Source organism: Anoplophora glabripennis, unplaced genomic scaffold (genome assembly GCF_000390285.2).
Source record: "Anoplophora glabripennis isolate ALB-LARVAE unplaced genomic scaffold, Agla_2.0 scaffold867, whole genome shotgun sequence".
NCBI classification, from domain to species: domain Eukaryota; kingdom Metazoa; phylum Arthropoda; class Insecta; order Coleoptera; family Cerambycidae; genus Anoplophora; species Anoplophora glabripennis.
The window spans coordinates 10455-82543 of NW_019417017.1; positions in this window are offsets into that span (position 1 = coordinate 10455).

Consider the following 72089-nt stretch of genomic DNA (forward strand, 5'->3'; position numbering starts at 1 on the left):
TCAGGAACATAATCGATAAGCATACCTCATGTCGATTAGAGGCTTATTTTCGAAGATATGAGCAAAAAACTGAAAAAAGAGCAGTAATGTTTTTTTCTTTTGTTATAAACAATATGACGCTCGACCTCTACAAATACACAAATTTAGGCTTTTATTTTGTGTATTTTTTACTTAATTTTAAGCCCATAAAATTCGACGTAGGCCAGATTTAAAAAAAAAAAACCAAATTCATCCGGACTATAAGACTTAATTTGTTATTAACATATCAATTCACTATAATTTTCACATTATTTCATAATTACAAAGATCGTCAACGGACATTATTTTAGTAAACATGTATAATTTATTTTCTGGTTAAGTCGTTCATAAAATAAAAAAGATGAGGACCTAGATTTGAGCCTTGTGACACACCCGATAAACGGAAATATACTGATAATTTAAAAATCTCTCTAGTGGTTCTCGGCCCCCCCCATACGTAGGGGTGTTGATAGTGGATCCGCCCCCACACAGCCTAGCCCGAGAACAAGGAGGGCAAGTCAGCGATTTGTAGCTAGGGTTAAGGAAGTGGAAGGTAATTCTGTAACTATGAATACTTTGGTCAAATTGACCACTTTATACTGTTACATCAACTTCTAATTCCTGTACAATGCCATCAAATTTGACTCCCCCCTCTCCGCCGTTACTAGCGGTTGCAACTACTCCTTAATTGGACACCTCACACACAAAGCACGGACATTTAATACTTGGATGATAAACTTTAAATGAGCTATTAGAGAACGATACGCCGTTTTACTGTTTTAGAATACAGTATTCCTGAACTAATAGGGTAGCCGATCTGAGCCTTTAGTGATTTCGCGAAGCAAATGGTTCGAGGATTTAATTAATGTAATAACCCCTGTAAGCTTGAACGTATGGAGACCCCTCATAAATGTGTCAATATACCTACCTAATACTGTTGCAATATGATACTTGTGTTGATACCTTGCTTTAATCTAAACTTTGGGTATTACGAATCCTCACAGGAAAAAGTCACTTCACTGTTATACGTGAGATGTAGATCGTTTGTTAAAATCCGCTGTATTATGTTTTTTGAAATGTTTAATTGCAATTATCGAGGGCGCATTGAGGTTAAGGGAATTTCCGCCGCACTATCACACAATCTCAGCTACACACTCTCCGTACTTGTAATGAATTTTCACTTTATATTCTAAGCAAAATTGTGACAAAATAAGGCAATTTTTCATAGCGTTGCCAGTATCTTTTCATGTACCTAGTATTCATATGTTTGATGTCTACGTCAAATTTATACCCTTGAATTTAGTAAGAGATTTAGATCAAATCGCATGTCTCGGCTTCTTTTAAAGAAATTTAGCTTTATATTTGCTAATCTTTCTCCTATTATTCAAAAAGCCCATAAACCAAGACCAATTTCCAAACTGGAGGAGAGCAAATTACATATTTCAATTTTTAAGTCTAAAGATTCCAAGCCTATAAGCATCTTAAGTTCAATAACAAAGGTATTTGAAACCTGTTAATGATTTTCTTGTAAATGCCTTTATGGGTGGTTTTCAGGTAGGTACATTCTATCTACACAGATTCTGAGTAAATTAAACATTGCGGTCTTATGTTACAATGGATACAAAGCTATTTGTAAGGCCGAGCTCATATTAAGGGTTATAAACTGTAATCTTATGTTACGCTAGATACAAAGTTATTTGGAAGGTCGAACCCAAACTGTTCATTTCAACAAAGGTCTACAAAACAACTTAAATATACTAGTTCAGTGATGACCTACAAATGGGGTGGAATTTATTATGACTGTCATTCAGTGGTGTTTGCTTCACTAGTTTATACAGGGAGTTCCATAAGCACATGATCAAAAAGGTACTGCGACATTCTTTGGCTCAAAAGAAGACGATTTGACCTAACTTCCTTTAAGAAGAAATGTCTGGCTCCTCTGCTATTGACTGTCAAAGTTCTTGAAAAAAATATGTTTTTTGTAATATCTGGAGAATGTTATGATGGATTTTAATGAAACTTGTTGTGGACTTGTTCTGTTTTGATGAAGCAATCGCTACCATCTGCCTTGGGCTAGTGGTAAATTCTTGAGTGTCTTGGCACAGGACTTTTTATTTGGTCGCTGGAATCAATTCATTTCATATTTTTATTGATGCATCAGTCCTTTTTCGAGATTTTCGTGCTCTTGGTAAAATCTTGTAGCATTCACAGTTTTTACGCAAAAAAAATGTTTTCTGTTTCGTTGCGACTTAACAATTTTAAATGTATCGCAGTAAATCTGCCCTTTTACAAGAAGCAGCTTTCTCTAATAATAATTGCCAATTCTTTTACCTAGGATATCAATATTGAAAGTAAGTAAAATGGTCGCAATTTTAAAGTCTGTCGCAATTCAACGGATTGAATATCATTTTACTTCATTAGATTTATTTTTTGTTAGAACTCAAAAAATGTAAAGACGTACTTAGGAAAGACATAATTCTCTTTATTGAAACTGGATGATAGTTACATAGATACCATAGATGATGGTGGAATTACAAGACTGGATGCTTCGGTTGAAATTGAATTGAGCCCTGCTCAACATTCTTGGATCATTCCGTATTACGTCCGCCTCATTTTGAATCATACTATTCCTACTCAATATTTTTTCCTGGGATTCCACAGAAGTAGCGTAAACTTTATTCTTCAAGGCTCCCCATAGACTAACAGCGTTAAGTAGGGGGACCTGGCGGGCCATTCGACAGGAACATCTCTCCCTCTTCTTCCGATCCACTTGTGTGGAAAAGTATTATTTAAATGTGCAGTTACATTTGCACTAAAGTGCGGAGGAGCACCAACATGCATAAACTTTATCAGAGCACGGAAATCGAGAGGGACATCTTCCATTAAAAACGGAAAAGTATTCGTTAGAAAATAGCAATAATTTTCGCTATCCAAGCGGCGCGGCATGACATAAGGACCCGGAAGGATGTCACCGATGACCCCAAACATTTATTGAAATACATGAAAGTGGTTAATACGCCTCGCATAAAGGATTTCTTATGTGTAATGGTGAATAAAATTCGGCTGGTAAAATTTGGATCACGTGCCCGCGCTCCTTAAATAAAGGGGCAAAATTGAAGTCTTCTCTCAAAATGGTATGGTAAAAGCTCTTGAATAGACGTCGCATGACAGAGACGGAGGAGCTGCTGTCTTATGATGCGGTTAATTGTACTTTTTGGTACGCCAAATTCCACTGTCAGACGGCGAGTACCTACTGATATTTGGATCTTCAGCGACCCTATTTAAAACGTCTCCCTCAACGGCTGCATTTCACACTTGAGGACGACCCACACGGTCAACGGCTCGTACACCAAATTGCCCAGTCTCCCCCAAACTCTTTTCAATCCATGTAAATCGATCCCACCCAAGTTGTCTTCGCAAAATTCTAAGACTTTGATCAGTCGGTCATCTCTTCATTAGAAAACGCCATTCGAAACGAATCGATTGACAATTCATTTATTATAAAATGACATCATGGCTTACTACGATAGTAGTAATTATAGTGAGTAGTTGTTGTACTTGAATAGTAATGATTGTCTAAGAGTGAAAAAAAAAAAATTTTGTGTAAAAACTATGAATGCTAAAAGATTTTACCAAGAGCACGAAAATCTCGAAAAATAACTGATGCAAATAAAATGAATGAAATAAAAAGTTCTGGTAATTCTTGTACCAAGACACTCAAGAATTTACCGCTAGCCCAAGGCAGATGGACGTGGTTGCTTCATCAAAACATGAGTTTTACTTAGGAACAAGTCCACAAGTTTTATTAAAATCCATAGTAACATTCTCTAGATATTACAAAAAACATAGTTTTTTTCAAGAACTTTGACAGTCAATAACAGAGGAACCAGACATTTTTTCTTAATGAAAGTTAGGTCAAATCGTCTTCTTTTGAGCCAAAGAATGTCGCAGTACCTTTTTGATCATGTGCTTATGAGACACCCTATATAAAATTAATAGCACCTTTTTAGGCTGGTTAGATCAGGTCAAGGATCTGGGTGCAAGTTTGATTTATTTTCTAAATTTTATTATATCTAACGAAGGATAAGAGTAGGAATCTGCAGTTTTTTTAAATTCTGTAAGTCAGCTTAGTCGGATTCGAATTCTATTATGCAGTACAGTTAGACTACCATCACATAAGCAAATGCAGCATACGTTTTTGAGAAATTTAAATATGGCCAAGAAGCAACAATAATGTATGTAGATGCAAAAGTAATTTTCCACATAGGCTTTTTAGAATCTCGAAAAAAAGAGTTTAAAACAATTTTATAGTAGCATACTTTCTAGTTTCCTCTTATTGTCATTATACATTTGGTGTACCTTTTTATCGAAAAAAAATGGTCCTCAACCAACATTGCATCATCAATATTTATGATTAGTTTACGATGAACAATGGCGAACCTAATAATTACCTAATAAATTACACTAATCACAGGCGGTAAAACAGTATGTTGTGTTTTAATGTAATCTTGATCTTATTGTTTTAATAATAATTTTCCCGAAACTTAATTGCCAACGTGAAGGAAATAAAATGACTGTTTGAAAGAAAGTTGCTTACGTGGCTTGTAATCATTTATGAAGGGTGTCTGTAGTAATTTAAAATAATACATATTTTCTTAACAGTAGCAAAATTTGTTTTTCAACTTCTTGCGGCTTGCGTATTTTTCTTTCTGCGAGTGGAACCGTTCGGTGTATTTAATCAGGATAAATTGAATAAGAAAAACAAACTTTTCACGGACTACACACGTCAAACGAAATTATTCCAATTACCCAAACGAAAAAAACAGGCGCTTTCCCAAAATTAATACCGGAAAAACATGAAAGGGCTTTCGATCATTCTACCGGCGCGCGAGTCTTCTTTTGAACGTTGGAACAGATAAAAAAATACACCCACAACCTTAAGATATTATCCGCTTAGGTAACTCTGTATTCCATAAAGCAGCGTTCGCTAAAAAATTCATGGGATGAGATGAAAAGCGGGTAAACCGTGAAGTGGGTTTAATGCCATTTTCATAAATACACTTACGGACGGGCCCAAGAGGAATAGCACCGAATTGGAGGTCTCACGGAGGATAAAATTTTTGATTTTTTCCTTAGAAATTCATGAGCGGCGCGATTTCCTCGCTGCCACTCAGTCCTCGGTTGAACTCTCCGGGGGGATGTTTATACAACATAAAGTTTTATTACTAACAATGCTAAAATTGTCTCAAACTAATGCTGATACAATACATCAAAATAAAAAAAAAAGTTTCTACAGAGTGTTTCAGGATTAAGTCGACAAACTTTAAGGAGATATTCCTCATAAAAAACTAAGAAAAAAATGAAGTATAATTTTTTTCCAGAGACGCTTCATTTTCGAAATATAGGGCGTTAAAAATTTTTTTAAAAATTCGAATTTTTTAAATAACTTCTAAATGAAAAAGGCTATTTAAGCCAAATTTGGCATGACACATCCTCTTATAAGATACCATTTTTCCATAGAAGTAGAAGTCCTGCAAGCAACCAGTGGCGGAGTTATGAGGACCCATTAAATTATAAAAAAAATTAATACGACCCTACTGAAAATAAAAAATCTTAGATCTATCTCAGCCAACTTCAACTTGTCGAAATCCTCAGTTCACAGAACTCTGAAGTCTAAAAAGTGGCATCCTTACAAAGTTAACGTCATACAAGAACTACGCGCAAGAACCGTGAACAGGCAAAGTACTAGGTTTTGGAGCCCAGAAATTCCGCATTGGATGCAAGAGAAACATGCACAACGGCCGGAAAAAGTGAATGTTTGAGTGGAATAGTAGAAAATAGAAAATTGAGGGCAATTTCACAGGCGACATTTATTTGGATTTTTTGCGTTTTCAGATGATTCCAGCACTGGAATTAATTTTTCCTAACCCTAATGAGCACGATATGCCTGATGTCTGGTTCCAACAATATGGTGCCCCTCCATATTTTCGCCTCGATGTAAGAAATTACCTTAATGAAGTTTTCTCAAATCGACAGATAGGCAGAAGAGGACCGCTTGAATGGCCACCACACTCCCCTGACTTAACCCTACTAGATTTTTTTTTAACAAGAGAAAAGACCTATGTGTGTAAAACTGACAAAAAGTTGTGAAAAAGGACCATAATAAATTTGGTGAAGACAGACGAAGGTAAAACAAAAACTCTATGTTACACGGATAGAGGATATACCTAATTTTGGGAGATGTAGTATAGTCTTTGTAAATAGTAATAAGTGATTAAGTTTCTTGTTGACGTAGATTACGTAGGTAACTATAGGATTTCTAATTGTGTCAAAGAAAAGAGTCAATTTGACTTAATATAAATTTTCTTTGAAAAAAAAATTCTTTGTTATTTTGCATTTAAAAAAAAGTCAGTGTTTTTTCTAAAGAACCGCACCTGTAAGGAAGAGATCATATTATGCAACATCATTCAGGAAGAAAATGTTACCTTCAAATTTTGTTTTCAATTTCAAAATTAGGAAATTTTTTGTATTAACCAAATTTTAATTTTTGGGAATAATTTATCTTGCTCGAAAGAAATCTAAATTTCAAAAAGAAACTTCACTGAGACTGGCGCCTACATTTAAGCAGGTGAAGGTTAGTAGATTTTTCCTGTTGACAATCTGAGTTAAGTGAAGATTATACAAACATAAATTAAGTATATATGTAATAAAGTACACAACAAATAAATTACATATCATTATACTATAAAATATAGAATGCAGACAAAATTTCGGTAACGTCAAACATTGCTCAAAAAAAAGAAAATATTGCAGAAAAGTCAAAAACAATTTCTATTTACTAATTGACCTGTTTCGGCGATTTTTTTAAATTTCAACTGGAAAAAAAATATTAACTTTATTCCATCATTTTGGGACTAAGTTGTTGTTGGTTTTCAACATGTTTCATTATTATATTATCTATTGTAAGTTGATCATTATATCCTTTACTTCCTCTTTTACACCCTTTTTGTTCTTCGGTCAGTATATTATTTATAGTTAGATATTTATATATTTTATTTGCTAGCAACGCTATGATATCTTATATGTATAATGTTGGCAAACATGTGAGGTGTGGTTTCTGAATTATTATATTTATTTATTTAGCTAGATATCTGTGTACGGACACTAACTGTTTAAACGAGAATTATGTATGTTGTCTGCACCTGGACATTTCCAACTATGTGTTTTGATGATTCCCGATGTCACACAGTGGGAAATATTGAACAAAATTCTCGCCACTCGTCGTGATTTTTTTTTAATAATCTCGTGGTAATCTGAGTTTTCATATTCCGGTGAGGTTTTTTCGAAAAACCCTTTTTCTTTTTTTTTTAATGCTTAGGGAGCGCCCCAACCTCAATGTCAAAAAAAATTTTTTTAAATACTCGATGTTCAGTTGTAGAAAAAAATGTTTAAAAAGTATCTGCTATTAATAAAATTGATTATTAGGACCCTTGATGATATATCTGATGTTTTTTTCTTCAAAAACCTAACCTCAAAATGATTAATTCTAACCCAAAAGCCTTAAACAAAATTTACATTGGAAAAAAAGTTTTTTTACATGCCAAAAGTACGAAATAGATTCAATAGAACCCTACGTAACATGTTATACCTAAACCATGAATTTGAATCTAAAAAACCTAACCTCAATACCAACATTAACTATGTTTAAACTCACTAAATTAAGGATTAATAAAAAATATGAAAAATATCTATTGTACAGAGATTCGATCAACAATTTTTCCGAGAGCACACACCTTGTACCATACTGTACCCAAATCTGACACCTTAACCCAAGAACCTAACCTCAAAACTGGAAAGATTGTCAAATCAAATCATTACAGTGAAAAAAATTGTCAGAAAATTATTTTCATTAATAAAAAGTATAAATGTATTTTTGTTGAGTGTTCATCATCGCGATCGCCAAAACCTTTAGTCAAAACTGAAAACATAACCTAAAGACCCTGAAATTTTGTTTAACTCGAATTTTTTGCTAGAAAAATTCCATAAAATCATCTACATAGCAATAAAACGTTTATTGTGGCTTATTATTACTAACCATTTATTAAATTTGCAATGAAGCCTGATAAACTAACCCAACCTCAAATTCAGGCCTTTGAGTCCAATATGCCTAAGGCCTAGACCCTCAAATCCTTTATTCCCAAACACTAAACTAAAGTAAACAAACCCTAGACTCTTGAGCCCCTTACTCACAAACCCTATACACTCAAGCCCTAAACCCTGAATTTTCTATATTTCCAAACCTTTGACCCTCAAACCCTACATTTCTAGTACTTGAAAGTATATAATTTGAAAGTATAATGATTGAAGGGTTGAGGGTATAATTTAGGAAATATAGGGCGTAAGATTTTTCGTTACTATACACTTTGTTTCGTTGCGCTTTTTTTCTACAACTGAACATCGAGTATTTAAAAATGTTTTCTTCGACATTGAGGTTGGGGCGCTCCCTAAGCATTAAAAAAAAAAGAAAAAGGGTTTTTCGAAAAAACCTCACAGGAATATGAAAACTCAGATTACCACGAGATTATTAAAAAAAATCACGACGAGACGATGAAAATTGGCGAGTGGCCAGAATTTTGTCCAATATTTCCCACTGTGCGTCAGTTCTTCATCTGTGATGAGATATTCTACTTGCGCGGGGTTTGTTGTTGTCTCTCGGTTTCATCTTTTAACCATTTAGCATTATAATATACTGGATTGTCCCATATGGTACACTAATGCTCTATTTTTTGTTCTTTACCTGGTGCTGTTATGTCAGTTCTATCGCTAGATTTAATCGTGTCATAAAACTGTTTTTATCCATTTCTAAAAATTGAATTTTGTAGTATTTTTTCACTTATTACTTTACGTCTATTTAAAGGAGCCGAGCAAACTGCATGTTTCTGTTTCAAAATTTCATTGGCTGATTGTTCATTTCAATTATATGGACATTTTTTTAACTCTCTTCTTGTCTCAGTTTGTCTGTCCTTTTCCCAGGCTTATTTGCCACCTTGGTGTCTTTGAGTTTTGAATAGTGTCATTATTATTATTTTTATAATAATAATAATAATAATAATAATAATAATTTTTGTAAAGAAAAGTAGCAATAAGTACCTACCAAAAGAAGTAACTGTTCTCCCTGAATAAAAATATGTTCAGACACATTTAATACTTTTTCCATTCCTTTATTATGAAAAATTTACGTAAAACCAAGGAAAAACAACAAAAATTACTCGCCGCTTTCATAAATCCCTCTGCCCCGACAAAAGGCTTTCCTCTTCACAATGCGATTTTTTCAACTAAAAAGTTTTTAATATCCTTTTCAGTGCGAACGTGTAGGCACCTCATTACATCTCCCTTCTTTTAAAATCTCCGGATAATAGCCGCCTTTGTATAGAAAGTAAATATTGGTCTTTGTATGCGCGAAATATTTACCGCGGTTATTAACATTGCGGAGTGCAATTAGAAAGATTGTAGCCGGGCAATGCGAGCAGCGGTCCGGGTTGGGGTCAAGTCGAGGGTCAAACTTAAACAACGATGTTTTAATAATACAGTAGGGCGTATTACGTGTACGCACGTAGTGTGGGGTGATTTGATAAAGGTCCAAGGGTTTCGTTGGAGGTAATTATTCGCTGAAAAAAATATAATCAGAAGAAAACACCTACGGGACATGGACCATTATGAGAATGTGAACAATGTCAAGCTTGTGTTACCTTTTTTGCTTGTTTACACAAGTTATGTGATAGATTAAAATTAAACTAAAATCCTTAACCATACCGAGGGAAATATTTTTAGGATATTGCCGTAATGTAAGCCTCAAATTTTCACGAAAAGAATTCGATAACCCTCAAATAGATACCAACGAGGTGCAATTCCTGCAAAACCTTGGAATCATAAACGAAGACGACTCACTACGCAGATCCAAAGTGCTGTGCACATATTTTCACTACAGTTTTGAAAATCTATTTTTCTATGGTCATAAAAAAAATGTGGGCTTAACGTTTAGGAGCACAATATGTTAAAAAAATTCGAAAAATTTCATATTTTTCTTCCTATTTAATTATGTCTCTTCAAGAGTTGATTTTAGGCGAAACTGGAAGAGGAAAAAAATGTTTGTAATTGAATTTTTTACAAAATATGACTATTATTATTCTAAAAATCGAAAAAATCGACAAAAATGAGGTTGAAAAACATTAACTTTTAGGGAATTCTTTTGGGGTCTTTAAATTGAGTATAGGACCTTCATACTTGGCTCAAGAAAACTTCATGTTATGTAGAATCATCATACCAAATTTCATCAAAATCGGTTCGATAGATTTTGCGTAATAATTTTGCAATCCAGATATTGAAAAAAAATCTCAAATTTTCAAAATTTTGCACAGCAAAAACCAAGGCCTTTTTGAAAAATTCGAATAAGTCAATTAGGAGAGCTCTGGCGCTTGTTTATGCATTGGTCGAGTTTTTGTACTTATAAACAATTAGAATAACTTTGTGAATATTCAACCAAATCAAATTTTTTAAAATAGGTTTTAAAAGTTCTTGGAAAGACGCTTCTTTAAAAAAAACATCGATTGGTCAATTAGTTACGTAGTTATAGCCGATCAAAGTTAACCGTCATTTACACTAAATGTATTGAGACATCCGGGCTAATTTTTCGAAAAATACCTTTGGTATTCCGAGCACTTACCAGGTCTAAGTTTGCAATACTTTTCTTCACTGGCAACCTACTTTAAAACGTGTTTAAAGTTATTTATGTAAGCGAGAAATTCAAGAAAATCGTACGGGTGGTGGTGGTGGGGAAGCAGAGAGCGCGGCCGCTTCGGCCTGCTCTAAATTGAATCAGCGAGTTCAAAACCGCGACGCGTTTAAAAATTTTTAATACCTCATCTTCTAGAGGTCCGATTTTGATGATTTTTTTTTAAATCGATGTCTCGCGAGTTAAAAAAAACAATTAGCGTATTTGCATATCGTTAATAATTATTGGTCTTTCAGCAGTCCGATAATTATTTATCTTTAAACTTCCTTTAATTTATCAACTTTATTTTTTTATTGTATCAAAGGTAAGTGCGTAAACTTATATACTGTTTATCAAAGATCAAAAACAAACTTATTTGAATATTCTAAAATTGTTTAAACAACAATTATTTTCAAAATATGTCGAAAATTAGTAATATAATGAGTTAATTTCTCATTTGGTTATATTTTAACAATAAATAATATTTGAATTATACTTTAATCACAAAAGAAATGATGATTAAATTAATAAATTAATTATGAAAAGTCAATAATATTTCATTCATACTTAATTGCATTAATAAATCAGGATTTAAAAACTACACAAATTTTTGTTTTAAATTTATGAATGTATATTATATTTATTTATATGTATAAAAATATAAATTAAGAATTTAATCGAACTTTTTTACATGGGATGTCGTTTTCTTCTTCGATATTATATTCATCAACTTCTTCATCTTCAAACTCAAAATAATTATTAATTTTCGCGTTGTCTAACACCTCATTCTCGCACACTACTTCTACTTCTTCGATCGAATATAATATTATAAGTACAAAAATTCGACCAATGTTTAAACAAGCGCCAGAGCTCTTCTAATTGACGGATTCGAATTTTTCAAAAAGCGTTTGAATGCTTGAGAGCCCTTCTATATGTGATTAAATTTTTAAATATCTAAGAGCCTTGGTTTTTGCTGTGCAAAATTTTGAAAATTTGCAAATTTTTTTTCAAAATCTGTATTGCAAAATTATGACGCAAAATCTATCGAGCCGATTTTGATAAAATTTGGTGTGATGATTCTACATAACATGGAAGTTTTCTTGAGCCAAGTATGAAGGTCCTATACCCAATTTAAAGACCCCAAAAAAAATCCCTAAAAGTTAATGTTTTTTAACCCCATTTTTGGCGATTTTTTCGATTTTTAGAATAATAATCATGATTCATTCGATTTGTAACTAGTCATATTTTATAAAAATTTTAATTACAAACATTTTTTCCTCTTCCATTTTCGCCTAAAATCAACTTGAAAAGATACGTAATTGAATAGGAAGAAAAATATAAAATTTTTCGAATTTTTTTAACATATTGTGCCGCCAAAAGTTAAGCCCATGCTTTTTTATGCGCATAGAAAAATTTTCATTTCTAATGATATTTGAAAACCGAAAAGCCAAAAATCTCCGTGGGTATATGATTCACCCTAATCTAAACTCTGACATGGACTCCCTGCGCAGCCATTATAGACAGTGTTCGAACGTCTACATAGGGACATGCAGTTCGATAACCAGTGTGGATCCTGGTTAGTACTAATAGTACGTTCCAAATGATTTCACATTTTTGTTTTATATGCAGATAAAACATTTTATTTACTATAAATTATTATGAAAATTTCAATAAAATAAAATCAAAATATCTTGAATATTATATTTAAAATGGCAGTATTTTCCTGTTAATTTTAACATTTTTCCTACAAACCTTCTAATATATCCATAAATGAAAGCAGTAGTTCGATAAAAATGGCAAGGCTCGAAAAACTTTTTTTTAATTTAAACCGGCCGTAGCGAAATTTTTCTGTGCTTCGTGCATATTACACGGATTGTAATTTCGCATGCTCCTGTTATTTCTACCTTTCCCTTAGCCCGGGGAGGGTCGGCTTCCACGGGTGCCCCTTTCGCCCAGGGGAATGAATGTACCACGCTGTGATCAATTTATCATGTCCAGCCTAAATAGACAATTTGTATGCCGTATGGAGAATACTAATTTAGCCTAATTCCTGCTACATATACACAGAGCCTCTACTCCCTAAAATTCAAGGATAAATATTTTCACTAAACTTTTGGTACTATTAGCATTCCCTTCGCAGTCCCTTTTTTAGCATTTCGGTAATAATTTACATTAACACTACAAAGTATTTTCTGGTGTTCAAGTGTATTTTTGATAAGCTTCCCAACCTGATTTTTAGTTTAATTTAAAATCATCAAATGTGACAGCTTATGACCTGTTTCATTTATTTATTTATTTTATAACATATATTCTAAAAAATGCACAAATAATTTGAGGATTTCTAAATTCAATAGACTTTTCGAATCTAATGCACTTCCGGTTTTATCGGAAAATCACTCTAGCACTTTAAATGGGAAACCCTGTTTAAAGTCCTGTACTAAATCTCAATAACTTTTGAGAAATCACAACCATGTCAATTTTAAATGAAATATTTTCTCTAGAAATGACAACAAGGTTGGCAAATATCATGATATTTATATATCAAATATCGGATATATATCTTGATATATATCCGATATATATCAAGTCTTGATATTTATTTTTTTTAATTAATTAGTTTATGTATAATATTATAGAAGCGAAATAAAATTAAGAAACTATTTAGGTAAATATTTTTATTCCAAATATGAAAAACAAGAACGAAAAAGTAAATATAAATTCTGAAACTAATAAAAAATATTTGCAGCAAGTCAACATAAACTTCATAAATATTAAAAGAAATACAAACACACAGCATCTGCTCGAATTGAATAACACCTGGAGAAATATTGAAATAAAAATATTAATTCAATTTTACTTGTTGAAAAATTCGGGGAATCACATAAATAAACACGTTCGTCAACGATTAGCATATGGTTTTGCTGCCATCTGTTAACAGTTTTAGCAACTTTAAACCAGTAGGAATCATTATTTAAATTTTTATAAATATCATGATATATATCAAGGAATAAATATCGTGATAGATATCAATGATATATATATATATATATATATCGGATATATATCATTGATATATATCATGCCAACCTTGGTATGAATATCTTAACTAAAACATTATACTGTAAAAAATCGGTGTGAGTGAAAGCAATAAAGCTTCCGGTGAATCCATTTAGAGAAATTATTGAGTATACATTTTCACTCAATATTGGACATTTTGATCATTTTACTCATTTGTGATTATATTTAAACAAACTGAGTACTTTCACTCAAATATAGGTACTCCTTAAATAAATTCTTCTCGTAAACTCGTATTTGGTGCAATTGTACCTAAATCAGAGTAAATGTCCTCATTACTGAGTGAGTTTAAATGTGTATTAATTTCGAGTAATTTGAATGGCGCCGTGAAGATGGCACCACTTACATATTGCTTCTGTAATCTCGATCACAATTGATAGGGGCCAGTTAGATGCTCCAGAAAAATGTAATCGCCAGGAGAACAGGTCTTAGCCAGAGGGGGTGGGTCTCAGCTAGCGGGTCTCAGACAGGACAGGAGGAGGCCCCGTGAACTGAATTAATTTCAACAATGTATATCCTAATTATTTATGAGTGATTTCGTATTACAGAAAAAGTCAACTCCAAATTGGTTTTATATACTCAGAATAGACTCAAAAGTCGCTTGATAGTTAGCAGTAACTCGGATTTGAGTAAAACTCACTCATTTCTGATGCAATAGTTTCATTCAGTTGTACTCATACTAATAGAGTGAAAATTTCACTCAATCGGGGGTGGACAAAAATTGATCCATTGAGTAAATTTGAGTGAAATTTGAGTGAAATTTTTCTACAATTTTTACAGATCGTTTCCACCAACCCTTTTAGGGATTCCTCAATGCTAGGGAAATAATAAGACGCTAACTCTTTTGACCGGGTCGTAGGCCAATCTCGTAGTTAAAAATAAAATCCCAGACTGAACTAGATGCCTCCATTCTGTTGAGCCGAAAGAGAATAGAAGAGCTTGCTGAACAATACAATCAACGCTACCGGAAATTCCATCATCCTCACACACTTGTTTATTTTCCTAGGCTCGTTATTTTCGCAGGGCATACTGTGATTTAAATGAGAATTGAGGCAGTACATATTCCGTATTGTAGGTAATATGCAAAATTTGACGAGCAGCTGCAGTTCACATGTATGAATTTATATTCGAGGAAGGTGTCTGAAATGCAAAGGATCAGGTATTCCATGCCTCTCGATGTATTTTTGTTTACTTATTTCAAACAGTGTACGCCTTAGAATATCTAACTTCCTTATAGAAGAATTTTTAATCGAGTCACTAATGTATCATTAATCAGTTATAATTATTATTCCTTCTTCTTAGACTTTTGTTTCTGCAATAAATGTTTCTTGATTTCTTCGCCTTTACCATTTTAAGTAACGGAATGATAAGGTGAACGACATTTTCCTTTTTCTACCATGTTTACGTTTAACTTATCATAATGATAAATATTTTAAAACATCGATATGTGAAGCAATCTAACCTACTGCAAGTACGTTATCTGTCTAGGTTAGTGAAAAGTACAAAACAGTGTTTATAGAATTTTCTATATAGCTCTATAGGAAACTGGCTTTATAATTTTAAGTTGGTTCTAAAATAACTCCTTATACTTTTTCATATCTGAGGTTTGTCGATTTTATCTTATAAGGTATAATTTGAACTACACAGGGTGTCCCAGAATATGTGGGCAATCTCTCGGATCTATAAAGGACGTTAAAATAACATGACAAGTTGCTATAAAAATTTTCCCTAGAGGGCCTGTATTTCCGTATGGGGCCTCTGAATATCGATTTTTTTGAATAACTTAAAATACTTTGTGTAATTTAACAATTTTTTAATATGATGGTCAACAGATAAGACTCTTTAAAAATTGACCCATGAAAACAATTTGGCTTATAGAATAAACAGTTCATTTTGTTTATATCAATCAAGTGTACTTTTTTTAGTTTAAGGTTCAAGTTATCTAAAAATATTTTTTTTGTGCCTTTATCGTAAAGGGTGTAAAAAAATTGTTCTAGGACCATTTTTAGCCGAGATGGCATTTTTTTTTTAATTTATAACTTGTTTATTTAACATTGACTTGAAATTTCGGGAATAAATCAATCAACCCTTAAACTTCATAATAACGGTTAAAGATATCGAAAAAGATGCATTTTTTAGTAATTTTTAACCCTTTAAAAAACGTCCTCGAATACATTTTCACACCTGGAATGTGGTAGGAGAAATAAGACAGAAACGTACCGAGACTTCAAATCTTAACTGCCCGAAAATTTTGCGATATCTCCGGTAATTGTGGACCAATTTTAAGGTTTTTTCCTAATCTGGAGTAGCGCATGAAACTAATAACAACTGCATGGTCCATTTTTCAATAATTAATTATTAATTTGTTATTAACAATTAATTTTGCAAAAAAAAAAATTTGGCATTTTTTCGAGAAATACTTATTCACAATGGTGCCAATAAACAGTTTTCTTTAAAAACAATATTTTTATGTAAAAAAAATTCAGGAAATAACATATTTTTTATGTATCAAAATGATAAAAAAAAATAAAAATGGCTTGCAACAATGAATTTTTCAGTAATTGTTGATAATTTGTTTAAATTTTTAAAAAATTCAAAAACTGATTACACCATTCAATTCTACGGAAATAATACAAAATGTGTCTCATTGTTTGACCCAAAGCATTATTTTTGTACAGTATTGCTATAAACATCTAAGTCGAATTACAAATGCACAAATGATAAATTATCTCTGGATGATTTGAAATTTCAGCAGTACAAAGTATTAACTGCAAAGTCTACTGCTAACGCGAAATCCAAAAACCCGAAATTTTGCAAAATCGTTTTTATTTTTTTTTTGCTGGTTTTATTTGAAAACGAATTTGAAATAAATTGCATATTTACATTGCCACTTTTTTCGCTCTGTCCAATGGCGTCAACACTTTTGCAATCCGACGTTTCGTCGCTACTATGTTTATGTCAAAATCTAATTCTGAATTAGATGATATTACTATTGTAAAGGTTTTTAGCTATCATTTAAAATTTTTCCTGAGTACGGCTCTGAACGCTTTCAAAATATCTATTCGAGTAAGTCATAACAGTACAAAAGTCAATACAGCACAAAATATTCAACAATTTTTTTCAATCAATAATTTAAAAAGTTGTACCTAATAAAAAAATAATACGAATTTATGAAATGTTTTATTATGTATTTCTAATTAGTATTACTAATAGTAGTAAAAAAATAGTTTTTTGAATTGACTTTTATACTGTTATGACTTCATCCAATAGACATTTTGAAAGCGTTCAGAGCCGTACTCAGGAAAAACTTTAAATGATAGCTAAAAACCTGTTTAAGCGATTACAACAGTAATATCATCTAATTCAGAATTAAATATGACTAGATTTGGTCATAAAAATAGCAGCGACATCTTTAAAAAAATTAACCTGATGATGGTCCCTCAAAGATGAAACGTCGGATTGCAAAAATGTTGACGTCATTGTATAGAGTGAAAAAGGTGGCATCGTAAATATGCAAATTATTTTAAAATTCGTTTTCAAATAATGCCAACAAAACAATTTTGTAAAATTTCTGTTTTTTCCGGATATATCCGGAACTACCCGGAATTTTAAAACTTTCTAAACGGCATATTGTTAGGTATAAAAAAACACAACTTTTTTCTAATCTCAGCCACCCCGTATCTCTTACCGTTTCCTAGATCCTAATGCTATCCTATTCTTATCTTGGACAGACTGTATATCTATGAATTCATCAAAATTAAAAAAAAAAATAAGTGCACTAATCGATCCTACGGAAAAAAATTATTATTATTTATTTTATTTATTCACTATTCGACTTATGTATATAGCAATACTGTACAAAAATAAAGTTTTGGGTCAAACAATGAGACAGTTTTGTTTGTATTTTTTCCGTACAATTGAATGGTGTAATCAGTTTTTGATTTTTTTTTAAATTTAAACAAATTTTCAACTATTGCTGAAAAATTCATTGTTGCAAGTCACTTTTTATTTTTTTTTGCATTTTTGAGCATGTTTTTGAACTGTGATTAAAGATTTATTTATTTCACCAAAAACTATATGTCAAAACGAAAAAAATGATCAGAGAACTCTGTACGATGATTTTCCTAAGTAGAATTTTTCTTTGAAATAAAAAGTGTTTCAGACCGGAAAAAATTAATATCTCTGAAACTTCTTGATTTTTTTATCTAAAAAAAATTGTGGTTATTTAACACACAGAAAGGTAAACTTTCACCAAGTTTCGTCAAAATTAAGTTATTTTTGCGGAAATGAGGAACAAAAAACGCAAAATAAGAAAAAAAAGTGTTTTTCCTATTTATTTCGGAAATTTGGGGTTGTCTTAAAAAGTGACCTCTACGAAAGTTGTACATTTTTGCATGATCCAACATTTGTATTAGATACTTTTTTGTTTGACGTCAACTTTCGCCAGAAATCCCAATTATACAATTTTTTAAAAATAACCCTCCGCCACCCCTCACGCATTTATTATTATTTTTTTCGTTTATTATAAGCCTCTTTACCATTTCCACTTATAAAAGTCCAGATAACAATTTTCTTTTTTTTTTCCTCTAAATGAGTTATTTCGATCGGTCTAAGGTAGTACCGTAGACACCTCCTTTTTTAAAACTTACCACAACAAAGTTCCAACTTTAATTGCTAGATTTCGGTTCCGCCCTTTGCGGCCCAAATCCTTTAAGCGCCTACCATGATTTAAATACAACTAAGATTTGGATACGAACTTTATAATTTACAAGTTTCGCCTACGACCGGCTCCTTCGCCATTTATTTAAATGTTATTTTCGAACTGGCAATTTATCTCTAAAGTTTGTCAGAAGAACAATACGTCTTATCCTAGTTCACTGACGTTGTATTTTCATTTAAATCCTAAATATTATCCTGGCTTTTCTCTATGTGTCGTCAACTTTTGTCAGGGATGCGCCAAAGTTTTCGAAAGTATAAAAGGAAATATCAAGTCCGCCAGTTTTCCGTTTCATTAATCCCTTACTTGCTCGGATGCCTGGAAAATCCATAGAATAAAGTTAGTTTCTTGCTAAATGGTTATTGGTTTACTCTCGGTTATTATTAAACCATGAATAAACAAGGCGGCAACAGCGAAAGTAACGAACAATTTTTTTTATATAATAGGCGATAACATTGCGTTCATAGAGAAGCAGTACGTGTTGATCCACGAATGAAGAACTCGGAAATGAATTACATTAGATTTAACACTAGGTGTTTCTGCATTGACATAGACAAATTTACATATGAAGGACTTGTGGAAGAGATGATTACAGGCCTCCACATCTTATGGTATAGCAAGAGAAAGAATAAGTCTTAGATGTTGTGAAAGACAATCACCTTATAATAATAATAGCTTTATTGCTCAACAGTTACCCCATTTACAGAGCAATTTTATTTTACTTCCAAAAATTATAAATCGACGTTCGCAAATAAGAACATCGTATCTCAATTTTTAGTAAAAATTAGTAAAGATTACTTTTCTATATAAGAGTGCCTTCTTTTTCAGCTAAAACCATGTATTCCAATTTATTTTGAAAAATATACAAGGTGGGCCACCAGTAACGCCTCGGTCGCTAGTGACCAAACGGCAAATGTTACATAAACCTGTTTTGGAGGGTATGTGTAGGTTGATTACGGCTACATTTTAAAAATATTTTGAGATATACAGGGTGTCCAGGAAAAGCGTACCATATCAAAGTTATGTTTTTTTAAATGGAACACCCTATATTTTACTGCATTTTTTAAAGCACCGTAAAAAAATAGGCGAATTTTATTAAAGGTTCTACAGACCTGGGACTTACAGTTTGTGAGATATTTCATTTTAAGTGAAAATGCAGGCATAGCGTAGAAATTTAATATTAGCAATAAAAAAATAATTTTAAGGAAGCAGCCTTGGAGGGTCTATTTTAGATGCTTGAAGTTATAAATTGTTATATTTGTCGTCACTTAGTATTATACAGGGTGTTCAAAAAACTGCTGAATACTTCTCTCAACTTTAAACAGCAATAACTTGGTTATTTTAAATGGAACACCCAGTATATTTTTACTTTGGGAGTTAGGAAATTTAAAACTCTTTCAAACTGTATATAGGTTTCCTATACCTATCTCCAACGGTATTGGAGATATTTGTGCCGTTTCGTTTTTTATCGATTTTTTTTGTAAGATGTATCCACGTGTCTCTATCGAGGTCTTTACTGAATTGGTTTGGGTTCTTCTTGATGACGTCTCTGTAAATATAAGGAGAAAAATGTGAATGCAAATACATGGCACACCTGCACATTTTTCATATTCAGTGAGAAATTATATAAATCGATAATTAAGTAATAAATGAGTAGGTAAGAATGGTTCATGTCAGTGGCTACCACAGGTGTCCAAACCTCTCGTAATGGACTTCTTTGTTTCGGGCTGTATAAAAATATATCTTGTACACAGTGTTCCACCTACTACTTGCGATGATATGAAGGAAAGGATTAGATATGCATTTGCCACAATCACCCCAAATATTCTAAGGAATGTGAGAATATCATTTGAAGATAGAATAAGATGCTGTATTCAAGAGAATGGTTATCAATTCGAACATCTATTAAAATTTTTCTTTGTTTCTTCTAAAAGTAAAATTTTCTTTAATAAATATTTTTCATGTTCATAAATAATTCAGTTACTTACTACAAACATATTTATACAAAATTAATAACTTTTTATAATTATTCTGCTTATAAAATAATATTTTTTATTAGAAAACTTTTTTGAATATTTTCATGATAATGATAAAAGGAACTTTTACTTTTAGAAAAAACAAAGAAAAATTTTAATTGATGTTCGAATTGATAACCATTCTCCTGAATACAGCATCTTATTCTATCTTCAAATGATATTCTCACGCAAATGCATCTCTAATCCTTCCCTCCAATATCATCGCAAGTAATAGGTGGAACATTGTATACAAGATTTTTTATATAGCTCGCAACAAAGAAGTCCATTACGGTGAGGTCTGGACACCTACGTGGCCACTGACATGCACCATTCCTACTTATCCATTTATTACTAAATTTTCGATTTAAATAATTTCTCACTGAATATGAAAAATTTGCAGGTGCGCCATCTAATTGCATCCTCATTTTTCTCAATATATTTAAAGAGACGTCATCAAGAAGAACCCAAACCAATTCAGTAAAGACCTCGATAAAGACACGTGGATACATCTTACAAAAAAAATCGATAAAAAACGAAACGGCACAAATATCTCCAATACCGTTAGAGATAGGTATAGGGAACCTATACACAGTTTGAAAGAGTTTTAAATTTCCCAACTCCCAAAGTAAAAATATACTGGGTGTTCCATTTAAAATAACCAAGTTATTGCTGTTTAAAGTTGAGAGAAGTATTCAGCAGTTTTTTGAACACCCTGTATAATACTAAGTGACGACAAATATAACAATTTATAACTTCAAGGATCTAAAATAGACCCTCCAAAGCTGCTTCCTTAAAATTATTTTTTTATTGCTAATATTAAATTTCTACGCTATGCCTGCATTTTCACTAAAATTGAAATATCTCACAAACTGTAAGTCCTAGGTATGCAGAACCTTTAATAAAGTTCACCTATTTTTTTACGGTGCTTTCAAAAATGCAGTAAAATACAGGGTGTTCCATTTAAAAAAACATAACTTTGATATGGTACGCTTTTCCTGGACACCCTGTATATCTCAAAATATTTTTAAAATGTAGCCGTAATCAACCTACACATACCCACCTAAACAGGTTTCTGTAACATTTGCCGTTTGGTCACTAGCGACCGAGGTGTTACTGGTGGCCCACCCTGTATTCAGTTTTTTAAAAAGTATTTTTATCGTATCTATTTTGTATAGAAATTTAACCTAAATATTATCGTAACAACAGTTAAAATTTTGCTTATACAGTTGTAAAATAAACATATTAATCGTATGTAGAGTTGCTCCTGGATTATAGCAAACATGCCTTTTAAAAAACATCGTATTTTTATATACGATTATATTGAAGGTGTAACAATTATTACACCGTTTTATTGCAAGTGAACATGAGATGTTAATACTTTTTTGAGAATTATGTGGTTTTTTCATCTTAACTTAACATACGATGTTATTACTTTTCTATTACTGCTGGTGGTGAGTGTATACAATTCTGTATCTTTAGATATGATATACTAGGTTTCTTAGATATAGAGATCTCTACATAAGATGTTAGTTACTTAAAAAATAGAAGATAGCTCCATCGTATCTTACTAAAGTTAATTTAAAAAGAAAAATAATAGTAATTTTCACTATACGTTTATAAGAAATTGTTTCTGTACCTCATATTTAGACTGTAACCAAATTTCATATGGTAACTTTGAAAAGATGTGTTGCAATTAAGAGAACACCTCTAGAACTTTAAGCCTACTTTGTGAGAAACCATCATTATCGAGTTACGATGTTCTTATTTGCGAACATCGAAATACCTACTTAATCTAAATACAGATACAATGCAAACTTAGTACATTAATTACGAAACAATTAGGTATACAAAAAAAAATGCAAAAATAATCCACGTATCATCAAAAGATACGTTCCTGATTTAGTAATTGGATAGCAACAACCAATATACGCTCAAAATTATCAAAATGAATGTCACACAAGTGGCATAATTTATTAAAGTTACAACTCATTACATATAAAGGTGATTTTAAAGTAAGATTCGTTCTAGGAATGTTAAGAAAAAAAATTTTTGTATGTCTTCAGTGTTCCCTGGGTACATTAAACGGAATTTGAGACAGAAAAACAGAGCAATCAATACTGTTATGTAATACTTTGTATAAAAAAGACAGTGAAGAACATTTTCTTCTTACGTCTAAACTGGTAATATCAAACCTTGTCAGCAACGTATTGTTTTGAGTATCAAATTCTGAATAATTTCCAACTTCTTTAAAATACAAAAATTTTAAAAACTTCCTCTGAATTCTTTCAATACTGATTTTATAACACTGATAATATGGATTCCAAATGATGCAACCATATTCTAATTTAGATCTGACAAACGAATAATATAATGTTTTTAAAGTTTTAATGTTTCTAAAGTTTCTACAGTTTCTTAATATGAAGCCATACGATTTTGCTGCCTCATTTATTTTAGTGAATATGTGTTTAAATAAAAAAAAATATTTCAACAAGTATCCCAATCAATAGTGTGGCGTATATTACACAAGGCAGCTGTCAACAGTTAACGATCCCAAGACCAGCGAGATGAAGGAACAATTGTATTGGATGTCTCTTCTTGTAAGGAACAGCCATATTTTCCTTGGATTTTCTTGCAATATCAAGTTTGTTAGATAGACTCCTCAACATAATTTTCTCCTACTGAGGAGCTCTTCCATCCACCATGCCGTTTTATGGTTTAAGCACCATTATTGGCCAATAAAGTTGTTGAAGTTCGCCTCATACAATGGCCTGTATATGCTTCTGGATTTGCGATATTTAGGAATGAAGCAACTATTGAGGGTACCTTCGCCAATGTGTTGATTCTAACAGGCTGAGAAGTATATTTTTGATTGTCGTATCTTAAAAAGACTGTCTTGTGTTAGGCGAATTGGGCGTAGAGAAATATATTTTCTGCATATTTCAACAGCTTTCACGCAAATTCCTTCTATAATTGTAAATTTTTTTGAAACGCCTGTCTTGGTGTCAGGTACTGAAACAAGTAGGTAACTGCTAACCTTCTGTACGTCACTAATTTTCAAATTTGTCAATTCGCAGCATCGACAGGCACCAGAAACTGCTATTATTAGTGCTAACAACATGTAACATTTTTTATAAATCCTCAAATTTTTTCAGTGGTGTTTTTTCGTTTTCTATTTTTTTTATTGATTGAAAAAAAAAATTTTGATCAAATTTGCTCGTAATTTACTTCATACACCATTTTGAAAAAAAAACGTCGAGTAATTTTCGTGATTTTTTGAAAATTGAAAAAAAAAACAGTGAAGATAGGTCCAGATAAATTTGATATTTTTTTTTCAAAAAGTACAATTAAAAACAAAAATTTTGAAAAAAAACGTCTCGATAACTCAATTTTTGAAAAAGTTATAGTATTTTAAAAAATGCTATTTTCTAAAAAAATTCCTAACTTTTTTGAGATGGGTGAAAAAGGGGTCAGGGTTAGAAGTGGTTGATTTGGCGTGGAATGCTCCTTATACAATTTTTAGCCTACAATTACTGAAAACATAAAACCGTTTTCAAAATTTCTCCTGCCATTTTTAGGAAAATCACAAGTAATCAAGATATATCAATCACTCTGTATATATTTAAATTTAGTAGTAATTCTCGTGATCACATTGGTTGTATCCCTCGGCAGTACGTTAAGGTGGCCTTGCACCTCCATACCTCTGTGTTGAGCGACAGTTCCGGGATTTTCGTGTTACGTCTGCAGTGTCGGGAGGTTAAAAGCTTGGAAAAGGCGAACGTTGTGATCGGACGTTTTCCTCAGGACGCTTGTGTAAAAGTGCGTGATTGTCGTTCCTCATTCATTGATGACGAGATAGTTGGAATTGGGATAATGCTTTATTGTTGTCAACAAGATCAATGATTTGTTGCGTTCACAGTGTTTGTGTTTTTTCGAAAATTGAACTGACATTCACAAAGCCATCTATTGTTATTGTTATTATTATTATTATATACACTATTCAACAGGTCACAGTCCTGTAACAGAATAGGCAACATAATACTAATATAAACAAATTAAATTATAAATTGACATAATTGAACGTGATGCACACAAAACAAAGTGTAAACAAATGATGTATAGTTACAAGGGAGAGAAGCAAATAAGTAACATATTTAAAATATAGGTTACAAAGTTCATGCACTGAATAATAAAGTGTTATGTTTTATTTTAATTAATCAATCATTCAACCAGTCTAATTTTAATTGCGTTATAATAATAACTGATAGGTTCTACCACACGAAGGTTTTACAATTGCAATTTTAAAATTACTAGAGCTTTTACCCGAGTCAAATATTACCTATATTTGTGAGATGTAGGGCGTAATTTCATCAACGATACCTTTTATAATTTCAGGTTTAATTTTGTGTTGTTCACGGAGCTTCTTTGTACTTTTAATTTACTGGGATTCATTTCATGGTATTGACGACAATATTTCATCTCGTTTCATGCCACATTCTGTACTTTTTTTATGACCTCTAGGAGCCCGCGAGAATTTGGCCATTTCTCATCTGAAGAGGCGATTAAAATGGTTTATTATCCGCAGTCTGCATATCTAAGTAGACACAATGCTCATTTCTGTGATTTCAAGTTAAGATGCCCGAGTTTTATGACTCGTTAAATTAAGGACTCCCTCATTTTAACAACGACATAAAATGTGGGGAGTAATTATTAAGAGTAAGACAAGAACAGAAAAATGTTAGATGATAGGTACAGAAAATTAGCCTGCTCGTAGTCATATAAAAATAGGCATACATATAGGAGCAATGATTCCTGTGGGATGTATGATCTTATAGTGGTTTGGTCTTCAAGTGAGGAGAAAAACTCAAAGTAGCATGGAAAACTTTATTCTACTAATTTCGCTGGTAACACGAGACACAACCGAGCAGGAACTAGGCTTCAAGACTTCTGGTTCGTGCCTCGAAATGTTTTCGGTTTTCCTGTGAAATGTATGACAATCTTTTTTGCATCAGAACAGTTAAAATACATTTCCGATTTAAACAAATTTTCATAGTTATAAAGTCTGCTTCAAACAATCAAAGTCACTTTTGATTGTTATTGTAAGTACAGTATGTTGTTTTGCCGTAAACTCACTTCAACTTTGAGTTTTCATATCTCGATAACGATTCATCGTATCCAGAAGATGAAAAGTGGATTTTGTTCGTCATCCTTCCTCTATTTGATGCTATAATTACATTTGAAGAATACGCAAATACGGTAGCTCCAGCTTTAAATCTTTATTAGTATTTTTTCGGAGAAATTTTGAAAAAAATTCTAATTGTTGCTAAAATGGATAAAATCGAAAATTTTTAAGTGGGGATTGATAGTTGAAACACCAAAGAGTATGTATAAAAATTAGGAGCTCAAAATAATCTTTGATTTTATCGTAAGAGAGAATTGAAAAATAAGTATAATTCAGTATTTTATTAATTAACAACTGAATTGTGTGAAATCTACCAGTCCGATTTCAATGAAAAATTTTTTGCAATACTACCACATCGTGGAATGCTCAGAACCATACTTTTTATATGCCGGCTCTAAAGTCAAGGTCCGAAATAAATTCATGAAAAAACATCTTTTTTCGCGAATTTTTCTTCGGTCTATACTGTATTGCAGCAACAATAATGCACATACCAATTTTGGACCACTTTTATTTTGAAGAGAATCTGAAAACGAAACTTTTTCCGTTGAGTATTTTCTCTAATGTCAATATTTTCCGAGTTATACATGAAAGAAGGAAGAAAAATGCGTCATTTAAAAATTTTTTTACAATTTCTTGCGCTAACAATTTTGCACAACTTTTTAGAACTATTCCAACAAAAATTAGCGTTACTATATAAAATATCCATCCCGAAACATATACCGACTGGACTAGATGCGCCAACGCCCGAAAGCTCTGCGGCCCATGTACTGTATTCACTATATTCACTGTTTTCACAGAAAAAGCTTAAAATTGCATGTTTAAGGAGGTATATCGGGATCCGAGGGAAGTGAGGATCGTAGGAGGGGTCCTATGCTTTTCTTATGGGACTAAAACCCGCTGCCAACTTGAAAAAATTTAATTCTATTTAAATTATTTGCGATAAACATTATCTATATTGCAAAGAAATCTACTCAATATGTACATAGCATACATATTGAAAATTAACAACATAAAAATATCATATTTAAGTAGTTTTAAATTATATTTAATGAACGCGTAAACACTATGTAGATGTGGCAACAGCGCTAATAATCGAGTGCAATTGTACACACTGCGAACCTACAGACCTCGGACATCGGAGATATTGCGCGTCAAATTCGGGTAAAGATACGTACGCGTTCAAAAATGTATTGTGTGTAAACTATGTACAATATAATTAGTGTCGTATTATCTTCGCGCAGATTTGTATCCTTTATGTAAAATCCGTAAATCATGTGAATTGGTAAAACAACGAGAAAATAATTATGTTAATTTAGTTCTAAAGAAATGAAATGACACTCGCGCCCATCTCTCGTCCAAGTCAAAGAAAATATTGGATGCAATTTTGAAGGTTCTGTGATAGAAATTACATTATTACTCACTGTTCGTGTTTTTCAGCTCTGTTTTAGTAATGTCACAAAAGTTTTGCAACTATAACTAATTTTTTAAATATAAAGTTTGCTGGGAAATATTTATGTTCCTCTGTTATTTCGTACAAATGCTTTTATCTCAAGTATTACTAATTATATTAATCAAGTAAAGAAAACTTTATGTAACCCTAAATATTGCTGGGTAATGATTACGATGTTTTTATAAACCACTAAATATATTAAAAGGATTTATCAACTGTATTTTTTATTCCAATAAATATATCACAGCCTTTTTGAATTAATCTTGTTTTTTTAAAACATTACAAAAATCATCTGTTGTGGATAATTTATTGTTGATAACAATGTACATGGGATTTAGGAAAAATGTATATGTTTGAAATCAATTTCGTTATTATCAAGTCTTTCAAATGTATTCCCTCCTCGCTGTCAGCTGATTGCGACGTTGCCACATTAATCCTCAAGTCAGACAGAAATGCAATTATTGGTTTCTGTTTCTAATTAATACAGCTGTACTATGTTCAAAACTTACATTAATTTTACATCAAAAATAAGATAATACTTGAGTACTATCTATGGAAAAGTTTTGTTTCACAATTTCTACATTTTTTTCTCAGTTATGGGCAAAAAAAGAGCCGCATAGTCCATCTTCGCCATACAAACTTATGTTAAAATGAACAACTTTCAACAACAATATCTCAAAATTTAGATTAAAAAAAAAATCAAAAAAATATGACGCACAGAGGGAGCACTGGGTAATAAGCTATATAAATTTCAAGTACATCTGTGCATTTGAGTAAACCCGATATACCTCCTTAATGTAACTTCACTTGGATAAAGCCTAGCGTGGCGTCAGAACAACCAATAATCTAGCATGTAATTTTCCAATCTATATTTGAATATAATTAAATTTATATTTCGTGCAACAAGTGCATATCTATACATATGTGCACTATACCTATTACATCACGCAACCAGAACAAACCGCCTTTTATTACCATCTTCGCGCCACCCGCAGTGTTCTCTTCCGCGCTTGTTAGCCCTCATCAGCGCAGTTATTTCCCACGGACAATAAGACATTCTCTTTCGCAAACAATTACGGTAGAGCAGATAAGCGTTTCCTACAAGCGAGGGAGAAGACGAAGGAATTTTAAACAGCCTCCGAGTTGCTCCCGACTAATAAAATTATGTATATTGAATATAAAACAGCGATAAAAACAATACAGCGCTCCGGAGTATGCAAAACACATCCGTTCTCGCATGTCTGATTTCATAAAATTATTATCATCGTACAATTTATTACAAAGTAGAGAAGTTTACGAATCTCGGGAAGTACACTTGTTACGACCGTTTTAAAGCGTTCGAAACGTTCCCTCTGTTGTAAAATGTACCATTCAGAGATGAGTGTCGTTCTACGTATAGAAGTTCTTGCTCCTGCCATACCTACGGATATAAAGCAAACGTCGTAGGTGCAGCGTTATAAATTTATTTTTAAGGCCGTAGACTTTCCAAGCACTTGAATAAATACACTGCACGAGATTTATGGGGGAGAAGAAATGTTTGCCAACCGCAGTTGTGTCCGTAAAAGATAAGAACAAGACAATTTCTACGTTGCAGCAGCGATGTTTGTTTTTACATGTTTGTGTGAAGTAGTTTTGATAGAAAACACGGGTTTTTAATTAAAAATTGTATTTTTTTATTGAATCGTAAAGTAGATGAGAGTAGAACTAGTAGACTTCAAAAAACACCAAAGAGAAAAGTCCAACGACGATAAATTGCATGACCTGGGCGGAAAATTCCAATCACCGAAACGGGAAATTACACTACCGAGAAATAATCATGCAGTAATTGAATTGTTTCTCGGGCTATATGTCATGTGATATCGTCTTGTTAAAACCACATGTCGCCTACATTCATATCTTGCCATTTAGGCATAAAAAACATTAACTGTTGTTGATTGACCAGCTACTTTTTCGAAAAACAAAGATCCGATGATTTGTTTCTTGATATTTTTCAATATTTTATTGTGACATTTTTGTAATGTCGACATTACTTTTAATAAATAAAGCGTATACCCTCGAAGTTTTTTTTATAAATTATTAATCACCCTGTATTTTTTGCGATAGGTAAGTAATTTGTTCTAAATAAATTTTTGTTTTTAGCAAATTTGTTTGGCTTTTGTTTAAAATTAGTTAGATTTCTGAGTGCTACCTACTTATACTATCAACAATTCTGCGAATTACAACTTGTTTCAATTGAAAAATTAGAACAAAATGTGTATAATATTTTTAAAAATAAATAGAAACATTGGTGGAAATTGTGTATTCGAATATTGGCTATTACCTAAATATGAACTAAGTACACCGTAAAAAGTCGGTTCACATTAAAACCTACGTTTTGGTTCTTCAGAAATGTTAAATTTTCCTGGTTTATTCGACTCAGACAATTGAAAATATTATATATCTTAAAAGTTTATTTGGAATAATTTTTTTTGATGGTCCTATAGCTTTCGTTGCCGCTTCTTGCATTTCGGTCTCCATCTAATTTTGTTTTCCTTTGTCTTCTATACAGGGTGATTCAGTCATAATGTCATTAATTTTAATCACGTATTCGGAAGACTTAATAAAGACAGAAAACCGGAAAACAAATTTTTTACTCGACTTTTAAAAATGAAGGAAATCAACGCATAACTCCCGCTAAGAAGGCGGCCCTGCCAGATGCCCGGATGCACGGAAAATTTTGTAACGTAATGTCACGAACAAATCGTCAGCTGAAGCGAACAGCGTTGCCAAGTTCACATCATAATCTGTGTTCACATTTAATTAATCAGCTTTAGTATACGGATACAGTTGTATGAAACCAATAAAATACAAGTAAATAAAGGATCATGCTGCATTTTATTATAACTAATTTTAATAATTTAGTGCAAAATGTTTTAACAAGCCTGACTTCTCGAAGTCAACTTTCGTTAAAAGAAAATAAATAAAGCAGAAGTTTGTAGGCACACTGTATTTTATCAACTAAATACCTGAATATACAAAATACACTACACACGGTTACAAAACCATTACCTAACAATTTAAAGCGTTTATTCAAATCTACCACTCTCCATATCTCCCGCATTTTTCCCGCAAAAGTGTTAACATAACATATATTCAAAAAGTTCAAGCTTTAGAAGCAGCTGATTTCCTCAATCGTCTTGAATTTTGCAATTGGTTTCTATGTGCATCAGAACTTTATTAACAAAGTGCTCTGGACGGATGAATGCTGTTTTACTCGTGCTGGCATTTTAAACAGGTAAAAAACATAAGTATTGCTTTCTCAAAAACAATAAGTGCCTACCTAGATTACACCAAAGTTTAGATTTACATTAAAGTTTACATTTATTATGTAAACTTTGGTTATACGCAACTGCATATTGAATAATAAACTGAAATACCAAAACTGTGTATTATTTAACATAATAAATTATAAAACGTGAAAACGTTAGTAATATTAAAAATGATAAATTGTAATAACCGTACATTAGAAAACAATTCCTTTGATAGAAGACCGACAACTTTTTGCTCTACTTTAAAGTGCACACGTGCAAATTAGAAGGTTATTGACCTCGACACAGGTTAACCTAGGTCGGAAATACGTACCGAGTTGTTTATTTGTGTCCGTCCGATTGTATTTTTATCTTCTATTACTTACAGTCAATATTTAAATACTACATACATTTCACCCTCTCTTTATAATTTATCTAGTGATTGTTGGTTTTTTATGTCATTATTTCTGTAATGTAATTGAAATGGTTATGAAATGAAATTTAAATTATTTGAACTCTTGGGGTTTTGTAATTTCAATATTAAATTTTATTTAAAGTGAAACAGAGCTAATTTCTTTGCAGCCATAATAGTCACATTTGGTCAGATGAAAACCCGCACACTACTCGTCGGTTTAGCTTTCAGAGGAGGTTGGGTGCCAATGTATGGACAGGAGTATATGGCGATCGTTTAATTGGGCCGCATTTTCTACCTGTACATCTGAATGGGCCGCGTTACTTTCAATTTTTACAGCAAATTAAAAAATTATCACTGTGATGTTAATAAAAAATGATTTTTGGCAAATCATGCTCAGACCTCCTCGAGGTTCTTGCTGGGCAACAATAACAATTTAATATGTTGATTGCATAATTATAAAAAAAATAATTTATAGCATTTTAAATTATTATTGGCTGATGTGAGCAAACCGTTTATTTATTGTCTTTATATCAGCGAAAATATATAAATATGGCAACGTTGTATCTAGGTTGCTTTGTTCATATCGTAGCCGGCTGACGTCAGCCGGTCAGTAACAGCCTGAAAAGGGGGTTAAATAATGATTTGAAAAAATTTTTTTTCAGCTTAAATATGCAAGACATTAAAATATACGATTTTCTGAATTCCAAACTTGAAAAATTAATATTTGTCATAAGTGTAAAAATATTGCTCAATCCGGACCTGTTCAAAGTATGCGCGGTCAGATTACCTCGCACACTTCACTTCCCCGCAATTTGGCTTCACCGGTTCCCATGCTTTGGGACAGGAAAGATGCTCTGTGTTTGGAAATGATGATTTGGAATATTCTCAAATGATACAAAATATTTCTACCATATGTCTCATATTATAAGTAGGTTCTAACTGAAAAATTATAGACATATACAAAGTTGTCAATAACACAAATTTTTGTTAAGGTTTTTTAGAACATCTTGAAAATTATAAGACATGGGATAGATTTGGAAATACTTTTGAGAATATATATTTTTACATAACTATACTAATATAAATATGTCTCTCTATCTGTTACAACAACATAGAGATGATACCGGTACACAGTACTTGCAACACGCTCCACATGTACTAATATTTTATTAGTTATTGTCACGTAGAATACACGAAATCACGAACTCTCTATGCGGATATTGAAGGATTCGGCATTATTACTAATATTCCGGTGCATACTAAGCAAAAACGACCATCTGACGATCTAATCGAACAATTTCGTCATGCACTTTGATAGATAGTAACTAGGAAGATGCACAATCAGTGAACCCGCTGAAATTAGGAGAACATCGCAGCTTTGACATGTGTTGGGAATGTTTCAGAGATACGTGAACGGGATCCCCCTTTGTGTAGTGTAATACAGTTGGCTCGATAGAGGAAAATTATGTAATTTTAAATCTACCTAATAGTGTGTTATGAAAATATTCTGAATATCCTTTTACATTTCGAGTTATTTTTAAAATATACGTACTTAAACATCTGGAAAGATGTTTGACCTAAAAACTTGACCTAGCAGCATATACAGGGTGGGACATTAGTGTCAGAAAGTAAAATTACTCCTTTGTTGCTTATAATACAGAAAAAAGTTTCTTAAATGGAACACCCTGTATATTTTTAAACATATGGATTTCCGACAAAATTCTATATATGGCAGTAAAAACAGTTTAACATTTTAGTGCGGGGTTGCCAAGTTATGTAGAAAATTCTTCGAATTTTGGAAAAAACATGACTTCGAGGAAGTTGTAGGTATTAACTTTCAGCTACTAACACTTGGAACAAAATAATTAGATAGAGTTATAGGCAAATGTGAGACAAAGACTCCTATATTAGCTAAATCGATATTTTATACCGGGCATTTTTATAATACGATCATTTTTAGAAAGTTTAAACTTGATTCTCTAAAATTTTTCAAATGGAACACCCTGTATTTTATTGTTTTATTTTATTCACATATCGGCCCACTTCAACTTTTGTTAAGCATGTTCTATATCTAAAATTGTTAGTTTTTAAGATATAGCAACATTTCTGAAAAAACTAAATTTTTATTATTTTATAGAATACCACAAATAAATATTAACTAATAAAGTTAACTCAAATTGGAATGATAAACTATGAACTGATAAGTTGACACAATGTGACAGTTTTTTCCGAAGCCATTTCGTGCGACCGAAAATAATAAAAATTAGTTTTTTTCATAAATGTTGCTATATCTTAAAAACTAACAACTTTAGGTGTAGAACTAGACTAGGCGGTATCTGTTTTGGTTTGGGTGAATCGTATATCCACGGAGATTTTTGGCTTTTTGGCTTTCAAATATCATTAGAAATGAAAATTTTTCTATGCGCATAAAAAAAATGTGGACTTAACCTTTGGCGGCACAATATGTTAAAAAAATTCGAAAAATGTCATATTTTTCTTCCTATTTAATTATGTATCTTTTCAAGAGTTGATTTTAGACGAAAATGGAAAAGGAAAAAAATGTAATTAATTTTTTTACAAAGCATGACTAGTTATAAATCGAATGAGTCATGATTATAATGGTAAAAATCGAAAAAATCGCAAAAATGGGGTTAAAAAAAATACTTTTTAGGGAATTTATTTGGGGTATTTAAATTGGGTATAGGACCTTTATACTTGGCTCAAGAAAACTTCATGTTATGTAGAATCATCACACCAAATTTCATCAAAATCGGTTTTATAGATTTTGCATAATAATTTTGCAATCCAGATTTTGAAACAAAATTTGCGAATTTTCAAAATTTTTCACAGCAAAAACCAAGGCCCTTAAATACTTGAAAATTTAATCACATATAGAAGGGCTCTCAAGCTTTCAAACTATTTTGAAAATTTCGAATCCGTCAATTAGGAGAGCTCTGGTGCTTGTTTAAACATTATAACATTTTTGTACTTATAAACAATTAGAATAACTTTGTAAATATTCAATCAAATAAAATTTTTTAAAGCAGGTTTTAGAAGTTCTTGGAAAGACACTTCTTTAAAAAAAACACAGATTGATTGGTCAATTATTACGTAGTTATAGCCGATTAAAGTTAACCGTCATTTACACTAAATGTACTGGGACATCCGGGCTAATTTTTCGAAAAATACCTTTGGTATTCCGAGTACTTACCAGGTCTAAGATTACAATTTTTTTAACAAAAGTTAAGTCCACGTTTTTTTTATAAGCATAGAAAAATTTTCATTTCTAGTGATATTTAAAAGCCAAAAAGCCAAAAATCTCCGTGAATATGCGATTCATTCAAATATGGCTTTTTGAAACAGATACCGTCTGGACTAAACATACTTAATAAAAGTTGAAGTGGACTGATATGTAAATAAAATAGAACAATAAAATAGAGGGTGTTCCATTTGAAAAATTTTAGAAAATCAAGTTTGAACTTTCTTAAAATGACCGTATTATAAAAAATGCCCGGTATAAAATATCGATATTAGCTAATATAGGAACCTTTGCATAACATTTGCCTATAACTCTGTCAAATATTTTTGCTCCAAGTGTTAGTAGTTGAAAGTTAATACAACTTCTTCGAGGTCATGTTTTTTTCATTTTTCTACATAACTTGGCAACCCCGCCCTAAAATGATAGTTTATATTGCCATATACAGAATTTTCACGGAAATTCATATGTTTAAAAATGTACAGGGTGTTCCATTTAAAAAATGGAATATTTGGGGTGTCCCGTTTTTACTCATCGCCCTGTGTGCTTCAATTTAATTTTCCTTTAGGTTTTTGATTCTGTACAATTTTTATATAAACTTTTTTTCTGTATTATGAATAAGAAGGGAGTTATTTTACTTTCTCACACTAAAGGCCCACCCTGTATAACTATACAAAGGTAAAAATTCGTTTAATTTATATACAATCTGTATCAACCACTGACGGAGATACTGAAAGATATTCTCATTAAAAATATCATTTTATTCGAAATTGCTTTTAGGATAAGAAAAGGTTTAAATCACATTTTCGTCTCAAGATTATCTAATCCTTTCCTTAAATACCCTTTGTTCTAGACAGTCTCTTGCAGATGACCTCACTATGCTGATTAGCGGTAAATTCGAAGGGATCTTTTGCCAAAGAATGCAAACAGCCCTGAGAATTATTGAAAAGTGGTGTGAGGACCATGCTATGTCAGTGAACCCCAGGAAGACAGAAATGGTCCTCTTCACGAGGAAGAGAAAATTGGGGCCAACAAAGGCACCAACTCTCCTAAACACTACGCTAAGCTTGGCATCTGATGTGAAATACCTAGGGGTTACACTCGATGCAAAGCAAACATGGAATCTTCACTTTGAGAGAAGATTAAAAAAGGCGTACATATCCTATGAGCAATGCCGCAGAACCGTTGACAAAACCTGGGGCATGAAACCAAATGTGGTTACGTGGATAAACACTGCCATAGTGAGACCAATGTTAGCCTATGGGGCTGTCGTCTGGTGGCCGAAATTCCAGCAGACGACAGCTAAACAAAAGCTCAGTCAAGTACAAAGGGTTGCCTGTCTGAGCATAACTGGAGCTATGCGTACAACACCTACCATAGCAATGGAGGTAATGCTGTGTCTGCCATTTATCTAAGAGAAATGGCTTTGACAACTATGCTTCGCCTCGAGAACGTTGGCTTAAAACCGGTTGTAGGCTGTGGAGAAGTCAGAAGTCGCCTGTGGTATGAGGTCGTCAGGAAGACGCCCCTCCTGCAGGCAGACACTGATAGTATTTCTCCCCGGTTTGCATTTGATAAACCCTACACCATACTCATTAAGAGACAGGAGGAGATCGCCCGTGGAGATGTAATTAGCATCTTCACAGACGGATCAAAAAGGAAGGAGGGTGCAGGATGTGGAATGTACTCTAGATCCCTGCACATCCGATATCAATGGGCAATGGATAGGCATGCCACCGTTGTACAAACGGAGTTAGCAGGCATAACCATAGCCGCGAAGGAAATTGCCCGCAGGCATACTACGGGCAAAACCATTAGAATCTACACGGATAGTAGACAAGCACTACTGACCTTGTGTAATCATAAGATAATGACTAGGGCAGTATGGGAATGCCATGAAGCACTGGTTGTGGCCTCGGCCGCTAACAGCATATCTGTATGCTGGGTAAAGGGACACGAGCAGTGCTAGGGCAATAAAGAAGCCGACAAACTAGCCAGGAGCGCATCGGGCCTCAACAATTTTGGACCCGGCCCCTCCAGTGTGCTTCCGTTGTCGGCACTTGTTGGAATTATCAAGGAAAACACCCACAAAGAATTTATGAAACGGTGGGATGAAACAATCAGCTGTCACTTTGCTAAGGAGTTCTTAGTGTATCCTAGCAAAGACACAGCCAAAAAATACCTGGCTATGTCTAGGTCAAATCTTCGCCTGGTGACAGGTATTCAAACTGGACACTGTTGGCTAAGGAAACACCTTTACAATATGGGGAAGTGTGAAACACCTCTTTGTAGGGGCTGTGAACAGGAAGACGAGACGGTGTTGCACTTACTATGTGAATGCACTGCCGTCTCGTCAACAAGAGAGTCCATGTTGGGAGAGCGCTGGCCTTCAATGGCCTATATTAGAGAAACCCCCTGAGCAACGTCACCACCTTTTTCACTGCAATAAGCTGGCTGGCGCCTCAAGTGGATTGATCTCTCTAATGGGAGGATGTACAAGGGGCCCAATGGGGCCTAAGTGCTGTAGCTTTGCTACCCTCCCCACAATTCCAGACTCCAGACCCTTTGTTTTGAGTTTATATTATTTTTCTTCATTTTCAAATACAATATGTTCCACTTTGAGCAGCGTTACCTTATTTTACAATACGGGGTGTACTGCCTTAATTTTAACAGACGATAGAATAGATTACAAAAAAACTTTATATGACATGAGTCCTAAACTCGACCATTTCCGAGAAAAAAATTATCAAAATCTTGATGTACAAAAGTTCGATTAATTAAGGAATATTGACATAACTGTGTGCATAGAATACCATAAAATATAATGTTTGCCACCATTTTTAACTTTATTTATTAACTGAACGTAAACTAAAAAATAATTAGCGTTGTAATAAAATTAAAATTCGATAAAATTGGAAAACAATGGTCTTAAAATTTACTAAATGTTTCACAATAATAGTTGTTTGCATTTTTGTTATTCCATAGGACAAGTCTGCCGACTGTGTAACATTAGGTTAAGCGCTGTTGTCACGTTGTGATGAAACTCCCTAATATCAATACTCGCTGTATTTTGAAAACTGTTAATCTTGTTATATACAACTTTTTTGTTCGTTTATGATTACTCTATCTCATGCTGAAGTAATGACAGTCAAACTTCTTACACTCTGTATATGGGTCGATTTTTAAATTTTTTTGTTCAACTTGCAGTACTTGATAAAATCTACCTTGTCATCTATTACTACGCTAAAAAATTGTATAAGGTACTTCTTTTAAAAAAAGTGACTACTTCATTGAATTGTATATGTCTCTATTTGCTAATCCCAAAATTTTATTTCGATAGTGTATACGTAGTGTTATAGTAAACCAAAGTCATAGGTATTTGGAAAAAATTGTTGAGCGGGTCACAATCGTGCCGTTCCATTATAAGAACTTTTTAGGTAACAAATGAACTTCTTATGCCAGTATTTGCTTAAGTGGTGGTTTAAAATCTTCCTTGGAGGTCTGTCGCAACAGTTGTGTACATTCAATCTAAAGTTGTTCGCCGCAGAACACGCTCTATAAACTTTAGAAGGTTCTGCGGCAGCACGGTTTCAATCACCCCCGTCAAATCAAACGAAACGTCCTCATTATTTACCGAAATCATTTGCTTTGCGCCTATTAAGAATCGGGTGTGTCTCAGGACTAATTGCTTTCCACAACATTAGAGAAAAGTTGCTTTTATTAATGGTCGCAGTACACCTTGAAATAAATTAATTCTGATTTAATTAGAGTTTGTGCTTAATTTTAATTAACATTTTAATTAAGTAGGCAGCTCGATTCTATGTTTGATTAATTAAGCCATGGGGATCGGCGAAAAACAGGAAGCCGACGTTTTTGCGCGCCGAAAAGGAGTTTTAATTCTTGCTATTTTTATTCCGAGACTAATTAAATCTTATTCTGATTGAAGCGGGAAAACGAGCAAGTCTGTTTTGGCTGACTGAATATGTATTAAACGGATCCGGGAGCAGAAAAATATGATTTTAATCGTAGTTGAGAATGGTATGCTACAAGTGGTACAGATTTTATAAAGTTAAATCATAAAATATCAAGGCGCTGAGTTAATCAATTTAGTGTTAAGAACAGAAGAGTCAATTCGACTGATTCAATACAAAAATACAAAATTTTTGGTAAAATATTGTAATTCAAGAGGGTATTTAAAAAAAACATAAAACACACCATATAAATGAGACAACCCCCAAATACAAAGCCAAAGGCTGTGCGGAAGGGGGCTACACTTGGAAAAAACGCGGACAAACACCTAATACCCATCGACATTGCCGGTGCCAACGCCAGGGATCGAATCCAGACCAGAATAGGAAGTCTGGCCGAGAAATGCCTGCCACCGCACTCTCGACCGACCGTGGTGATAAATAAATTTATGAAAACATTTTTCTTTTCAGTATGGCAGAATTACCCAGTCAAATAAAGATAACTGCAAATTCAGTTAAAATATATTATTACTTATAACACGTAAACCATAAAGGGTGTGGCGTGTATAATCTATAAATATTAAACTTTTTTTTTTCGTAAATTAGAGTTCAATTATGGATTGAAATATTTTCTCTGGAATGGTCCTGTCCGTGTACTGTTCGATGAGTTACGTGCTGTAGACCAGCCGCGTAAACAAATCGCCCTTGACAGAAAGATACTTCTCAATTTTTGGGGAATTTTTCAATAGGGCGTGTCGATTTTTTTTAATTTCATTTTTCAAAAGTGAGTAGTGTCAAAAAGTTGCGTTTTGATTAACTAATCACAATTATATTTACAAGAACCGGCAATTATATTGGTTTGCTTGGTAAATAGCTACTCCAAAGTCGAAAAATTTTCATATTTCATGTAAAAATTGCAATCAACTGTCTTCTCATAAAAAGTTCCGTTCTATCATTATTTCTATTTCTTTTTCGCCTATAATGTTAAATATATATATACATTATACTATAAAANGATGCCTTCATTATAGCCATCTTTCTCTATCGCACGGATTTCTATGACTTGCTTTATCGCTCTCACGTAACGGCCGATGAACCATGGGGACTTTCCGACCCTGTATATACATTATACTATAAAATCGGCAAAAAAATTTGTGCTACCCGTAATTTTTTTTAACCTGCCTAAAGACTTTCGACGGAAGAATAATAAATGTGCAAATCAATACCTGTTTAGACATAATATTCGAACCTTTTAAATACTTCCAAAAACAAACTTTTTTCAGAAATTTCAATATACATTTTTTTCAAACGCAAATTTACCAAGGTAAATGTTTATAAATAAGCAAAAACCTTTCAAATTAGGATAAAACACATCAAACGGCATATTTTTAGACCCCCTCATTTACAAAAATCGCAAAAAAAAAAATTCTCAAAATCGACTCGCCCTCATTTTTCAATGCAAAAGTACAAACTAAGAAAAATATATATAGATATTTAAAAAAAACTGATATTTTCTTATTATAATAATAAATAGTAATTACTACCTTAAATGCATTGTTGTTACTGCAAGAGTTCGCAAACAAAACCACATCCGTAAGCATCTGTAGTTGCCAACTGCGTGCACTAAACAAATTCCATTAAAATTATGGAACAAAATGAAATAAAACTTACCATTGTTGAAAATGTAGAAATTGTTCCCCATTAGCGGGGATACAGGCATGGCACCGACGCCGACGCACCCAATTTTGGCGAATATTTTCCCAAATTCCAGGTATTCCCCTAATCGTATCAGCAGCTTCAAGTACGGTTCCGCAATTCTTCCACAGTAGCAATTGGAGTACTGTAAACCAATGATTCCAAGTGACTCCAAAGATAAAAGTCCATTGGAGCTAGATCGGGTGACCGAGGTGGCCACGGCAAAGGACCAAAGCGTCCAATCCATCTCTGTGGAAACATTTAATTCAAAAGTGTGGTTACTTCTCGAGTACTGTGTGGAGGAGCTCCATCTTGAAGATAAAACATGCGTGCCCGAACTTTAATGCCACATCGTCCAATAATTCAAGCAACCGTTTCTCCAAAAAGTCAGCACATGTTGGTCCATTTAGTCGTCCTTCAAAGAATAGGGACCCACACGTACATCGCCTATTATGCCAGCCCAAACATTTACTCAGAACCGATGTTGAAAATGAGTTTTCCTAATCGCGTGAGGATTTTCATCGGCCCATATGTGCATATTATGGTAATTCACTTCATGAATGTCTACTTGATTGGCACATTGCCGTAAAAACCATCTGAAAAAACGCATTCGTTGATCACAATGTGGGGGTAAAATCTGTTGAACTGGTTGCATATGATAGGGGTGCAACAGCTGGCGCCTTAAGATGCGATGTACGGTACCAGATGGGGTTCCTACTTGCTGTGCGAGTCGTCGAGTACTAATTGTGGGGTCTTCGTCAAGATTTTCCAAAACTGCATCTTCAACATCAAGGTTCACTTGCTGATCAGGTCCTTCTCCTCGAGGAATAACGCTTTCCGTATCTCGCAGCCGCTGAACGCACTGTAGAATTGTATTTGCACATGGGGGATGACGTTGTGGCCATCGTTCCCAGTACAACCTAGTCGACGCGAGCGCATTTTCTCCGGCTGCACCATACACTAACACCATATTGACACGTTCGGAAATAGTAAATGCATTGTTTTCTCGGTACATTGTAAAACTAGTTTGTGCACAAACTCAAAAATTAAGCAAAGTAAGAAATAAGAATCTCGCTTTTAATGTAATCGGCACGCTATTCTTATTTTTTACTTCTTTATAAAAATTACACTGGCACTATCGTGGAATTACAAAATAAAAACTTTCGTCTGGAATCTTTCACATTTTAACAGTGATGGGTCGATGGACGATGCTTAATATTTAATAATTAAGTGAATAATGAATTCAATTCAAATACAAAATCAGTTGACTGCACAAATTTTTTGACAACGTAACCCAAACTTCTTTTAGTATTACTAGTATTAGATTATACCGACTTAAATTATAATGTTGCATCTCAGGTCGCATAAAAACATTTCCAAAGCTTTTAATAAATAACACAGGGTCGACCTGCATTTTCGTTGAATAAATAAACTTTAATTTATAAAAAAAACGCTAAGATAGAACTTTTTCGTATAGGACTTTTCTATTACAAATATCGTCAGGAAGCTGTAGTTTAATTTTTATAGATTATACACGCCACACCTTGTATGTTTTACTATTTTAAAAATTGCTAAAGTATACATATGATTTTCTACTATTTTTCGCCCATTTTTAATGCAAAATTCAACTTTTTTATTTGCAGTTATTGTAACTTTATAGAAAATCGTCAAATAAACAAAAAATAAAGAATGTCTTTTTTTATTTAGGGCCTACTTTCAATGTTACAGGCAAAAGTATCTTGAAAAACGGGTCATATTTCCTTATTTTTGTACGTTTATTTTTCCCCTGAATTTAGCAATGGTTTTTTCGAATAGGCAAACTCGGATTCTCATTCTACATAATATTTGGGATTATTCTGTACAACAAAATAGATGACTTCAAATACAAACGCCAAAGCCTACTTTTACTGCTCTACCGACTGGACTAAAAATAAATGACTCAACTTTAAGAACACCCTGTGTGTACCCGTATATGTTTCAGCTACTACTAAAGTAGAGGGCAAAGTGCAACCTTTAAATCTAAAATGAAAAATTTAACCACACCTAGGTCTCTTCTCTCGGTATTATGAAAGCTTCGCCGTCGGCCTTAAACTTTCAGCTATAAATAAAGTAAATTGCCCATGGATCCCCATTTTTCACCTGTTACAACATTTTCGTTTGCATCTTTTTCTGGAAGTCGCGCGGACTTTTTGAAAAATTATCTTAGACCCCATTACGCATGATAAATGCCGGGATGTGATTCGGCGGCGATCGTGAAGTTTTTCGGCTAAGACTAGACGGGTTTTTCCCTACGTTGAGCTTTAGATATATGGATAGCGCCAAAGTGCAGCCGACCTGAGACTTGGCTAAGTTAATCACTGCAGTTTGTGGTCGGCTTCTTGCGAGCGGACGAAATTAGGAGTAGAGAGGGGAATCCGTGAACTATACCGCTTTTTATGCAAAAATTTTGATTTATAATCGTATTATTTACTGTGGCTTAACTTAAAAGCAAGATATTTGTGGCAATATTCCTTATATGCATATTACAACGAATTGTAAAATGTGTATTATTTGAAAATATTGGAAAATTTTATTATTTATCTTCGATTAGCTACAACTAATTATATATTTTTTTTGTTACTTCACATTAGAGGTATTTAACTAACTCAAAATAATTGCAAAGATTTTCATTTTTAAAATTCCGTCAATTGGTTTGATACCGAGAAAAATTAAATATACATTATAACTGTAAAATTTATAACAAAATGGTTTTAATAAAAATTATCTGGAAAATATATTTTTAGCTTTACAGGGTGTTCCTTTTCCCGCTGTTGTCCATATTGTTGGAAATGATTCATATAAGAGATAACTGTTTTATTGAGCATGGAAAATATTGGTTTTTTAATGTCTTTATAAATTTGTAAATATGTTAAATAGTTGTACTAGTGTATACTTCCATGAATAAAACTCGAAGGTTTCTGTTAAAATTGAATAATATCTTATGTATAAACTAATTAAAATGTAAAATTTATTTTTCTCGTACCTAACATTTCTTGACAAACCTTATTTTTTCTCGGTGGTTTTCATTTAGTATGCCAATTACAAAACATTTTTTAAAAGCTCTTTGTACATTAACTATTAATTTTTGCAATAAGTAAAAGTAAAAGTCATTATCTCTAATTACATGAATTAACTTGAATATACAGGGTGTCTCATAATTAGCTGCCAACCCTGAACAGGCCGATTCTATGATCAAAACTAAGTAAAAAGTTCATATGAACATGGGTCCGGAAATGCTTCCTAAGGGCACAGGGACCTATTGAAGAGGGAGGAATGGAAATCATTTTTTTGCAATATCTCTCAATCGCGTTGTGATAAATGAATGAAATTTGGTATACACAGCTAAATTTTGATGAGCAATTTGATGGACTAATCCATTTATTTCCACAAGGTCCATTGGGGTGGGTACGGGGGGGCCCTTGGTACTTTGCGTGTGTAACTTTTTCATCTTTGACTTTTTAACAAATTGGACAGCAAATTCCGTTTTCCCGAACTGTTTTACGTTAAAAAGGTACTCTTGTTTCAAATCGTTATCTTTAACGGTTTCTGAGAAAATCGCTCTTGAATTAATCCCACTTTGGTCAATTTCATAGTAATTTAAACAAAAAAAATTTTTTGTTTAAATTTAATCTAATTTTAATAAAAAAATAATAATAAAAAATTAAATTAAATAAAAATTAATCCTTTAAATGGAAAAGAGAGGAAAGGAAAATTATTATTATTATTTTTTGTTTAAATTACTATGAAATTGACCAAAGTGGGATTAATTCAAGAGCGATTTTCTCAGAAACCGTTAAAGATAACGATTTGAAACAAGAGTACCTTTTTAACGTAAAACAGTTCGGGAAAACGGAATTTGCTGTCCAATTTGTTAAAAAGTCAAAGATGAAAAAGTTACACACGCAAAGTACCAAGGGCCCCCCCGTACCCACCCCAATGGACCTTGTGGAAATAAATGGATTAGTCCATCAAATTGCTCATCAAAATTTAACTGTGTATACCAAATTTCATTCATTTATCACAACGCGATTGAGAGATATTGCCAAAACATGATTTCCATTCCTCACTCTTCAATGGGTCCCTGTGCCCTTAGGAAGCATTTCCGGACCCATGTTCATATGAACTTTTTTACTTAGTTTTGATCATAGAATCGGCCAGTTCAGGGTCGGCAGCTAATTATGAGACACCCTGTATAATCAGAATCTAACTGGATTGAGGTCACACGCCAACACATTTCCAATATAAAAATTATGGGGGAATTGTCGCCACTGTAAGGGTTTGGGGTTGCTAACTATCAGAATCTTATAAAAAAACTACAGTCGACTATCTATAACTAACTACAATAAAATTTGTCTGCAGACCTGCAATAAGCAACATATTACAAGTAATTGCAACCAACTCTAGACAATCTGTAAACAATTGTGGGCAACTTTATCTAATTATAAGCTAGTATAAAATATTACAAACATCCATAATCAACTTAAAACTATAACTACAGCTGGTTAATACATATTACAAGCTACTATATTAATACTACTACAGGCCACCGCAACCAACATAATTTATAATCAAACAAACAACTGTCTACAGTAATGTAAAATTGTAATTAGAGGTAACTGCAATTATGTTCAACATATAACTATAAACCACTACAACTACTCGTAACTACACAATCTGCAAATAAAAACAACCATAGCCAATCAATTAGAACTAACTACAGTCGATTGTAACATACTAGAAGCAACGATAGCCATCCACTTCTAAAAGCAAGCGTAAATCTATAAATAACTATAGCAAACTATAGCTATATACAGCTAACTACAGAGCATTACTGTATATATCTACACGTTTTTGAGCTTTCAATTATTCGGGGCTTTTTAACATTTTCCAGTTAATAAAACACAACAGAAAATGCTAAGCAGTGAAACCCTCATAGAACGTTTAATAAAAAATTTATCGAACCCCTTTTCCACGTTATTAAATTCATCAGGGCGAGTGATATTTACATTTAAAAATGCTTTGTAGTTGAGTATCAATTTTTTATTAAGCTGCCCGCTATACAGAAGCTCTATTTACTTGTCACAAACAACGAACAATTTTTAATTGCAAAAGTTCATTACACATGCACACAACGTTTTAAATGTAATCTTTATGTTCCATAGTTTTATTTATGTTTGATGGTGTTTGGATTCATACCACTAAACCGGTGAATGCATAGAATCTCATTTGCTGTATAACATAAGATCCACATAAACAGGAGGTTTCAAGAAGTTTTATTATAATACGAGGCTATAATAGTCCAATTAACTAAGCCTTTAAATCGAAATTTTGCCAACTTGGCTGAATTTTTGATATGAGTTAGTTTAAGGTATATTATAACAATAAATGAGAGTAATTTTTTGTTCAACCCCCGGCCAAGGGTGGAAAAAGATAAAACAAAGGGCTTTTTCAAGATAACTCAAAAAGGGTAAGAGCTAGAAAAAAAAGTTTTTCATGAAAGTTGTAAAGCAGACAATTCTACATAAAAATGGTCTCTTAGCTTTTTCTTGTACTATTAAAATTAACAGAGTTAGGGAGGCTAGAAGTTAAGGGAAGATTTCAGAAATTTAATTTTGTTAAATCATTAAAATTAACGATTAAAAATTTGATTTTTTGTTATAACTTTCTTATTAAAAATTAAAAAATATATCTATTTCTCTGAAAAGAAAAGTTACATATTTTAGAGCAGATTGAAAAAAAAAATTACAAAATTCAATCATTTTTCTGTTTGTTATGATTTTTTTTAAATTTCTGAAATCTTCCCTTAACTTCTAGCCTCCCTAACTCTGTTAATTGTAATAGTACAAGAAAAAGTTAAGAGGCCATTTTTATGTAGAATTGTCTGCTTTACAACTTTCATGAAAAACTTTTTTTTCTAGCTCTTACCCTTTTTGAGTTATCTTGAAAAAGCCCTTTGTTTTATCTTTTTCCACCCTTGGCCGGGGGTTGAACAAAAAATTACTCTCACTTATTGTTATAATATATCTTAAACTAACTCATATCAGAAATTCAGCCAAGTTGACAAAATTTTGATTTAAAGGCTTAGTTAATTGGACTATAATGGGAGCACAACAGATATAACAATTGTGTTTTCTTTATACCCTACGACACACTACCAGAGTATAATATAAATCAGTAAGGATATATTTTCAGATTAATAAAATCAAAATGATAACGATATTTTTTTGCCGCCTAAAAAAATACATTGGTTTGGTTTCGTTAAACTCAATGGAATTTATACCTACTCCATCAATTAATAGAATCAATTCATACAAAAAAGAAATAATAAAAAGTCGCACCCAAATTTTTAGATAATTTACTGTTACTCTATGATACTGACAGAGAGTGACCTACTTACTGTAAGTATTATGAAAACATTACTTGTTTTGTATTAAGCGAAATACACTTTTTTATTAAAATAAATAAACATTTATTACACCTCGTGTACATGGAAAAAGATTATAATATATAGCTGCCGTAGTTTTAACTTGATGGATTTATTTTTCTGTCGACCTGCTGGCAATCTGTAATATACCTTACTATTCATTAAATGTAGTACGGATATGTTTTCCATTAGTGACATATGACCCAATGTATAATCATTATCGAAAACACATATTAATAGATCCACCTAAATAAAATATCTACCTTGTATTTGTTATTCCACTAATTTACTTACACAGGTATAACCTAATTCTGTTATATTTATTGCTGTAGAATAATCGACTACTTTGTATATGTATATCACAAAAAAATAATGACGGAATGTCGTTTTCGTTTTTTCCTATGTGTTCACTAATAACAGTAATAATACTAATAACTTGTGATTATTACTGATACGGGTCTGAAAATATTATCACATAGAGAAATAACAGTTCGGGGTATGATCTTGAAAGTTCCACACAAATAGTTTTTTCTCAAAAAATAGTAAGTTTTGGGGCCATCTTCTACAGAACTGCTCACATCTCGCGTAATTTTGCATTTTTAATTTCGTTCTCGACGTCAACATCATTAATTTGATTCACCCTCGTACAACAGAGACAAACACGAACATTCACACAACTACTAAGGAAGCCTGCGAACAAAGCACCCACATTGTAGTGTATATATGTTTTTAAAAGACACCGATAAAACCGCAGATTCCACATCGTGTCAAGCATTTCAGCAATTTAATTAATTATTATTCCCCAGCGAACAAGTCCCAAATCGTTTACGCAGTTTATAACAATAAACATATTTGTTAGGAAGTTTCGTCTAAGGGCGAATACCCAAAACAGCAAGTTAAATTTCCATAACCCAAATCCTTGAATTGAATTTATATTCATTTTAATAAATATGTATCCTTTTCGGATACAAGCTGCGTGTAATTCAGACATAATATACATGTTAAATAATAATTTGACACAGATAAATGGAACATATGTAGATACGATCGGGTGCTAACTTTTTGGGAAGGGTTTCCATGAATAACAATGAAGACCTAATCTTTAATTAAAGGGAGGGGGATTTAATAACCCTTTATGTATGTATGTAAGTTTTTTAATACGTTTTGGAAACAACGCAAAGGTGGTCAGACATCGTTTCCTCTTTTTCGTGTTGATGTTGTAATCTAATTATTTACACGGAAGAGAAATTGTCATAAATAATTGTATTAAAAACAAAAAGTCCATGGTCTGTAGGAAAAAATTGTTTTAGTTTTGGGTGCTCTACCATTCCTTGAATTTATGGCACATTTTCTGAAAATTTTTTAGATCTGTTCTAACAAAATACTGAAATTCGTTTCATTTCTTCGTATTATTTTATTCGTAAATTGATGCAACATGGTTTTTGTTGAACATAAAATGAGGATACTACAAATGTTCAGCCTGAAATAAAGATAAGTTACGATACAGACTTTGCAACAACTGCATAACTATATACTATATCATTCCTATCAATAAATAACATTTTTCAACATTCGTTTCTTATTCTAGGCGAACTGGAGCATACATATTTGCTTTATCGACATAGTTCTAAACTACATATAAAAGTTTTGATTTATATCGCAACTTCCTATAGATACAGCCACACAGATGTATCTGAAGAAATTTGTCAGGCATACAACCTCATTTATCAGATCAATATTCGGAATGTATTCGTTGGTGTCAATATTTTACGGTTTTTGAAACTTTGGATAACTAGAATTTTTGCCAACAGAACTTAAGTCGTTTGTTATGTAAAAAAAATTGCGTAGAATTTACGACATGAAAGTTAAAAAATAACATTGGAAAGTACTAAAAACCAACACTAGAGACTTTTTGAAGTTCTCTATCATTGGTTCTATCGTTGAGCAATATTTTAAAAATAATGAAGGTTCTTCATCATAAAGTCTAAAATCTTGCTAGGTAGGTGGCATGCGGCTGTCGATGTTTATGCGGCCCGCCAACGAATTTTAAAAGTATTCTACTCGCCGCGCTCCGGTCCAAGCACATTATTACGAGACTAGAAATCTGTCGCATCAACTAGATTACAGATTCGCGAAACACGTCGATCCCCGAACAAAGTGGATGGTTCTCGATGTTTGGTAACTCGTATAAATACGACGCATCGCCGGCTACCGGGGCAGTTAAGTTTTGACTACGGATAAGCGAACGTTATACTGTTTGAGAACTGTAATCTGTGACGAGTAAATATTTCGTCGTTCGAACTTGGCTTTTACCGACTGTAACATATAATATTAATTTTGATATGGATAAACCAGGCCCCAGTAAGAAACGTAGTCGTAAGGTTGAAGATGAAAATCGACAGTTTCATGATATTTGGACCGAAAAATACTTTTTTATTTCATCGCATAACAAAATTGTCTGTTTAATATGCAAGAGTAGTGTTTCTATTCCGAAGGAATATAATGTGAAAAGGCACTATGAAACCCAGCATCCAACTTTTACCAAATTAACTGGCGAAAATCGAACGCAAAGAATTTCCACTTTACAACGGGAACTAATAGGCCAGCAATCTATGTTTACAAAACCAATTCAAGATGCTGAAACAGCCACTGAAGTTAGCTTTGAAATATCTCGAATAATAGCGAAAACTTGTCGGCCTTTTAAAGATGGTGAGTTTGTTAAGCAATGTTTGGATATCGCCGCAAAAAAAATTTGTCCGGAAAATGTAAAGAAGTTTGAAAAAATTCAGTTAAATCGGATGACTGTTCAAAGAAGAATTACCGCATTAGCAGATAATATAGAAGAGCAATTAGCTACGAAATCGAGAAGTTTTGAGTATTTTTCTATAGCGCTCGACGAATCTACAGATATAAGTTCAACTGCTCAACTATTAATATTTTTACGAGGTGTAACGCAAAATTTTGAAGTGAGTGAAGAACTGATTGGTATGAGTTCTTTGACAAGTCAAACCAGGGGAAGTGACATGCTCAAAGCTCTTCTAGAAAAATGTTCTATAATGGATTTGGATTTAACGAAAATATCTGGAATTACAACTGACGGAGCACCTTCAATGGTTGGAAGTACATCTGGGATAGTAACTCTGTTAAAAACATATTTACAAACTAAAAACATAAATACCAAGGAATTAATGCAGTTTCATTGTATTATACATCAAGAGGCCCTCTGTTCAAAATTATTGGGATTTGAAAATGTTATGAAAGTTGTAGTACCTACCGTAAACTTTATAAAATCACGAGGTCTCAATCACCGACAATTCAAACAATTTCTCGAGGATATTGAAAGCGAATATGGTGATCTCCTGTTTTACACTGAAGTAAGGTGGCTAAGTCGTGGGTTGACACTACAGCGATTTCTTAACTTGATTGAAGAAATCCAACTATTTCTGGCGGAAAAGAAAAACGACGTCCCCGAACTCGACAACCCTGATTGGCTGTGTGACTTAGCGTTTCTTGTAGACATCACAAATCACTTGAATGTCTTAAATACGCGACTCCAAGGCAAAGATCAATTGATTTCGCAGCTATACTCTCATGTTTCGTCCTTTCAATGCAAATTGAGTCTTTTCAGGACACAAATCAATTCAGCCAATTACGGCCATTTTCCGAACTACAAAAAAATTATGGAGAAGTTCAATAAAACTGACGTCAATTTCGCTCATGTTGAAAAAATTGATATTTTGATACAAGCTTTTGAAAATCGTTTTGTAGACTTCAAAAAAGTTAAACCGCTATTGGACATTTTCAGCAATCCTTTCAACATTTCACCCGAAAATGCGCCGGAATTAATGCAGCTGGAATTAATAGACATGCAAAATGATGATAATTTAAGAAACAAATTTAATGAAGGTAATTTACTCAACTTCTACCGTTGCGTTGATAAAAACGCTTATAAAGAGTTGCGAATAAATGCATTGAAATGCGCAAGCTTATTTGGATCGACGTATATTTGTGAACAAACGTTTTCAGTGATGAAACTTAACAAAACGAAAAACCGAAACCGTCTGGCAAATGAAAATTTGGAAGCAATTATACGTGTGGCTACAAGTAATGTGGAGCCAAATATAAAAAAACTTGTTAGTTCAATGCAATGTCATGCATCAAAATAATAAAACATGAAATATTACATTGTAATGATTACATAATTATTACAACAAACATTTTTGAAGGTTATTTTATTTTTATCATTGTTTTCATACTATTTAAAAATAAAAAATGTTGTGTTAATAAATATTGTTTGTAGTGGCCCGTCCTTGGCTTATATTTTTCCCGAGTGGCCCCTGTCCCTATAAGTCTGTGCATCCCTGGTCTAAACCGTAGGAGTTAGAAACCTGCAGTTTTCACAGTTCACTTACAGAGCTACAAAAGAATCCCTCTTAGGTGGAACACCATGTATAATTTTTTGTGTAGAATTTACTGATATGCGGCATGATTTTTAAGTTATCCCCTCCAAAAGTGTGAAATTTAGCCCACCCTCTACAACTGAAGGAAAATATAAATTCCTTCTGTGTGTAATAATTCAAATTATATTAACTAGTTCGCTGATAATAATTTAAAATAACTCACAGACTAGCACGCTACGCGCTTGCTAAGTAGGCTATGATTTGGCGTGTGGTACAAAGAAAGTATTGTGTGAGGTGTCAGCAGATGAACGAGGCACGTAAGAGCATTGTTTCGAAGAAAGGGGCGGGGGGTGGGGGAACAACTAACGTCGAAACGGGAGGGTGGGTGATTAATTTCTAAGATATTAATATTTTCTGTTGTATCTAGTATAGAGCTTGCTAAAGCATTCGGTTGGTATTATTAATTTACCCCTGTCACGATAGAACTCTTCCGCGGTATATTTGGAACAAAATTAATTTATTTTCATATTCAAATTTCTAAATGATTTTAAAACTAGAACTGTGGTTTAGATAACATTCCAAGGGGTTCTGATACCGGATCAGCCCCTACATAACCTAGCCCGAGAACAGCAAGAGCACGCCAAAGATTAATAAAGATCAGGTTCTATACCTTATGTTTTCATTTGGGAAACCTAAAACGGAAACACGGTTATAACTTCTGTAACATACTAGTAACAATAGTGGCATTCTCAGATAATCACAGTGTATATATGAACCTGTAACTTGCAGGAACCTACTAAATGCAACAATGGACATTACACAGACAACAAAGAACGACATTGTGCCCGACTATTTGCAGTGAATTATCCATTTCCATGAATTCTGGTGACGACCTTATCTCTGGAAGATAATGCCCGAGTAGACTGTGCAAATACAGTAACGGGATATTACAATGCAAGATAAGGTCCGATACACAATCCAGGATCCACTGTACAGCAAGGAGAGAAAATAGTATCAATATTTAGCAGGCGGTAGTAAAGCTGATGTCAATTGTTTTGAATGTCAGATAGAGTGTGGTGTCCATTACTATGTAAGACGAAAAATCGCCTTAAATTTAGAAGCTGGTATATATATAACAATAACAAGAATGGTTTTATTAAAATAACATTTTGATGTTTTAGAAAATATACTATATTGCGTTGAAATTTTGTACATACAAGATTTTGAAGATGCTAGACACATTGTCCAGGTTAGTTTTCTACTTTTCTATTGAGATTTTGACATAACATATAAAAAAAATCAGATAAAGAACTGGAGATGGCATTTAACGGAGTATTATAAAAGGTAACCGACTGATATAATTCGAATAACCTTTTTCTGAACAACAACAAAACGAAAATTATCCGATTCCACAACAGACAAAAATAATGTTTTAAGGTGGTAAACATTAACATAAATAAATCTACAATAGATTTTTTCGTGGATCACACGAAATTTTTGGGTATTGTCATTGACGAGTTTTTAAGCTGGAAGGATGCGTGCAAACCTAATTACAAAACTAAATTCGGTGTGATATTTATTTAGAAATATGAAACCGATCTTATCTAAAGAATAACTAATATGTTTATACCAGGATCGCGACTGGGTTATGGAGTAATCTTTTGGGGTAACTCCTCCCTGGTTTCGGATGTGTTTATAGCACTAAAAAGAATTTTAAGATTTGTAGCTGACATTTCTAGATATTATTCGTGTAGAGATATATTTAAAAGTTGTAAGATTTTAACGCTTACTGGTATTTTTATTTATGAATTGTGTATGAATGTTTTCAAGAATATTGGTGACTATAAATTAATTAGATATTCATAATGCTAATACTAGGCTAAAAAATGAATTTTATTTACCATTTTGTAAATATACTTTATCTCGCAATTCATGTAGCCTGGCTACATGGGTGTACAAATTTTTAATAAGACAATCGAAAACAAATAGCATTTTTTAACATTATCAAAAAACAATTTAGTATCAATTTTTAATACCATCTGTATTTTTTTGTAAAGTATTTAAAAATATTTAGGACCATGAGTCTCAAAAACTGGCTCTCCATCAATTAGGTTGGAAATTTCGGTAGCACTGCGTATTTTTTAAGGTGAGAATTTAAAAAGTGGTTAGAAAGTGGTGAACGCATGTATTTATTTAATTAAATGCAAAATAAAAGGTAATGTTTAATTCATTAAATATTTTTAGTTTTATTCTATATTATGGCGAATGCGCCACGATTACGGATTGTTACAATTTATCAATATTTTTTGTGTTACACAGAGTACAAAAACGAGAAGCACTTTAGTCAAACTATTATAAGAACCTAACTGAAGCTATGGAGTCAATTTTTTTAATCCACAGGGTGCCAAAGCTTAATAAAAAAATTGGAATATATTAAACCATTTCGTCAATTTAGTAAAATATATTAGTGGATATGTTTTTTAGGAATATTAAGATAGTAGTAAATGAACATGGGTAAAAATTATCTTTGCTATGATCTCTTGTTCTTCACAAATCAACAATTCGGATTAAAAATTAAAGAATTTCATTTTCATTTTGAGTAACACTACTTGAAAATAAAATACGTCAACCTCCACTTAAGTATAGATGATTTATCATCTCTTTATAAGTGAACAACTAAATAGAAATTTGCAGCATTTATATTCATTTTTAATTTAACTGATAAGCCCTGTCAATGATTTTTCTATCGTAACTATTGTGGTTTATTTCTATACAAACCAATTAAGTTTAAGAAAACATTTGTTGACGTAATGCGGGGTATCATCACCAATAATGGATAATACGCAATCCACCTGTAAATTGTACCACATTTCAAAGAAAGTTATCTATGTAGATTCAGAAATCAAAACAATTAATTTGGGGATCAGAATGATAAAACTACTTTAAGTTGTTGAAAAAACAACAGAAGGTATAGTCTATAGATCTCAATTGAAGAGCAAAGAGCTTGGCGATATTTACCAGGTTCGGTCGCTACACAGCAACTCGGCATTGAAATATTTGAAAAACTTGTTCCCATATTTATTTAGCGATACCCATATACAAGTCTGGTCTAACTAAACGTTCTATTCTATGCGCATGCGGGCAAACGGCGAACAAACACAGCCGCACTCGGTTACTGGGCCATAAATTTCAGTTGTTGACAAATTGGCTAGCAGTGCAGTGTAGCAATGCGGCGAAAACAACAATTTAAAAATGTCGATGACATGACGAGAGACGTAATTCGGCGGACAATTTATAATTTATATAAAGAAAATAAAGTACCAACTTCAGAGATGATTAAACATAAATTGCGTTGATAATCATGAATATACGTATAAATATCTGGACACCTTACGACTAATTTTATTTGATTGCGGCTTTAAACATACAAAAATAGATAATCGCATGGTGATCATCGAGTCGCGGCGCATTGTTACTACTTTGATATGTTATAACCAAAATTTACCATCAATATAATAAAATTGTTGGAGTACATAAATAATTATAATGGCCAAATTAACATACAACAGAAATTTTCTACACATTATTATTATTTTTTACCTTTTTATTGCTAGGCGTTTTTATACATGTTCAACTGACTATACTAGAATTTATTACTATTAAAACGTTTTTTAGAATTCAATTTTTTAACAATAGTAAAACTCCAAATTGCCCTTAGTCGCAGATAATTTGCATTGTATTTAAAAACTTAACAGTAGGTTCATGTTCCTGTTTAATATGCAATGAGGTGAAAGATCGTTTTCAATTCGAAAACGCTCGAGTTCTTTGATGAAGCTTTAATTAATTCTGGTCAAAGTTGCCGGCATTCTTATGATGAAAACAGAAGTCTTAGTCTTAGTGTAAGTCGTAACTAGCGTCCTCTATCGACAAACAGGAAATACCTACCATATTCGAAATTATAACTTAATTCCGTAACTTAATCTCGAAATATTGATAACATTCGAACTTATTCTAAATTTGACACCATGTGGATTGAAAATGAGCAATTTGTTTAAATATGTTTGTCTCAATCGCTTAATTATAATCTGAAGGATTGCCTATTAAGGTAAATTAAAGTAAAAGCAAAGATAAAAAAATGGATAGGAAATATATCTTGAATGATGTCCTTGTAATTTCTATATAAAACACTAGATGGGTGGAATTTTATGATAACAACGAATGTAAAGGACAGAAACTTGAATACTTCAAATATGTATTGCAAATATCGTGATTAAAGAAGAGTAGAAAATAGGATACAATTGTTGCAAAGGAAGGTAGCTTTATAGCTTTTTATTTTCTGTCCCATTCATTCTCAGGTTTACTTGAGAGTAATGAGTGAAAATTCGAATAAACTATGTTAAAGAATATACCTTATTTTTGATTTACCTTAACCAAAAGCCCTTCAGGCAACGGAGTTTTTAACGTAATAACATAGAAAGCAGTCCCAGTTTAGTTTATAATCTGATGTCATCATACAGTTCAAATGAAATAAGTGAAAAAGAACGTACTTTTTTTTCTGAGCTTATGTTTAAACGAACTTTTTTTCTTGAAGTAAAATTATCTTATACCGTTGTTATCATACTTAATGCACAATAATAATCACAACTTCACAAAAAGAAAATGAACCAGAGCAGTGTATTCCATAGTATTTTGAATCCAAAGTAAGAATGCCTAGATCAGTTCGTGTCTTGACTCTAACATCAAGAAACTCCTCCAAAAACACTAAAACTAATGATCTAATTGCACCACAGCCCTATAACCCCACAACCACATAACCCCAGAAAACCCATACTCTTATAATTTGTTATTCGAACGATTTCCATTACAAAAGCTCACGATTACGAAGCTGTAAAATTAAGGAAGTATTATTCAATTTTTTCAATGTTTATAAAGAGAGAAAAAACCCGGGGTTAATTTTTACAAAAGTCTGTATGACTCAGAGTTAAGGGGTTTTTGGGTTATGAGATTATGGAAATCAAAGTCATGTAGTGTTGGACCTCTGATGTATGAAATCCACGTTCCCACAGTTTTGTGGACATTCTCGCCCAACCCGGGTTACGGGGTTAATGGGGTAACATTATGGGGTTATGAAGCTATAGGGTATGGGGTTATGGTGAAATGAGATAGTGAATTCGATTTTATTTCCAGTTACTACCTACTCAGGTCAGTTTGAAATCTCAAAAACCGTTTTTTTATTAGAGGAATGATGTTAGGGTTAAAACCAGGTAATTGGATTATTATTTACAATCATATGTACAATATGTGGGAGTAATTACGCTAATGATCAAAAATTTAAAGGTAGTACTAATCTCCACATTCAGCAGCTACAATATACAGCACAAAGTACATCTACACAATGACAAACTTAATGCTATTAGCATCGTTTTAATAAAAGTGGCCACTAATACGATGTCTTCAATGCTATCAATTTCAGTTATTCTACTACCTTGAACTCACTAAATATCAAATAATTAAGAGGGATACATTATGACAATGAAGTGATGAAGTGAGGCTTTTGTTGAAAATTTATGTCCAGAGATTTCCGACACTTTTTCAGACTGTGTTCTTATTCTACACAAAAGCCACCAAGCATATCCAAAATTATCAAGGTTGTTCAATTTAAACATTTTATTTACTTACTTGTGTGTATTTCATTATATTAATTTGCAAATGTCATTTACCGTACAATTAAAAAATGGCATAATATACAGAGTGTTTCATTAAAAAAATCACTGATGACTGCATAATATGATCTTCTTGAGACACCCTGTATACAATGTTCTTATTTCAAAAAATACTAATCATGTGTTCACAAAATACTTACCTGAACTTTAAACGAATTTGTCCCCTTCAACATGAACGCACTTGTATAATACGTGCTAAATATGCTTCTAATGTACTGTAAGTTGTTAATATAGAACACGTACTTTCACCTAATGCTAATTAACACTTAAAACGTTCACCGTTAAAAAGGGAACACCTGGTCCAGCCCCATGAATGAATATTAATGTATTTTCTTATACGTTTAGGGCCACGCTTTTTAGGCAAGCTATTAATCATATAGTAAATCACTCATTCAGGATGACTCCTTTTGATGTGGTTACGTGATACGGAGGCGTCACTTTTAACAAGCTGTTGTATCGCAAGAAAACTAGTGAGAAAATATTAACAAATTACAGTCAAATTTGAATATTTGGAAGCACGACATGCTAAAACGTACTTATACTCGATTCGAAATTTAGAATTTAAAGATGTTTTAAATAATGTAATAAATATAGTTATTGCCTAAATATGTTTATTGTGGCATAGTTTTAGTTTTTTCTTAATTTATTTGGGTTTTCGTCACATATATAAAAGATATAAATACATGAATCATCTGCTTCCATGGCTAGAGATTAGGGTGGCCCCAAAAAAACGAATTTTTTTTCGTGTCTCTTGTGAAAATATATTAACTTATCATGTTTTAAGAGCCCCCTCAAAAAATCAGCTCAAAAAAAATTTTTAGAGGTCGTTCAAGATTTTTAAAAATTTCCAAAATCGTCAAAAATTGAATTTACTTTTTTTATTTTTTTTATCGTTATTTTCTAAGTTGAAAAAATCTCGATTTTGAAAATTTCAAATCGATATTTCAATTTCTAAATTTCTAATTTCTAATTTTAATTTCTCATAGGTACCTAATTATTTTAACTTTCAAAGTAGTGTACCTAAAATGATTTCGAGCGACCTCAAAAAATAAATATCAGCGAACTAATAATTTTTTTATTGAATTTGATGAACAAAAGAATAGAAATAAATCACGAGACACTTCAAGAATTTCTCGAGGCAAAATTTACTACCGAACTCTGAGTATCAAATATTTATAATTTTTTAATTTTTTTTAATTTATGTGTCTCGTGATTTATTTCTATTCCTTTGTTCATCAAATTCAATAAAAAAATATTAGTTCGTTGATATTTATTTTTAGAGGTCGTCGAAAACATTTTAGGTGCACTACTTTAAAACTTAAAATAATTATGAGTGACCTTTAGAAATTAAAATATAGATTTGAAATTTTCAGAATCAAGATTTTTATCAACCTAGAAAATTATAAAAAAACGAAAAAAAAATTTAAAAAAAATTAAATTTTTGACGATTTTGGAAATTTTTAAAAATCGTGAGCGACCTCTAATAAAATTTTTTTGAGCTGATTTTTTAAGGGGGCTCTTAAAACATGATAAACTAACATGTTTTCACAAGAGAAACGAAAAAAAAATTCGTTTGTTTTTGGGCCACCCTACTAGAGATATTATGTATATGATAAATTATTTACCGATTTTTTAGGGGCCTTTTATATATTTCTTTTTCTCAAACAACGAAAAATTTTGTATCATTTCAAAATTTTCACTCTTGTTGTGAGACAAGGACAAAACAATATTAGAACGTTATTAAATTAACATTTGATAAGTTCGAAATGTGGTTACACTAAGTTGATAACCTTTTACTGATTTTTGAAAAAAAAAAAAATTAAAACCTAATTCAATTCCAGACATTAAACCCCTATAACTTCATACAGAATGCTTCAATAGAAGTATTTTATAAGGGAAACCCCTTTATACTCAACAAATAATAATTAACTATTTTAATATTTTACACTTATTTGCAGAACACGCTGTATATGAAGTCAGGAATTCCTATTACAGATGAAGAGAAAGTTCGACCAAGTAATTGAAGCTTCTAGATCCTGTGAAGTAAATTTCTTGACGATATATGTATAAGATTTTATCCAAAACTGCATTAAAAACCACTTATAAATTTTTAAAATTATGTTTATTATGACAATTATTTGAAAATTACGTATTTTAAAACAAGTCAGGACTGCTAGAAGACGTAAAAAATGTATGACAGCATCATCCGGATGAATTTAATTTTAATTTTTCAATTTTAATCCAAAAACAAAGCACACTTCGACGGATTGAATAAAGAATACGGTAAATATTTATCCCTGTCAGTCTACGGACAGCTAAAATGAATTTTGCAGCAACATAATTTTGTAATGAATCCTGTATTGAGTAAACAAATCTTAAGGAGAGTGATCACCCCTGATTATAAACTGGAAATAAGTGGAATTGCTTTTCTTCGTTGTACCCTCCTCCCAGGCGTAATTAGGGACAATAAAGCGACTTACAAAAGCAAGTCGATTATGAAAGGGGTTGAATTTCACACGACGAGGTTTTTCTGAAGGTATTTTTAATTAATCTCTCAAAATCCGATCAAAACAGTGCCAGTGTTTATCTGCTTTACATAGTCTGCAATTGTTTTGTGATTAGCGTTGTGGAATTAATAAGGTAGTTTTGCATTTTTTTAATACGTTTCATTTATTATTGATACTTTTTTAATTTTGGTAATATTTCGATAACCATTTAAGACAATGTTGAAAATTTCACCAGTTATATTTATCACAGCGAAGTTTTTCCTTTAAGATCTCTGAAACTTCAAAACTAATATACAACTGTAATTCTTTTACTTTGAGATGACAGTAATAGGGCAATAAAGGAACAGTGAGGAAGAAACAAATACCCTACCAAGAGAGCGATGTGCAAAAATTGTTATAGGTCCTAAACCTGTCCTTGGTACACCAAAAACATCACTGTGTAGCATAATAATTACAGTTAAATGCGTGAAAATCGTCGGGAAATTTGTAAAGCCCCCTGCACAACAATATGAGCAAGTTGGGTTGGTGATGAAAGGATTTTTTCCATTTATACAAATGTAATTATTCTTGTTATTACGTCACAAGATAATATCTATGTACAACTAGTAACATACGAAATTTTATCTAAATAGGAGAAAGCGTTTTAGAGTTATTCAAACTTTTAACCGGTGAAATGGTCTTAGAAATATTAACAAATGCAGTAAGTTTATTTACATTTGAACTCCTGTAGGCTGACAAGGAGCGACATTTGACTGAGACACATGTTCATCTCAATAGCAATCTGTCATTAAGCTGTATCCCATTTCAATTTATTTAGACCCTGTATAGTGTCTTCCCTAGGGGTAATGTTAAGAAAATTATATTTTTGGATTTAATAGTACAAGTAAACGAGTACCAATGAATTTTGAATATTCAAATTGACCTTCCTGATAACGGATTAACAGACTTGTTACATATTCGTCTCAAACAAACACATCTGACGCATGTTTTGTGTTTTTACTATATACTAAGTACTACAATTTATTTTTCTTTCATGGCGATAACCTTTTGATATAAATAAATCTAATTTCAAATAACAATCTACAATTCAGGGATATGATATCACCGTTGATGAGAAAATATGCAAACCAAATAATTAGAAATGTTGATTAAGTATGTCTTGTTTTGTCAATAGTGTCATTCTTCCAATTTGGTTTAAATTTGTTTAGACGCGTTTTCGTAATTAAAATTTTATATCTCTCTCATGTCCCATCTAGGGTTACCAGATCTATTTCATAACAGACCCCGGAGTAATTAATGCATAAAAAAAAAGTCTCAGAAAATCTGAGAATCAAATTGTTTTCGAAGAAATCGATCTTTAAAAAAAAGAACGTACTCAGGAAATATATATTTCTTTCCTTCGTGACACACTTGAAGCACATAATAATTGTCTAAAAAAAAACGACGGAATCAGGACATGTGGAGAAGAAATCACAATTTTTCCAGGAAACCCGGAGAAATGACATGTTAACCGGGAGCCCGAAGATATACCACGAAAACCCGGAGATCTGGCAACCCTAGTCTCATCATGGCAATGTTAATAATGGCAAATAATAGTAATTCAAAACTTGTGTTCATCACAACAAAACACCAAGCCGAATATCAAAGAAATTTTTCAGTAAATACTTTTCGATAGTAGAAAAAGTAACTAATTTTATCCAACACTTGTGATGATACTATAATAATTTGGATTTAAAGGAATAATGTGGCATATAAGTCATTAGTGAGTTATAAGTCATAAGTCACTAGTAAGTTATGACTTATAACCCACTAGTGACTTATGGAAATAAAAAAAGACAAATGTTCGGTTCATTTTTCTAGTTTTTAAAAGAAAACCAATTTGAAACAGTAATAAGTCAACAAATAGCTTAAAATGCTACAAAACTCACAATCTACCTACTTATTGATATTAACATTAACATTTATGGTAAAGCCGTAATTTGATGCCGAAGGATTATTGGAATCATTTTGTGGTTGTGGTAAATTTATAGGTTGCCCCTTTGCTTGTGCTTGCTTCAGGAGTTTGGACTCCTTGTACCTTTTTAGCAATATCAATTTTCCTGGAAATTGACTCTTCTATATAATCTTCTGCCACGGTAGATGACTTCCATCTCCATTTGAGTGTTGTAACATCCCCTCCAGCACTGGCCAAGAGAGTTGCAGATGCGCGACGCAAGCCATGCCATGTATATAAATTAGAATCTGTCAAGCCCAAAAATCGCGTAACAACATTAGGGATTTTTGATAGCTTATTAATACCAACACATTGACGTATACATTTTCCCTTTTGAAAATTGCAAAAGAACCTTTTATGCTGCACATTTTGAGGCCTTAACTTTTCTATTAATTCCATTGGATTAACACAAAATCCTTTATTTAACACAGCGAAGCTTCTTGGTTTGTTCGTTTTAGTATTTGAAATCATGACGTGGATATACTGCCCTTTGTCCTCTACATTGTCTATGCATAAATGAGTCAGTTCCTCGCAACGGTAAGCGTCAAAATCTCCTAATATCAACGCCACCTAAAAACAACAAATTTAATAATTATAACTCAATTAAACTATTCAGTAGAACCTACCTTATTCATAAAATGATCTTCGTCTAGGGCTTCACGCAAAAATTGTTTGATTTGTTTTCTTTCTAAGACCTTGGATTTTTTTGGTTGAAAATGTTTGTGCTTTGACTTTAGAAACGCTTCTTCCGAATTTCAACATGGAATATTTAGTCCACAATGTGGATGGAGCTAATTTCTCATTTAAATTGAAAAAATAAGCCAGCAAGACATATTCATTTACGCCTTTCACCCCTTCTTTGATTTTCCTTCAGTTCTTTGTTGTATATAGATTTTGATTTCTCCGGAATGATGCCTGCAGTAGCCGCATTAGCTTTTTCTAATATTTCAGATGGAATTTCCACATTTTCCATTTTTTCAGCGTTGGTTTTAGGATTTCAAGGTGATTTCAACTCAAAAAATATTGTTTGTTTACAGACAACCCTTGGTTATAGACACAATTTAGGAAGACACTCGCATTCTTTGTACTCTTTAAAAATACATTCATTCGTTAAATTACGTTTTCTGGCATTGACAGCTTGAAATGTTAAGTTACTTTTATTTATTATTAAAAAGAAATTCTATGAAAGTGTTGGATAAAATTTTGTAAGGTACTCGTGTGTTACGTCATATAAGTCACTTGGGAAAATTAAACATTTCCCTGCGTGACTACACTATAGTACCATAAATAACTATTTGCACCATTTCCATATTTATGGAAACATGTAAAAATAAATTTTTTCTCTCCTCGTTTGAAGAACTGCAAATCCAAAGGAAAAGAGGCGGAGATTTTTTTTACAAGAAAAACAAAGTAATATAACGCAGGGGGTAGAATGACCAAGTGATATTCAAGTACAAAATTGTTTATTTTCCAAACTACTTTTAAGGGTATATTTGTTTTATGAAACATATCTGTATTTTTCCTTTGAAAAGTATATGAGAAAACCTTATTGTTTTTTGTATTTCCTTTTATATTCTTCTGTTGGTTTCGATACAGTGTTGCAATGCACGAAGGCGTACGTGTTATACATTTAAGTGATTCAATGAAAGAACTTCTCCCTTTCAAATAGCCAGGAAGCCAGACGAAATCCTAGCGTTCGTCCACAGACGGTATTTACCGAAATATGGCTCCGCACACCGCGAAGTCTTTGTATGGGATGATGCATCGTTTTTTCCTTTTGCTCGCTTTCCTCCGCATTGAAATAATATTGCACTTGCAGTTCCTTCTATCTCCGGTGACGCCGAACAGTTGCTAGACATGGGAAGGGATGAAGTTTGTCGTGTCGCGCTTTTTGCCTGGGAAACTTCCATGGGCGCCGTTAACACGGAATCAAATGGAGGCCAAATTTAAAAAAAAATCAAAATACGTAATCTCCTTTTAGGTCTAAGGATCATGAGTAGTAAATCGTAAATGATAAAACAACCATTTTAACTGACCAATTTGTAATATATTAAATAAAACAGATAATAAATACATCTCTCGACATACAGGAGTTTCCTCTTGAAATATTGGTATAATTAAAAAAAAATAAGAAAAGTTCAGGAGTTAAATATACTATAGCTTCCGCGTACTAAACTATTACCGAACTTGTATGTAAGGAGGTGTCATTTGCCCACCTCAAAAGGCGCCCATGGTAACTTTTTACGAGGATAAACGCGGTGCCAGTTTTCTATCTTTTTTGCACGCCGTCGGCGTTGCCCAGAGGTTTACTTAGCTTTAAATGTGTTGACTCATCTTATGAGTAGATGTGCACGCCAGATAAATTACGCTTTTTACCCCGGCTGCTGCAAGAGATTAGATTAAAAATAAATTGGTTTAAATCAATGACATGATAGTAGTAGTACATCGTCAATCAGTTGTTGAACTTGGAAAATAAAAATTGCATTGAAGAAAATGTAATAACTCTGAAAATCGGCTAAAAGCATCAGTTATTTACTTATGCTGAGGATGTTACAATATATAGAATGATGAAACGTCGACAAGTAAAAATCGTGTTTCCTTAAGAATTTTGCCTTAATTCCCACCATCGACTACTGACAATTTTATTTAATACACCCTGTAGAGTCAAGTGACAACTACTACTACTGCATTGCGGTTTGCACAGTCTAAAAGTGAGCCAATTATTATTTCAATATATTCACAGTAAAGTCACTGAACAGAACCTGATCCTGGTCATAATTAAAATTTCATTAGCTTTCCTTAGAAACAATATACAGGGTGTTTGGAAAAGTTGGTACAAAATTTAAGGAGGTGAAAGTAGAGTCAAATATAGTAAAAAAGTTTCTATAAACATTGATCCTCCGAAGTACCGTTACTGAGATATGGCCCTCCAAAGGAGTCTTATCATTTGGATATTTTTTAAAATAACTTTCTTTCTGATTAAGATAATGAAATGAAAATTGTAGGTAATAATCATACCATAAGGGACCTTAAATATCATAAGTTTCATCAAAATCAGTTATAAAAACAAGGATAGTTTTCTAACTATCCTTAACAGAAATTTTTCGAATTTTTTGTATTCCTTTGAATTATTATTATAAGCAAATTAAATTATTTTTTTAATGAATTAGACTTTTTTTGAAGAAAAAATGTCAACTTTTTTTTCGAATTCTGCGTAGTTTAGTCAGAAATCATTATTTTTTAAATAATTATGGCTCAGGATAGTAACTTTATTAACATTTTCACATAGTAGGCATCTTTCGTGGTGACACTTTCATTGTAATCATACTAATGATTGTCACTTTCGTGTGCTTTTTACAATCATGAACTATCATGCTTTTACTAACCGTGAATATGCCGACATGCATTTTATTTATGGTTTCTGTAGTGGAAATAGTTGGCCGTCTTGGAGGCATTATTTAGACGAAGTAATTTTCAGATTTTTTTTTAACGTAATTCTACTGCGAGTGTAAGAAGAGCATCTGCTTATGATGGTTCATGGTTGTAAAAAAATCGAATGAAATGCAAAGTCAAGCACAAACATCACAACTAAGAAATTAAAGAAACGTAAGAATTTAAATGATAGCACGCCCTTTGGAGGGCCATATCTCAGTAACGATGCTCCGGAGTACCAATGTTTATAGGAACTTTTTTTACTATTTTTGACTCTACTTTCACCTCCTAAAATGTTGTACAAACTTTTCAAACACCCAGTACATTTCCTTCGTATGAGCTTGTCTTGATCTTCCAGTATTTACAATACTCTTTTTCAAATGCTTACCGACACCATAAAAATATTAAAAGCTGATCCTGGTCCAAAAAAGCAGTTGTAAATCTTTCTTTTCACATATTCTGCCTTTTCGTTTTTGTCAATATCTGTAGTACGTCCTGGCATAAACATAACCTGAACATATTGTTTGACATTTCATTCATCAATTTTAACCAATCTCAAATATGTTGACCACATCTTATCTACAAAGAATACACTTATGCAGCTCCATAGTAGGATATACTTTCTGGCATCGTATATCGATTATAATTTTTTTCGATTAGAAGTTGAATGTTACTATCATTTGTACAAATTTACCTTTAAAATTAACAAAGGCAATAGATAACATCTTCACTTCCGGTTAAACATCGACTGGTATAAACTTGTTAGTTTATTATATTATAATCAAATTCTATTGTGTAAATCTATAATAGCTTTCAGCCTAATCACCAAACCCGAAGACAATCAATTCAATGAATTCTAAACCACAGATAGAAAGGGATAAAGTAGCCAATCAGCTCCATAAGTGTGTTGAGTGTGAAAGAACCTCAACGGAGTCGACATAAAAGACTGGCATACGTTGTCACTTGACACTACCTTTAATTAATGGAATTTTTCACATTCCCTTTATTTCTAGAGTAAAGTGGTTACAAAAAACTTAACAATGCAAGTCCCTTCTTGGGACTATTTAAACGGATAATAATATGCTGTCCCTTCTCCTTCATACGTTGTCCTTAATAATAGGAAGATAATGATACTTAAACAAAGTTTAATTGTACTGGGCATATACATTCGTTATTTACATGTAACTTTAGGAATAAACGAAAGATGCAAAGAGCAATTTTTGTACGACTGGTAAAACTGAGTAATATGAAAAAAAAAACATCAATGGAACTAAAAATATATACTGTGGAATGAATAGCCCGTAACAGTTGTGCAGACCTTATTCACTTTATGTCACGAATATATCACATCCAAAAAAAGCAAAGTTTGCTTTCATAGTCTGCCAACTCCCTTAATCTCTGTTAAAGTAAAACATTATAGGAGAAAAATATTACATTTAATGTTTTATGGCAACATATCCTTACATTTCCTTTATTTAATAAGATTTTATGTGCAATATACATCTTGAACAACTAGGGAACTATAGCATTACTTAATTTTTTTTTAATCAATATAAAAATGAACTTTACACATTATTCTATCAAACAACAAAACAATTCGCCGTAAGTATCGCGATTTCCAATACAAGAATTATTTATTAGGTCATTTCCCATTCTTTTGAAAGATCTCATGTGGGTATAAAACCGGGCGAAGTTGGAAGCAAAAAATTTCCACACCCTAATTTAGAAATTGCCTATTTCCTGTCCCTCTGAGCTCCCCTTCGTCTATATAGCGCTTTTACCAGAATGATATCCGAGGATATGAAGGAAACAAGAGCTTTTTGGAGGCCATTCGTTTTTAAATCTGGCGTAGGGTAATTTTTAACAAAAGCAAGGCACCTGTGACAGCCGATACTGGCTCCAGGCCAGCCAATTTTAAAATTAAATTGTTAATTATATGAAAACAGAATATTATTTAACAGGTAATTGGTAAAATATAATAGGTCCAAAGGCTTTGAATACATGTCTATCGTCCACAGAAACTCCGGTAACTTAACAGCTGTCTTCTGTCAAGTTTGGCCATTGTTAAAAATGTATGTATTCTAAGGTGTCTGGATTTTAGAGAGGAAAACTTTCTCACAATGTACTATTGGCAGACAAAAACCTTTTTGCGGGGGTTTTAATGAGAAAATTGGGCCTACGCAGCTAATTATTATTATCCAGAAGCTTTTATTTTAGAAAACTTTGTAAACGAGTTTTAATAATATCGACGACATGCAGTCAAACATCTTATTCTGCATATGGTCGCAATGTGCATGAAATTTTCTTGTGTACTTTGATAAATTAATGGTCCATCCAGTCGTAAGAAGGATTGCCGCGTCAATAAAACTCCCCTGGACGTATTTACGAGATCTACAGATGTACATTGGTATCGCGTTGATTTATTACCAAAACCTACATAAAGTGACCGGTGAAAAATATTTTATGAGTCTCAGCTCGCCATGAAAATACAAATCGACTATATATTTTAGCAATAAATTGCTTAATATATCGAAATTTAGCCGGAGTTATTTTTTATGAGAAAATAAACGAAAAAATATATTTACTTGAGTTTTTGCAACTTAATAGGACTTAGCCCACTTCTGATTGAAGTGAATTTTTTTCTCAGTAAGTGGGACCACGAATATTTCAAACTTAACAACGTTACAAATTAATCAAATCGAACGAGGAAGTTTCAGGAATAAAACTAAATGTGGATACAATAGGTACTATGAAAGGAAAAATTAGGTATGAAATAGAGTAGAATAACAGTACCTTCTTGACAAGAAGCAAATGGAACTTGTCAGTTGCCTCAACAGAATAATCTTATGAGAGAAGATAAGAAGTCTGCAATAGTCTGTTTTTACTTTTTGACCTAGATTCATACCTAGATCTAAATAATAAAATCTACAACTTATCAAAAAGAACGGTTTAATTTACAAAAATTTTATTCTTTGGAGATAAATTACATATAAATCTGGAAAAGCATCATTATTAATATTTGTAATAGTGCTTCCAATAAATATAAACATAAGAAATTGACAGACATTCCAAATAAGTCATCAATTACTTTTGAATCAAAGCATACATTTTAATAATGCCGTCAGAACTAGTTTTTTCTTATTAAAAATAAACTGTCTGTGAAAAATGCGTCTTCTAGTCTTATTTCAAATAGCCAACTGCTTGTTTTTTAATTTTTCCCTAAAGACCTCTAGTTATTGGAAATATTGCAATCTATCGCTTTCCAGGTCTTCAAGTGTTCGTTTTACCTAGTGGTGGTTTGTTTGTTGTTACTTTCACAATACTGTATCTTCAGAGTTTACGTATTTATTTCAATGCGTCTCCCTTTTTGTTGCCAAACTTATCGATTCAGCAACGTTATTCCAAGCAATATGTTCTTCATTCTTTCTTTCATTTTTTGTCTTGATTCTATTCTTCCTTCTTTTCTAGTATATTCAGCTCTAGGTGTCAACACTTCTTTTTTTTTCATGTTCTCCATTTTTTTTAATGCCCTTCCATGTATGTTGTTCTGGTATCTATCTTTTCTAGTTTCTATTCTTAATTTAATTTAAATCTATTCTAACGATAATGTTCTACGAATTTTGTTCCTGACTGTTTCTCTCTTTATAGTTCTAGATTTTACTTTCTCTGAATTTTTTTCTATAGTCCATTCCAACCGATATTGTTCTATGTATTTTCTTTTCAATTCTTTATCATCCTACTCGATTTTCTTATTTATATTCACTTCTAGATGAAAACGTCCTTAAATCCATTGTATCCTAATTCTTTATTTTTTCTATGGTTCTTGATTTTGATTTCTTTACCTCTCTCATAGAGGGTGAGTCGGACCAAACTCCAGGAATGGATAGAAAATAAAAAGAAAAAACTTAAATGTTATGGGATTTTTATTTGTTTTCAAAACAGTCCAAAAAAAATTATTGATGTTCTAATCGATTAATTAATCATAGCGTTTTTTGATTAAATATTCAACACCACCACTATTGATTGATCTCTAAACACTTTCTGGATTTTGGTGCGATTCTCCCTAATCACCTTGCATACTCAGGTATAGGCCTGTCTTTAATACATTTTATTGCTCCCAGTATAGTAAATAAAGTATTAATACATTATTTTAAAGAAGGTAAGTGGATTTTACAGTAGAAGTGTTTCAAAAACAAAAGGTATGATACTAGATAAAAAGTCATACTAATACCATAATATTACCTCACTTTTGTTACTGTAGTACTGTACTATACTTAAGTAATAGGGGTGCTATTGCACGATTACAGAAATTAAATAATTGGGCTATGAGGGTAATTTTAGGATGCAACAGATATACAAGAGTTGAGGATATGTTGGGTATTTTGAAGTAGATGTATATAGACAAGTTTTTAGAGTTTAATGTATTAGTTTTTATTCATAAAATTACATTGGGGAATACCACAATACTTGAAAAAAATATTGGAGACTTTTGATAATATCCACAATTATAGTACAAGAGGGAATCACAAGTTTATCTTGCAAAAGTGCATACAGCAGCTGGACAAAATTCCATTTATTAGTAAATATAACAGTTTAAGTCAGGATGTGAAAAATGTTCGAAATATAGCATGTTTTAAAAATATATTAAGAAAGAATCCTGTTGGCTATTTCATTTTTGTTACTTAAACTGTCAGCAACATAACTTTCTGCAATTATGACTGATTTCGAGCCACCATGTCTCTTGATTGCTAATCAAGAGACATGGTGGACATCAACTCCTGTATTAGCCAGTAACGTTGCCGATGATCTTCGGAATGAATGGCCTGTATATGTTTCAGGATGTTCTAGTTTGAAAAACTGTGCAGTTTTATTAAGAATCATAGAACTGTGGGAGCAGAAAAAATTTTATACACCACGCAGCAGTTAAGTATAATTTACCAGTCTCGGACTATATTGCCAGCCCTCGCTCCGCTCGGGCACAAAATCGTCCTCCACTGGTAAATAATCCATTATGGTGCAAATAACTATTGTTCCTAGTCCTTTCTCTTCTTTTTGTTCTTGACGTTGTTTTCACACTCGCGTATTCTTCCATCCACTTTGTTCTGAAAGACCTCTGCTCTCGACATTGTTTTTATCTGTTTATTGTCTTTCTTTCTGTTTTTTTTTATGAAAACGACCCTACTTCATCCACTTCGTTTGTTCTTCTCAAACTCCATTCACTCTCTTTAGGTAACATGCACCTTTTATTAAAATTTACCTATTTCTTTTTGTCCGTGCAGAGTTCGCGTCAAGAAAATGAAGAAGCGACCCCTCACACATCAATTAAAACAAATTTAAATATAGGCCTGCTTACTTCTGCCTCGGTTACTATTACCGGTTTTATGGGCAGTTTTTTCGGGGTGAGAATTACAAAAACAATGTATTGTTAAGTGACTGCGATTTATTACGGCCGACTTGTGCGTACACATAACAAAGCGCGGCTTATTTTCAGCACATTTGCCCCCTAATTTACGAGTTGGAATCACTTTCGCCGCGTCGTCCTTCTATCCAGACGAGCATGAAATCATCCCGTTGCATTTAACACAAGGTTAGGTAAAAATAGTTGCAAAACAAATACAAACAGGCACCAAGTAGTGACACTTGAAACGTAATTTTTATTATACCACGCGATTACTATTAATAGAACATAAAACTAATTTTAAAGATGGTAGATATTATGGTTCTTATTACGTACCTATCTCACTTTTCCTTTCGATAAAAATATTGTTTCAATAAAAGGTTGAGGAAGGTTGATAATTTTTTAGAAATTTCATCAGTATCTCGTCTAATATATAATGAAAGGTTCATAATTTCATTAAAAATTGAACGGTGGAAATAAACCCGACTTTTACTTAGAAAATTGGCAAAAATAACGGAAAAATTCAGAAAACTTTACTATAACTGAGAAAATAAATGTATACATTCGGTTAGAATATACAAAACCAATTTAGAGTTAGTTAACGTTTCCTCTAATATGATTTAAATTTAATTATTATTGAGTAATTTTTTACTCATATATAATATAATATATAATTGTGCACACATGCTGGTACTTCTGCGAGCGACCCCACACCAAGGGGGACTCTCCAGCGAACGCTCGCCCCGACAACACGCCTTTTTCACAAACTTAGTTTTCAATAAAAAATACTTTATTTCTACCGTTCAGAGAGCGTTATAAGTCAGAAACTACTAAGCTGCCACAGTGGTTTCTACACAGATCTGTTTTAGAGATAATATTTTAGGTCTCGACTAAAGGAATTGGTGAACTGATCGGACGAATAGATTGCCATAACCTATATTGAACGTTACAAATACGCAATTATAGATATCAATTTAACTATCCGTTTATTTAAGCAAATATTAATCGAGACTTAATATATTGTCTTTAATTATGGTAATTAAATCACTGCATTTAAGCACAATTTTCACTAGAGTAACCAGATAAATCGATACTTGTCCAACTTCAAAGCACACCATACGCCATACTGCCATCCACCACGCCACAGTCACGAGATAACCCTAATGGGACGATGGGAACAGACAAAGACAATGTGTCTGGATATAAAAAAGGGTGCGATCACTTAGTAATGAGGACTTTACTCTGATTTAGGTACAAGTGCACCAAATGCGAGTTTACGTATTTGAGTGAAAGTACTCAGTATTAGTTTAAGTAAATAAAATGATCGAAATGCCCAATATTGAGAGAAAATGTACTCAATAATTTCACTCAGTGGATTCACTCCGAACCTTTATTGCTTTCACTGACACCAATTTTTTTATAGTGTATTTGAATAAAAAAATGTTATTTTCTATTACAGAATAACCGTTTAACTAAACATTTTAAGATTAATGTTGTGTATTTAGGTCTGTTTTCCATTTACAAAGCGTATAAAACTATTTTCGAGGTAATTCCTCAGATTTACATGTAATATTCAGAAAAAGTATCCATTATAATCAATTATTCTCTTCTTTAGATACGTTAAATAAACATTCTGAGAAGTGAAAACCCTGGTAGAATCCGTGCGAAGCAGGATGTAGGTCCACACCTCCATTTTTGCCAAATGGATTACACCATGTCAGGTGTCCGGTTTCTTTGCTATATCCGAAAATCCGGGAATCGGAGACATTCTCGAGGGAGCCAACTCAACTGTAATTTATAAGCTTTGGACTGCTAGAAATTACTACGAAGGATATAAATTCATACAAGGATTAAAGCCGGCCATAAAATTATACAACATCCTTCCAATTTAACCTCCCTTGACTTCTAAACGCTAAATTTATATTTCTGGAGTAATATAGCACCCCTTTCTGAAAAAAAAAATGCGGAGAGTTTTTCTTCGTTTTTGTAGATTGAAAATTTTAAAAATCGGATCAAAAATTATTCAAGTGCCAATTTCAGATGGAAAAGATCTGTTCTTTTTATTTTAAGAAATGAAAAATAACAAATAAACCTCTATGTAACAAGGATCTGTAGGGTTTACTTTTAACAAACATTTTTTTGCCTACTTAAATATCACCCAATCAGAAGTAGAAAAATTCGCCAATACACATGTGTATATACTTTAAAAGCTTCTCTATTTCTGATTTTAACTAAAATTGTATATAATTTATTTGTATCTACTCTTATAAATAAACGATTTTATACCATATCCTATCTTAATATCCAGACAGCACTTCAAAAATTAC